Source organism: Hibiscus syriacus, unplaced genomic scaffold, assembly GCF_006381635.1.
Source record: "Hibiscus syriacus cultivar Baekdansim isolate YM2019G1 unplaced genomic scaffold, ASM638163v2 tig00110195_pilon, whole genome shotgun sequence".
NCBI classification, from domain to species: domain Eukaryota; kingdom Viridiplantae; phylum Streptophyta; class Magnoliopsida; order Malvales; family Malvaceae; genus Hibiscus; species Hibiscus syriacus.
The window spans coordinates 347,703-419,791 of record NW_024062621.1 but is presented as its reverse complement, the minus strand read 5'-3'; the positions used below and the strand labels follow the sequence as shown (position 1 = coordinate 419,791).

The window sequence follows — 72,089 nt, the reverse complement described above, 5'->3', positions numbered from 1 at the left end:
ATTTTATAAATTAATTTAATGGTGTTCATCGTAAACAGTGTTCATTCACACTCGACGAACGCTGTATAATTTTTTATTAGTTAATTACATTGAGCAAGATTGACTTGCATCCGAGCAAAGTAATGCGACCATCTACTTGTGAATGATGACTTAAGATATGTTGTTGAATTTCTTATATTTATAATTTTTAAAATGATTTTTATATTTATATTTTGTTATTTTATCTTAAATTGTGGATTGTTAAGTTAGCATAATTGATTGTTACGTTAATATTGTAACCGACAACATTAGAAAAATGATAAAATTGATATAATTAAAGGATTTTAAAGGTAAAATTGATACGATTAAAAATTGAGATAAACCAACGAGTGTTTGTACAAATGGTTGAGATTAAGAAATTTGAGCTTGTAAGGCCAAGTTTGAATCCTACCGCCATCACTCTTTATAGATAATTTGTAAATTCTTATATAAATCCCAATTGAATATTTGGTATACCCTAACTCTGAACTGAATAGTCACCATTTACATAAACTTTTATGTAACAAAAAAATATAATTAGATCACCCCTAAGCCTAATTTTTAAAATATCTTAATATACATTTAGGATAAAATACACTACATGTCATTCAATTATTAATAAGAGTATAAATAGATCATTATAATTCAAAAAGTTTAAAACGAGTCACTTAACTAATTTGTTGTAACAAACATATCACTCTGTTGTTAAAAATGAGAGATATTTTGTAGTTAAAATCATATCACTTTATTTATCAATTACAATAATCAACTCATTCAGCTATAACTAAAAAATTAAATTTTATTACACGCTTAAAGGCCAGGTGACATATTTGTTACATAAAAAGAGTGATTTTTTGAAAATGATCCTCATTTATGAGGTTATTAATAATTGAATGACCTGTGATTAAATTTACTTTTTATAGTTTTTTAACGCGTTGATATTTGATTTTTACTTAAACGCACATTTTCGACCAATCGAACAACACGTGACATACTTTTCTTAGATAAAGCCATTAATTTTTAAAGCACGGAAGTTTAAACTTTTTTTTGCTATTATCGCAGCCGAGTCGGGGGGAAATGGCGGCAACAAGCGACGTTAACATGGATTCGATTCTTTCTAGTTTCGCTCAAATTTACGAGGTAAACCATTATGCTTCTCCATTTTCTAGTTTTTCATATTCTTTTATCTTAGGTTAGAGTAGTTTATAGGTGTTTTCCTTTTGTGCTTGCATCCTGAATCCTGATTCAAGGTTGAAAATGGAGTTATTACTTAAATTACGTGATGAAGCTTTTTGAATTCCCAACTAGACTTCAGCTTATCAAATGTCGTCGTTCGCAGTTCCTCGTTTCTGTGATGGATAAATTGAATGGAATTTACTTGCTTTTTTTAGCTTTGAATTATTCAGGATTTCAAGAGGAGAATCGAAGAGATCCAGTTACTGAAATCGAAATGGAATGCAGAAACAAAGAGAGTAGAGGCTCTTGAAATCACTTGTGACTCTCTAAAACAAGGTTGTTTCCTTGAATCTTTTTGATTTATTCAAGGTCAAGGATCATAACCTGAACAAGCTTTTCTCAACTGCTAGCTTCTCTTGCTTTTTAGTTACAACTTTGTTTTATAGGATCATAGGAAGAAAAGAAAAAGGTGTAGACGAGAAATAGAGGGAAAGAGAGAGATTGGGGGAAAAGTGTATATAAAACGAATTTTTCCTCTGATAACTTTTGGCAGTGATAGGAGTAGGAAGGAATTAGATGGTGTAAATTTGGAGGAAGAAATGTGTACACATTTTATGCCTGTAAATCTACTTCAGTAAGCGTAATTTAGGTTGAGATATCTAGTTTACCACCTGTTATTTCCATGTTAGATGAACGAGTCTGTCCTTTGACTGCAACTCAGATTGCTTGTAATGAATGTCGGAATTTTGTTATTGGTCCTTCCCTGGACTTTTCCTGGTGAGTTTGCAGGTACTGATTGCTATGGTTACACTGGTTTTTAGATTAGAATGAACTGAAGGGGCCTAGTGATATTCAACTTGGATGTTCTTAGTGTGAAGAGGATATTTTCCAAGAATGCTTTGTATAGCTCTTTTTTATTTTCTTCTAGAATTTCAGTGGAATTTTGCATGCCAAAGCTTAGATTGAACCTTTGTCCCCGTAAATGTAGATAATGTGCGACTTACAAAACTGTACACAGAATCCTTGAACAATTTTGCTGAGCAGGTGCACCATCCTTTTATGTACATATGATTTACAATTTAAGTACCTAAATTTAGTTGAAAGAAGTCGAAACAATATGAGGGTTTCAATTTTGTTGTGAGCTGAACGTAACCATATTAATTTTCTGAAACCAGCTTGAAAATCATGCTGAATGCAAGAGATTAAAAGATGGACTCCGGAGAAGGAATGATGAGTATCTGAGTAAAGAAGAGGTAAGTATCTTTGGGGTGCTGAACTCTTCTCTGATCCTAGCCAATAAGCTACTTCAATTTGTCTATGTGTGTTCTGTTTAAGCGATGTATGTGTGCCAATAAAATATAGTTGATTGAAAATATCTCCATAAAATGTTTCATGTTGAATTCCCACAATATTTTTGGGGATTTTGACAATGCCCACAAAGAAGCTAAAAATGTCTCCATAAAATAAGTTGCATGACAGTGAGAAGTTGAAATCTTGAAATTGATTAAGAAAGATCATGCAAAAGAAGTTGCGGATCTAGAGGCTGAGGTAAGGTAAGTTTTCAGTAAATTGCTCCATGTATTATGTTTTTGTGGCTATAAATATAATTTTGCCTTCTGTTAGAGGTCTTTTACTTGAAAAAGCTAAAAATGAAACAACCATAAATCAGCTTCGTGATGATTTAGCAACACATAAAGGCTATGCACAAGTGTTATCAAAGAAGCTGGATCAGCTACAGTGATCAGGAATCAAAATGCGAGGTCTTACGTTTAAAACTATTGAAGCATGTTCCAACCAGTTTGTGCCATGATATTGTAGATGCTAAATATACATTGACAGATCTTCTCGATATTTGGGACTTGAAAGATTGTCTGATGGTTGAACAAGAAGAGCAAAATGAGTTGATTAAAAAACTGCAGGAGGCTGAAAAGTAATGTGAGTTTGTGATTGCTTTTCAACATTCAAACAGTTCATATATCATTAGTTCTACTTGCTTGGACAGATGCTATTTACAACGTAAAATAAGATTCCTTTAATTTATTTAAGTAGAATCTGAACCAAAAAGAACAAGTCTCTGAGTGGGGTTTTGTTGAAATTCTCTATGTAGCCTAATTAAGCAAAACCCTTTCTGAACAGCAGTGACGGAGCTAAGAAAATTAAGCCCGGCCCCTCCCAATTTTTAGGTTTAAATTATTTCTTAGGTCCACGTTAACTTAAAATTAGATAAATTAAGCTTGGCCTCCATTTTTGGGTTTAAATTCTTCCTTTGTCCTTGTCAATTTTGAAATTAGTCAAATTAGACCCCAACCTCCCAATGTTTACATTTTAAATTCGTAGTTTAACAATTAGACCCTGAATTTCATTTTATTACTTTCTTAGTTGGCCTCTCCTGAGCTTTCATCCAGGATCCCTGTTGAACACTATGATGGGGGTTTCTATAAATCTTAGTGGAGTTTGAGTTAGCTGAACTCAGCTTCATTGCATTAGAAACTAGGATATTCTTGCATTTCTAAGAATTTCTGATATCCTTGCATGTAACGCCATTGATATAATTATAATGAGTTTGCTGCAGTATTGATCAGTAGAATGAAGCTTGGCGAACAACAAGATTCAGCTTCTAGTCGGCAAGTTGAAACGCTCAAGCTGAAGATTATGAAACTAGGAATGGAAAATGAGATCCTCAAAAGGAAACTTTCCTTAATGGAAGCATGTTAGAGGTGCAGTATCTCAAACTATGTCCCTCATGATTTGGAAACTGAGCTGTTACCATTCAATTTTATGCAAGTACGAGTTGACTGCAGTATTCTAAAAAATTTACAGGAGTACATATATGTAGTCAAACGTGAATGCTTCATTTTTCTTTTAAAACTTTTTAATGTGATACCATGGGAAATTTTGAAACGGGGAATAAGTATAGGGGTAATCTAATAGTTACCCTTATATACAATTTGGTTGAGAACTAGTTGGTGGAATGACAAAAAACCTGAATTGAGTTTTAGCAAATCTATAAAATAAAAGATAGAGAATGCTATTTTTTTTTTCTTAAATTATTCACACATTCAGATGATGAACAAAACTACCCACAACAAGTAACTTTATCTTTTTTTGTCTATTTTTTATTTTTATTTTTTTCTTGTATTTGAATGAGTCACACTGCTTTTTTCTTGTATAGAAATGACAAGTTCCATATGATTTATAATGTGTGTGTGTGTTATTGCATTACTAGAAGCATGGAGTTTATTAGCAAGGAACCAATACAAATCCCAATTAGTTTTTGTGTAAACTAGCTAGTGGCTCATGTTAAGTACGATCTGCTTCTTGTTTTGAATTTACTTTCTTAGTGGCTGAGAATTGTAGTACATGTGATATAATTTATTCAACACTGCTTATTTTCTATATATAGTCCACTGTGGAATTATTATTACTTGTACGGTTGTACCCAGAAAAACCCAAAGTACTCTGATGAATCCACAGCTTATTAGTGTCTCTTCCTTGGGCACCAGATGCCTACACAAGCTAGCCTTGGTTGTTTCACCTCCTGGACTTTCACCCTTCCCATCCCAACTGCACAAAAACGGCACCACAAGTTAATCATAACCGCCAACAAAGATTCAAAGGCTGAACTCCGTATTTAGTCTAGTTGATTCATACAACCACTTTGAGCAAATCAGATATTTCCGGTCTTGGTATTTGCGACTGTTTCCCTTTATTCTCGCATTGTAACCACATTCATACACAGTTACACACACATGCACGTGCACACACACACACACAAGCTGAAGATTAAACATGAATCATTAAAAGGATTTTGTATATTATAACTACTTACCGTTCAGGAGCTTGCTCTCGACCATGGTGATTATCAGAAGAAAAGATAAAAGCAAAAGGAAGTTAAAGAGAACCGATGCTTTGATGTTAAGTCTAGCCATTGATGATCCGCTGCTACCAGGTATTAACTCTTGTTATATTTATAGATTTTGGTTTGATTTCCTTTAGAGAGTATTGAAACCTATTTATAGGGGTTAAGTGCTACAAAAAAATAAAAAAAAATAGAAGTTGTCTCCATAGCACGGCGGGTCTTACAACTTAAGCTATAGGAATAATCGAAAATTAAAGAGAAAATAAGTAAATAAAGAGCGCTTACATTGCTTTCGACGTTTCATGTTTTACCATTATCACTTGGTTGGATTAGGAGTTATATCTGTGTTCCTAAGTTATTTAATTTCGGTTTAGATTTAGATTGTTTTAGAATTTCTTTTTATATATAGAACTTCATTCATATAAAAATCAATTTTGAAAGATTACTACTCCTAAATCTAAGTCTTTATGAATAATCGACATTATTTAAACAATTATGATAATTAACCTATCAATTAAAATAATTGATAATAAAGCTCAACTTAAAAAAATTACTTGAGATAAGACTATCCTATCAATTTGTACCATATAAAACAAAATCTCCTATTTTTGACTTACTAAAAAATTATATATAATCTTAAAAAATTCTCATATTTTTTACCGTTAACAGGTTAATTCATTTCCGTCACTGAAAATGATGTGACACTTTAAATGGGTGCCACATGGCATGCCCGTCACCCATTTTCGAAGTGCAACGTGATATTTTGTTAAGGGTTTTATGTTACCTTTCATAATCGAAATAGGTGTACTTGTTAACGGTATATAATATTATATATGAAATCAAAATTTTTAAAACATTGTGTATGAAACAGAAAATTATAAATACTTCATATATGAATGGAGTAATTAACCTTTAAATAAATAATAATAATAAAATTTAGATCTATAAATCAAATCATAAATCTATACAATAGAGGTTGGCAGTGGTCGAATCATTTGTTAGCGTTGATGAGAATGGTATGAACGTAGATGAGATGAGTTTAGGGGAAAAAAGTGAGGTCGAACAAAAAATTTGATAAAATTGAGAAGGAAGATGATGTGATGGAGGGTGTTGACAACAGTACGAAGGTCGTCAATTGTTACAGTTGATTAGAACTGTTTTCTAAAAATTTGAGATAAAAAGTAAAATGTTCTAAATTCTAATTTGTAATGTTAAACGTAACATATGAAATTAAGATATTATTACATTTACCAACAATAAGTTGGTATAGTGGGATGATGTATTAAATCCCTTAAGCAAGGTCACGAGTTTGAATCCTGAAGTTTGTGAATGAAACAAATTAGGTTGGAAGAGTCTCCCTCACCTCTGCATTACATGATATGGATTAGTAGGTCAATAAATTAGACATTAGTGATTAATTAAAAAAAATATTTTTAAATTCTCAAAAATTTATTTTTTAAGTTTAATATTTTTTTTTTATTTTGACCAACTTTTTTGGTGATTATATTTTTTATTTTTCTTTTTATGTTTAAGAGTATTATAATTTTAAATTCTTCTTTTATCTTTATTAATAAAATTCAATTCTCATTCTTAAAAAAAATTATGTAGAAGTATGCTACAATTGGATATTATTAGGTACAAACAATGCCATTAAATCATATATGCTTTATCCATTTTTATTTCCTTTCTTTTTGGTAGTTGAGACTCTTAATGAATCATCATTAATTCAAACTTTAACAGATGTAGGAAAACTATTATTAATTGGTTCAAAACAAATATTATTCTCTTTAGAGGTTTTGAATTCAAACAATTGTTTCTACAATATGTATGGTTATCAATTAATTAAGAAAATTTTAAACAAATATTATTTTATAATTATCATAAATTAAATAAAATGAAAGCAAAAAATTATTATCACATTTTTTTCTACTTGTTGGAAAAATATAGCAATCTATGCTTAAAAAATGTTTAACATTTAAAAATTTATATCCTTATCCTTCAACAATCAACACTAAAGTCAATTAAAGATTCTAAAAAAATAATAATCGTTAGAATTTTTAAATAAGATTAAAGAATTAAATTTTAAGATGAATTATAAAAGTATTTCTCATAATAAATTTTTATGATGTTGAATTTAGATTAAATTGTCCATGAACTAAATGTAATAATTATGAAAACTCTCTTATTAAACTCTATTGAACCTGTATCATTAATTATTTTCTTCAGATATATTGATGTGAATTTTTTCCAAATACATCTCTTCTAAGCATCGTCGAGTTAGTGATTTTTTTATTGGAGAGAATGTTTTTAAGAAGAGTAATGTATATAAATGATCACTAAATCATAATAAAATGATTTATGATTATTAAAGTTTTAAAAATTATAAAATGATCATTAAACATTTTAAATGGTTATAAAATGGTTATTAAATTTTATTAAATTATTATAAAATAACTTAACAAACTATTGTAAAATGATCTTTAAACTTATTAATATTTATCACTATTTCATAACGTGCAGTGATTAATTTATAATAATTTGATAAATTTAGTTAAAATTTTATAATAAATTATAATGATAAAAAAACCATTTCATCATAGTTTATTGACCATTTGTGTCTTATCCTTAAAAAAATACAAATCGATATTTAAAAATGAAATTAATGGTGTTAAGCTGTTTAGATTAAGTTATTTTTAAAAAAAGAAACTATTTAGGTTAATCAATGATATCATAACAATAGAGGATTGAATTGTGTAAAATTAAAATCCAAAGACTATATATTAAAATTGAGTATACAATATTAATCAAAACCAAAATTTGACCAAATTTCTGGATTAACTCAGACACTACGCGACCCGACCAGGTTTTATTTTAACAATCTAATAATCTATGCGACCGAATCGAGATATTGGAATAGTTATCTGATCTCCTATTGGTAAAGTTGGAAAGCAGCAGCAACATCTAGAAAGGCAACCGAGGAACCTGAATCGATTTACAGACAGAGCTGAGAAAGTAAGATCACACATCTCCTCCTTCGTTTTTCCCATTTTCTCTTGCTTGAACTAGTCTATTGATGGACTCTGAAACAACCCACTTCCTTTTTCTTTTCCTTTTTCATGCATTTAAGTGATTAGGATTTGAGAAGTATTGGGTATTTTAGATCTGGGGTTTTCGTTTTGTGCATGATCTGGGTTGAAGAAGGATCTTTTTGATGAATTTTGTGACGGGCTCTTGAAATTTTAATAGAAAATTCTGGGTTTTGATGCTTTGATTGAATAAAGTGCAAAAGATAGGGAAGTTGAAGGAGATTTGTAGATATGGGGAAGCTATTAATTTATGAGATATTGGAGAAACCAGCTACGAGTTGTGTAATAGGAATTTGTAGTGTAATCTGGTTTTACATACAGAAGAAGAACATTGGATATCAGCATGTCGGTTTAAGTTACGAAACAGCCGTCGAAGGCCACCATTGGAGGGTGATTACTTCAGCTTTCTCGCATATAAGTGTTATTCATCTTGTTTTCAATATGAGTGCCCTCTGGAGTCTTGGTGTTGTGGAACAATTAGGGCATTTGGGTCTTGGAGTTGCTTATTATCTTCAGTATACTCTTGTTTTGGTTGTATTATCGGGTTTGCTCGTGTTGGGAATGTACCATGTCTTGATTCAACGCTTTAAGATCGAGTATTTCAGGCGAGTGACCGCTGTTGGGTATTCTTGTGTCGTTTTCGGCTGGATGACGATTTTGTCCGTCAAGCAACCTTCATCGAAGCTGGATCTTTTTGGATTCGTTTCGCTTCCTATTAGTTTTGCACCTTTCGAGTCGTTGATTTTCACTTCGATCATCGTCCCACAAGCGAGTTTCCTGGGACATTTATCTGGAATCATTGTAGGGTATGCTATAGCTTGGGGTTTGATTCATGGGATGACTAATTATTGGGCGGTTTCCATGCTGGGATGGATTGCTCTGGTTTTTGTTTTCAGTTTGAAGCGTTCCGGTGCATATGATTTCAACTTTCTCGAGATCGAATCTGTTACCGATCCTTCCTTGCCTTCTGTTCGGTTTATTGGAAATGGTAGAACATTGCAGAGCACCATTCCACTTGGAGGCATCGAACTGGTCTAGTTCATTTCCAAAGATGTTGCCATTGTATCTACAGCGTAGTCCCGATTATCGAGTCATCCTTTAACAATGCTTAGTGATTCACTCTCTGGGGTTCAGCGGTTTAATTCCAGAGTTGGAACAACCGGGACATTCTTGGTCATTAGATGTTTTTGACTGATCAATTGCTTCACTCGGCTGTAATCGGACAAGTTTTCAGGTCTGGTTTTAAACTTCATAAATTTATTTTCTTCTAAGTGTGGTATAGCAATCCACAGATCATTGCGCACTTAATGCATCATTATTGAATTACTTGATGAATAAAAGAAATGTATTTCCATAAATTGTGCTTTTTTAGATTCAGTTTAATTCTAGAGTTTCGCCGGTGCGAGTCTTGGATACGGAGATACGGGAATGTATCCGATACGAGTATGTGTCCGACATGTGTATGATGTCTCGTGTATGTGAAGCATCGTTGGAGGTCTTATGTTACCATACCTAGGGCGTTAATGAAACAATAGTGTTCGTAAATTATTCGAATGCGATTCAGGAAAAAACTTGAATGTTACTTGGTCATTTTCGAGTTGCAAGCTCGAATTCGAGTATCTTAATATTTGACTGGAGCAACTCCCATGCCTAATTGAGCTTTGCTGTCAAAATAAGAAGCCCAGGCAGAAATTCAAGCTCACATGCTTAATCAAGTTGTATTTCGAATGGTTCAATTTTATTTCGATACGAATTAAATTTCAAACATCGAATTTGAACTTCTCAATATCTAAATTGAATTCAAAAAAAAGATAATCTAAATTTGTATTTGTATAGGAAACGAGTGTCAAATTATTTGAATAAATTACAAGGTCTCCATCTTCTACCTTGAAGGTTTACGCTTTTCGAGCGTCTTCCCCTTGAAGTCTACATGGTAGAGCTTTTCCATTAGAGTGGGTAATTGTTGGAACATCTTGTAATATAATCAGCAATTAAATAACACATTTTCTTTTACGTTCATCTGAATTTTCATACTGAAAAAATAATTTATTCTTTTGAATCAGTATTTTAACTAATTTTTTGAATCAATTAATTTTATCCATTAAATCTTATGACACATTATAGCTGTCACATGACATTTACATATTTACTTAAAAAATGAAATTTAAAAAAATCTAAAAGAATTATTCTCATTGTCCCACTAGAATGGTTTCTAAAAAAATTATTCTCATTGCCCTACTAGAATTAGCAGCAACTCTAACTTTATCTTCTTAATTAAAATTAATTATTGATAGAATATATATATTTTTTTAAAAATCTTATCAATTAATGTTTAAATATAGATTCTTAAAAAAATTAATTATTTAAAATAATTATTATCAAAATTTAAAAAATTATCATAAAAATCAATATATGAAAATTTTAGTAGAAAAGATGGTGTAATGTTTTTAAAATTATCATGCGACAACACTAACATGACATAAGAAATCAACCGGTGAAAAAATAAAATTTAAATATTAATATCGATTGAATCATAAGTAAATGAGATTTTCTAGTATATAAGCTTAATTGAATGCAAAAACAATAATATATTGATCATTTTCCAAAAGCTCGATTAAACCATTTATTTTAAATCTTACCTAGCTTAAATTTGGGGTTTAATTTTCTTGATTTACAGCCCGATCTATATTCTTGGGTTTAGGACTTGCTTTCCAACCAGGAAACGAACATTATCACTTAGAACCCGACAAGAACAAGTGCTATATACATATATATACAGACAATGAATCAGATCAACAACAATGTTGGATGTTCATCCATCAACAAATTTTTTTCATGTTGAAGCAATCTTCAGTACCCCACGGATATCAATTTCGTCCCACCATTCACGATATATTCTTCATGTTTCTTATACCAGTAGTCCTCAAAGGAGATCCTCTGCCTCCTTTTATCGACGTCAAGATCTACGGAAAAAACAAGGAGCCTTGGAATGTTTTCGATACACAATCCAGATGGCCGTTTTGGGTTTTTACCAAGTTGAGGAAGAAGAGTAAATCAAGAATCGATCGGACTGAGGGTTCAGGTTGTTGGCTTGCTCGAAGCACGAAGGAAGTTTTGGACAAAAAGGGTCGGGTTTTGGGGATTCATAAGTACTTCACTTTTACTACCAAGAATGATCAGACGACAAACAAAGATAATGGGCATTGGGTTATGCATGAGTTTTCTTTAAAACGCAAGGATTTGAATGATCGGGTTATTTGCAAGATAAAGAATAAAGATGCAAAGAAGAGTAACGATGAAGAGATGAGTTCAGTTCTAGAGATTTCAAATTCGGATGACGACTCCAATGGTCAGATCAGAGACATATATGCTATGGATTTGGATCTAAACCTACACCCGAAGCCAAACGATGAAGAGAAGCCAAAAAACGGTTCAAAATACGATGTTTGCAAGATACAAAACAACAATGATGCGGATTCAAATGATGAAGAGACGGGAATCATTTCGCAGTTTTCTCTAAATCGTGAAGATTCAAACGGCGACGATGACGTTAGTTACAAGCAAAGAAACAAAGATGTTGCATGTTCGGATCCTAAACCAAAGAGTGCTTCTGCCAATCAGAACCCAACCGAAGATAATTGTGATGAACCTAACCCACAAAATCCCAAGCGAATTGAAGATACCAGCAGTCCCCATTTAGAAAGACAAGGATCAAGTATTACTAACGATTCTCCTTGGCAGATTCTAAGAATGTTTATCGACGAAGCAGACGAAGTAGATCATGAAATCTTATTGAAAGGGCTTGACTGGACTTCTAAGGATCTGGGTTAAACACCCGAACTTCGTAGAACTATTCAATTTAGTCATTTTTTGTTTAATTTTCAAACTCCACTATATAATCCATTAGGCATCCAACGATGTTGGCAGACAAGATTATATTCCTGGATCACAAGCAGAATCTAGATGCAAACTTTTTACCTTAGTTCTTTTCACGACATAGAATGCAATGCGAGAGAATAAAACTCACATGATCTATGTTTCTCAGACTATAGTCGTGCCCAATATATGTTCGGGCATTAGTATGAAGATACGACTCCAAAAAGAAAGTGACAAGCTCGAATCTGAATAACATAGCACATGACAAGCTCATACCAATCTTATGGCCTCAACTCAGCCAATCAAGATAAGTGATAAAAGCAACGAAATGGATATAAATCGGAGGATTTTCAGAAACGGATATAAATCGGTCGATTTTCAGAAACGGTAAACTATACCAGATGATATTATATATAAATCTTAGGCCAATCTCCAGCTAGAATTAAATATAACAACCTAGAAATAGAAGGAAAGGAAATATATGTCCCATCTAAAAATATATAATGCCCATAAATACCTGGTCTTATGGGCATATATAACTCATCAATCCTTTGATGCTGTCGAGCTGACATCAGATGAAGCATCTATGTGATTGGGGGATGCCATGGAACCTCTAACTCCCGTGTCCCCCGTCTGATGTTGTGGCTGATCATGTTGTTGGTGTAGTTGATGCGGCTGGAATGGATGCAGATGTTTCTGCGATTGAATCTGAAGTTGCTGAAACTGCTGTGCAGTTAGGAGGGTATGCATAGCCTGATTATTTGAGTAGTACTGTTGATTAGCTCCGAACGATGCATAGTTCATCATTGGTCCACCATTCGGCATAGGTTGGCCAGTCATTACTTTCAGGTGCTGGATTTCCTCTTTCAGTGCATCGTTTAATGCTATCAAACAACAGAAACAAAGATAAATCCATCAATATAGGAAACAGTGGAATTAGCTCAATCATAACTTTGGTGTTCATAATAGAACAGGAAGCATTTATATTCATAACTGATACGCAAAGCCGAAAGTTGGAAAAACCTAGATCGAGAGCCACTCAATAACATAGGAATAATAAATTTCATTTATGTTCTGAGCCATGTAATCAATTGCATACAGGAGTTTATAGTCTAGCCAAGAAAGAATGGTGTTGAACTTGACCAGTGTTTTCAAAAAATATTTTGAAGAGGTGCTCACCATCTTGCAAATGAACCTGTTGCTCCATTGTTTGCAACCGCAGTTTCAACTCACTATTTTCAGCCGTCATACCATTGGTGTCTCTCTGCTCATAAGTTACCAGATAAGAATCAGATGAATCATTAAATATAAATAAATTAAAATAACACAATAAAATAAAATAAAATGAAAACAAAAGGACGTGAAGGCCTGCTATATTTCACAACATTTAGATCGCACACAAGGAGAGAGTGCTGAGCTGATGAAACTACCTGTAATAGAGCCAGCTGGGCAGAGAGTGATGTTGCTTCTGTTTGCAACGTCTGCACTTTCCGTTCAAGCTCAGCTATATATCGCATCTTTCTTTCCTTTGACCTAGCAGCAGACTGCCTATTTGCCCAGATTCTGTTACAAAGAAAAGAAGAGACAAGGTGGCATCAAATTCGGAAAAAATAAATATATCAGGGCAACAATATTCATCTCTGTTCTGGAAAAGATGAAAATCCAAAGAAGATCCTCTGAATGGGAAGAAAAGGGGACTGAGGAGAATTATCGAGACGCAAACACAGATGGATAGAAAACTAGCTATAGCTTTGGCAACTGCCCTAGTTTCAAGCTAGCCTCAAATTAAAACCAAGTTACATGATCTCTCAGTAAACATATCTTTATGGAACTGAGTACTGACCTTAACCTGACAGAAAAAGGCTTAAAGGTAGGGTTTAAACTAAGAAAAAAATAATCTCATCACACAGAGCATACTGGGAAAGGCTTAATGATGGGATTTAAGCTAGAAGAGAAAATAACGTCGTCACATGGGGAACGTTATGAAAACTTGATGCTTTGGGGTGTGAGCTAAAAAATAACATCACATGGAGCGCGTTGCGAAGACTTCATGCTTTGGGGTTTGAGCTAAAAAAACTAACATCACGTGGAGAGCGTTGCAAAGGCTTAATGCTCTGGGGTTTAAGCTAAAAAAAAATTAACATCACGTGGGGGGGCGTTGCAAAGGTTTAATGTTGGGACTTAAGCAAAGAAAAATTAACAACACTGGGTGGACCAAGTTGCAAAAGGCTTACCGCTGGGATTTAAGTTAACAAATTAACATCACACAACAACGTTGCGAAATGCTTAATGCTGGGGATTAAGCTAAGAAAAAACTAATGTCAAATGGACACATTAGGAAAGCCTCTTAATGTTGGGATTTAAGCCAAGAGAAAAACTAACATAACGTGAGAACGTTGTGTGATTGATTCTTTCAATAACAAGTATCACATCCCTATAATTCTATCTTCGGCCATGAGTTTGATCACACTTCATTCTAAAATATAATCACCAAGCTCATAAAACGGAATCGTGCTTCATTAAAACAATTATCATAGTAAAAAGACAAAGAGCTAATCCCAGTCAATTTAATATCAAAAAGCACAAACCTTCCTTCTAAAACATTAATCTTTTAACTAAATTCATAATTATAGACTCTGAAAATAAATCCAATTCAATCAATTGAGCACATACGATACAAGAATTTGAAGTGAAATAGAAATAAAAAAGGATACCTCTTAGCACGCTTAGGATCAATAAGGGCAAGCTCAGCAAGCTTAGCAGCCGACATAGCTTTCTTAGAATCAGCAGGAGAAACTTCTTCCGAACCGGACATAAGCATTTCAGGTTTAATACTGGTCGACCCATCCATCGACTGGCTATGTTGGTGCCTAACTCTAGGCTTCTCAGAAGATCCAACAGTAACACTCGCGTTTTCACCATTCATCCCCGTCCCAGCTCCGGAAGCCACCGGAGAAGTAGCCGGAGCACCAGTGGCGGACGACGACTTGCCGACCTGAAAAGTCGAGGTTGCAGAAGAAGAATTTAACTTATCCATATCAAGATACATAGAGAATAAATCCTCCTCCGTGTCGTCGGAATAAGATGGCCCATCGGCTGCCCCGACAACTCCGAGATCACTATCGAAGCTAATATCATCGGGAAGAGTAAGGATTTCGGAATGGGCACGACGGTGACCTAAGGTCTTCGGCGGATTATCAGGCATTTTGCTAATATCGTGACTGAAACGATTCGAATCCGAACTTTGACCGAATGAGTTCAAAGCATTTCCTGCAGACAAAAACCCCGAATACCGACCGGACGGCGGCGGTAAGCCTGGAGATTTATCTTTCTCCATTCTAGCAAAAAAGAAAAGAAAAAGAGAACTAAATTTTGAAGTTAAACCCAAGCAGAAATCAAAACCCTAAGCAGAGTAAAGATCTGCAAACTAGACAATGCGGTATTAAAAACAAACGGTAAACGATAAATTACAAAGAAATTAACCCAAAAAATCGAGAGCTTGGTGACGAAAAATAAAGACAACAACAGCAGTAGTCAAAGTAGATTTTCCCGAGAAAATGATGGTTATTTTCAGGGACGAGACAATCTAAGAGTAGATCTTGAGATTAAATAGGAGAATAAATGGAATGAAATCAAATCATTTCATAGAAGGAAGGAAATAAGAGGGAATTCATTACAGTGTGTTCTGTAGATAGATTGGAGATTATGAGATCTGAAGACATTATTTTCTACTCGTTTTCGTTTTCTGTCATCTTTATATATATTAATTTTATGTTATTTTAGTATATTTCTAAAAATTACAAAATAATGATTAATATGTTGTAAGTTTAAGATAGTATTTATTTAAATATAATTTTAATTAAAAATAATAATAATTTATCTACTATTAAAGTCATTTAATTCATGTTAAAAATTATAAATTTAACTTAAGGTTTCAGGGTAAATTTAAATCAACAATATCATTTTTATTTTTTAATTATATGAATATCATTTTTATTTTTTAATTATATGAGTTTTAATCTTAAGATCATTTAATTATATTAATTTTATTCTTTAATCGGTATTAGTATATTTTCCAGTCAACGTTGTCTGTTATAATTTTAATACGACAACTAACTAGCTCACGCTATAATTTTTTATAATTTATATAATAATCTACTATCTTTATATAATAATTTATATATAAACGATTACATAATACATATACTAAGGTGGTGTTTGGTTGGATAGAATTCTTTGGAATTGGTGAGAATTGAAATCAAATTTCACCACTTTCCCATATTTAGTTTAAGTTTTTCAAGGAATTGAAATTTGACCATATTACCTTCATCAATCTTTTGGTAATTTATTCATATATTAAATAAAAATATTTTTTTATTATTTCGGGTCGGGTCGGGTTTCTAATTTATATATTTGGGTCGGGTCGGGTGAAACTTTATTTTGGTCTGGTCGGATCGAGTTTTTTTAAGTGTGATATTCGGGTCGGGTTCGGGTTTAAGGTGAAAAAAATCGGACTGACCCAAAAATATATATAATTCAGGTCGGGTCGGATAAAGTCACTGTTTTTATTAAATAAAAATAATTTTTCATTATTTCAGGTCGGGTCGGGTCGGATTTCTAATTCATATATTCGGGTCTGGTCGGATGAAACTTTATTTTGTTCGGGTCGGGTCGGGTTTTTTAAGTGTGATATTCGGGTCGGGTTTTTCTAAGTGTGATATTCGGGTCGGGTTTTTCTAAGTGTTATATTCGGGTCGGATCGGGTCGGGTTTATGGTGAAAAAATCCGGACCGACCCGAAAATATATATAATTCGGGTCGGGTTGGATTTCTAATTCATATATTCGGGTCGGGTCGGATGAAACTTTATTTTGTTCGGGTCAGGTTTTTTAAGTGTGATATTCGGGTTGAGTCGGGTCGGGTTTTTTTAAGTGTGATATTCGGGTCAGGTTCGGGTTTAGGATGAAAAAACCGGACCGACCCGAAAATATATATAATTTGAGTCGGGTCGGATTAAGTCACTGTTTTTATTAAATAAAAATATTTTTTTATTATTTTGGGTCAGGTCGGATTTCTAATTCATATATTCGGGTCGGGTCGGATGAAACTTTATTTTGTTCGGGTGAGGTCGGGTTTTTTAAGTGTGATATTCGGGTCGAGTCGGGTCGGGTTTTTTTAAGTGTGATATTCGGGTCAGGGTCGGGTTTAGGGTGAAAAAAATCGGACCGACCCGAAAAAAATATATAATTTTACCTTATATATTTAGGAATAATTATAATAATACCCCTCTATATATAATTTTTTTCTAATTAAGTCAATGTTTTTATTGAATAAAAATAATTTTTTTATTATTTTGAGTTGTGTCGGGTCGAGTTTCTAATTCATATATTGAATAAAAATAGTTTTTGGTATATTTTTTTGTAACTAATTAACATACTCCAATTGGAATGTATCGAAATATTGCTATATCTTTTGGTAATTTATTAACATATTTTGATTGCGATGATTTTAACTTATAATGTTTATTAGCATGATTTTTATAATTTATTGAAATGAATAATCAATCAATAAAATGAAAATTTAATATTTTTTTATTTTTTATAATATATTACTACATGTAAGTTGTAAAATAAAATAAAATAAAGCAAAAAAATAAGAAGGGCAATTTTGTCATTTTACTTTACTGAAATCAAATTCATCTGACATGTCTGCGAACCAAACAGAATATTGAATTGGATTCCAATTCAATTTCCTGCCAACCAAACAGAATATGGAATTGGATTCCAATTTCATTTCCTGCCAACCAAACAGAATATGGAATTGGATTTCAATTCCTACAGATTCCAATTCCTTCACAGATTCCAATTCTCTTATAAAATTCCAGCGAACCAAACGCCACCTAAATTAAATCTTTTAACAGAATTAATCTTTTAATATGAAAAGAAAATATGACTGAAGCCTTAATTTTAATCATTATTGATTTGAATTTATTTTGGGATGAAATGACTCTCTAAGTCTTAGTTTAATTGTTATTGATTTTAAAATAATCGTCGTTATAAATTAAAATTCAAGTAATTTGTATGTTTGAACTTAAATAACTCGAGATATTCAAATATAAAATGATTAGCGAATAGTTTGTTAATTTTAATTCTAACATAAGTAATTAAAATTAACCTACCCGTTAAAGATTTAAATTTAAAAATAATAAAATTAAATTTTGATTGATTGAATTTATTTAAGAGAAAATAACCTCAGTGACAAAAAATGCCTTATAATATACAAATTCAATCAACTTTTTTTGGATTTACCAAAATGACCAACAAATTCGTAACGCGATCTCAAATTCGCAACCCAATTTCCAATTTCGCAACGCGAATATGTAAATCGCATTGCGATTTTCCAAATTCGTTTTGCGATATTTCAAATTCACAACGCGATAGTCAAATTCTCAACGCGAAAGTCAAATTCGCAACGCGAAAGTCAAATTCGCAACTGAATTTCAAATTCGCAACGCGAATTTAATTTCGTAACAGGTTTTAGTTTCTCAACACAAATGTTTTGGGTATATAACAATGCAACAACAATAACTCATAACCTAAATCCCTAAATCGCAACTCATTCCATCTCAATCTATCACTCTCTCCGGCGACATCCGTTCCTATATCCAACGAAATCCTTCCCTATCTCTATTTTTTTTACATAATTTTATTTCTATATAATTTTTCAATGATTTCTCTCCCAAATTATCAACTATCAACTTAATAAAAGTATGTTTTTCTCTAAGTTAGTGATGATATCTAGTTTATAGCTCGTTTGTTTAGTAAATTAATTTACAATTTTTAGAATGAAATCATCTAATGTTGATCATGTTTGGATAAATTTGTGTTTTGGAGGGTCATGGGAGAATGTTCATGGTGTTTTACAATATGTGTCTTTACCCATGAATATTCAACTAAAACTGTCATTAAAAAAGTTAACTTATGAAACTCTAATGTTACGTGTTGTAAAGAAATTGAATTTAGAGCCTCTAAGTGGATTTAGGCTATCTTATCTGAGAAAAGGTAAAGTTTTTTTGTTAACCGACAATGAAGATGTTGAACGATTCATTGCTTACATTAGTGTTTCGCAAGAAGATGATGTTACATTATATGTTGTTGAACCTAGAAGTAGTGAAGTTGGGTCACTAGCGGGTAGTAATCAACTAAGTTCTTCAACCCAAAATTTAATGGTTCCACCACAATTTCATCACCAAGCAAATTTTGTTTCACCACATTTCCAATACCAAACAAAATATCAAACACAATCTCAAAACTCACAACCTTTTCCTAATCCAAATCCCAATCAACTTTCAATACCAAATTCCGGTTTTCGTATTGACCAGTTAGACGATTATGAGCCAACAGAAATAATTGTGAGTACTAGTCAGTATTCGAAATTTGATCTTGGTCAATACCCGGACTTTGATCTTGGTCAATACTCGGATTTTGATGATGTGATGGAAGAAGAAACAGGCCCTGCATGTAATGATTTTGATATTGGTCAAAATCCGAATTTTGATGATGAAACAGCCGCTGCCGATGAAGATGTTATTGATGATAATGAGGAGGAAATTACGAATGTGAATGAACATGTTGAACATCCATTCTATAATTCAAATAACCCTGAAGAAGAAGAAGAAGAAGTCCCCGAAGAAAGGAAAAAGAAGAAAATGTCACGGGAGTATAACTGGAATATGTCAGAATTACTTCATATACCGGAAGAAGAGTTGGTAAAGATATCAGTTGATTGTTACACAAAAGTTATTCGTATCAACAAAGATGATTGTTTTGATACAAAGGAAAACTTGAAGATAGCTTTGTATACGAAATGTGTGGAAGATGGCTATCAACTAAGAGTTAACAAATCAAGCAAAGATCATTTCGAAACAAGGTGTATGATTGACAAAAACTGTATGTGGCGTATGATTGCTAAGAGGATAAAATATTGTGAAATGTTTCAAGTTAGGAATTTTATTGATAAACATACATGTTCAAGAACCCAAATTTTTCCTCACAATAGACAGGCAAATAAAAAGGTGTTGGGTGGTATCCTGGCTGAATTAATGTTTTTGAATGGAATGGTATATCGGGGACATGAAATTACGACTGACATGAATGCTCGGTTCAAGATTAGTATCTCATATTCTCAAGCTTGGAGAGCCAAATGTTATGCATTGGAATTGTTGAGGGGGTCGCCAGAAGCATCGTTTGCCCAACTGCCGGCTTATTGTCACAATTTAAAGCTGAAAAATCCTAGGTCAGTAACTCATATCAAAACAGATATAGATGGATGCTTTGAGTTGCTGTTTATCGCCATTGGTGTTGCGGTTAGTAAATAATTATAATTTTGTTGACTCATTTTTGTTAGTTGCATGCATTTCACATTTAAATGATTATATTTCTTGTGTATATGATTTTGTAGATTCGTTCGTTTATTACTTGCATACTCCCAATTATTATAGTTGATGGAGCACATTTGAAAGGTCGATACCTTGGAGTAAACTTATTAGCAGTAGCCATGAATGCTAACAATGGGATACTGCCAATAGCTTACGAGTTGGCAAATCTGAAACCTCTGATTCATGGACATGGTTTATGGGGCATCTTAGAGATTGCATAGGTCCTATTAACAATCTGACAATTATATCCGATAGGGCAAACTCAATTGACAACGCTGTTAGAAGGTGTTTCCCAGATGCTTTTCATGGACTTTGTGGTGATCATTTGTATAGAAATCTAAAATCAAGGTCTGCTGGTATAAAATATCACAAATGGACATACTGGAAGGCTGTAAAAGCTTATCGGGAAGTAGATTTTAATAAGCATATAAATTGTTTAAGACGTGTTTTACCTCAATGTGCTCAAACACTAGAAGATGTCGGGTTTTAAAGATGATCAAGAGTATATCAACTTGGAGCAAGATATGGTTTCATGACGTCTAATAGTGCAAAATCAATAACTGCTCTAAGTCGTCTTTCCCAGAAATTACCCATTACTATGTTAATGGAGTTTTTTCGAGCCACTATTCAACAGTGGTACTACAAGAAAAGAAACCATGCATGTATTATTTCTTTAAATTCGTAACTTATCATATATTTACTAAGTATTATTTATTTAAATTTACAGGAACATTGGAACGTCGTGTTACACCATGGACTGAAAAAAAGATAACGAAACGTGTTGTGAAGTCAACGTCCTGGAGAGTTGAACCATGTTCAAACACTTTGTTTGAAGTATTAGATAATAATTTAAATGGGCTTGTCGATCTAAATGCAAAGACGTGTAGTTGTAAGAAATGGCAAACATCTGGTTATCCGTGTGACCATGTTATAAAAGTTTCTCTTCATCTAAACCAAGATGATTCAAGCGCATACGCTATGGATTGCTACACTACAGAATTACATCAACAGACTTATGCCGAGACTGTCTACCCATGTCCATATCCTTCTGAGTGGGACATACCAGATGACTTACAAACAGTTTTGCCACCAGTCATGGACAGCAGGCTACCTGGCCGTCCAAAAAATCACGATCGTATACCGTCTAAGGGTGAAAAGAAGAGGATATCGACATGTAGCTGGTGCAAGGAGAGTGGTCATACAAGGTTGACCTGTGAATCACCAGTGCCATCATAATCATCTTTTCCTCTACTAAAAAATGGATCCTCATCAAAATCCAAAGCTCATATGGTGCCAAGCAAAAGGAAATCAAAATCAAAATCGCAATCAAAATCTCAATCACAACCGGCTTCACCTTTTGGGACTTATTAACTTAGGTGATTTTAAAATGCAAACGTTGTATTATGTGTATTTTATGTGTGAATGCATATATTTTCAGTTAGACATTCATTAGTAACTTGAGCTTGAACATTGATATGATCTGTTCAGTTGTTATCATGTTGGGATTTTCTCTTGTGTTTGACTGCTTGGATAGTTGTTCTCTTGCTTCTTCAAGTGTCCTTCGCTTGTATTTATAGCTTCGAATGTATTTGATGTTGTATATACCTTGATGTTGTATGTTGCGATCAACGCGAAAGTCAAATTCGCAACGCGAAATAAGCGTAGCGAATTTGACTATCGCGTAGCGAATTTGACTATCGCAACGCTTATTTCGCGTTGCGAATTTACCTTCAACGGGTCTTTTTTACCTTCAACATAATTCAGATTGAAAATTAAACAACAAATCAATTAAACATTATTGTGGAAACATTATTTGAACATTGTTATGGGTACATTATTTGGAAAAATAATGTTCCGGACTTTGTTAGAAATAACTCTTTTTCATCGGATTAATTTCGTTTTTGTAGGTACATTATTTAAACATTGTTATGTATAAATTTGTTGTGTATGTATGTTTTGGTTTGATTATATTGTATGTATATTTTCATTCAGATGAGATGGGCTGTGTATAACAAAACAATATATCTCTTCCATGTGAGTACTTTATTCCAACCATGTGACAAGTGTGACAACCCCATCAACTCACAACTCAGCTTTGAACTCAATCAATATTGTCTTTTAGCTTGATGGTTCATAAAGCATGTTACTTGAACATTATGAATCAATTATGCAAATTTCATGTTCAATTTAACACTGCATTTCAAATTCATTTCATATGTAATTGGAGTTTGAATTTAAATTTCAATTTGAGTATGAATTTCAATATAAATTTCGGCTCCACTATAAATATTAGCCCAAGCCAATATGCATGTTATCATTGATTATTCCTAATTTCCATTGTTTTTTTTTCAACTTTAAACGCGAGGAAAATCCCGACCATCGTATTTTTTGGTTAACTTTAAAACGTCAGAAACGTTTCTAGCGTATGATATGGGTGGTATACGAGAAATGCAACAAATGGCAACTAAAATCGTAAGTCCGAAATGCTTCTGAGTACCACCCAAATCATAAGTCCGAAATGCTTCCGATGCTCATCAAAATCCAAAGCTCATATGGTGTCAAGCAAAAGGAAATCAAAATCCAAATCTCATATGGTGCCAAGCAAAAAGAAATCAAAATCTACAACTTGAGTTTGAACATTGATATAATCTGTTCAGTTATTTTCATGTTGGGATTTTCTCGTGTTTGATTGCTGGAATAGTTGTTCTCTTGCTTCTTCAAGTGTCTTTTGCTTGTATTTATAGATTGGAATGTGTTTGATGTTGTATATACTTTGATGTTGTATGTTGCGATCAACGCGAAAGTCAAATTCGCAACGCGAAATAAGCGTTGCGATAGTCAAATTCACAAACCAAAAATCGCGTTGCGAATTTGACTATCGCAACGCTTATTTCGCGTTGCGAATTTGTACCTTCAACAGATCTTTTTTGCCTTCAAACATAATGCAAATTGAATTTTTTAGAAACAACAAATCAATTAAACAAGCAAAAAAAAATCTTATTTACAAATCAATTAATCAAAAAATAAATCTTATTTCCTCATCAATTGTAACAAATCAATTTTCAATGTAAAATTCAATTAAACAAAGAAAAAAAGTGTACCCCAGACTGTTGTTTATGCACAAATACATTTCACGCAGCTCACTTCAGGATTAACCTGCAGAAACCAAACATTTGCTCAAACAACAGTTTCTACACATCTAAAATTAACAAAAAGCAAATTACTGAATTCTAGGTACTTAACTAAATATTTTCAAACCAATTAAAGAGTATATATGTTAACAACACTTGCTCAAACTTACCAATTGTTTATGTACAACTTTCAGCACGCGGATGCAGGTAGGCAGCGTCTCGAATATATCGATTTGGCAATATAATGCCGAAACCACAAGCCTACTACAGCTCTATCTCTATCTGTGGGAGGTAGATATTGTATACTTCCTGTCGTCAAACGTTCCAAGCACAAGCATACGAGAGGACCACAATCCCCTCTGGCTCCCTGCGTTTGTTGTGGCGCAGTCTCGTCTCTGATCATTGTAATTTTGAACTTCTTAAGCTTCTTGTTTGCAGATTTTGTCCAATAATCAATCGCATTCAAGAATTTAGCCAAATGATCGCTCCATCTCTTTGTAATAATATCTATCAAATCAGACAATGATATGTAATTCAATATGCTGTCATATACCACTGTCTTCAGGGATGAGAGCTGAAGCTCGACGAGAAGCCAATGACGCTTTTCCAAAACAGGGATAAACACCTGCAATCATAAATAATTGCGCACATCAAATAAAATTTATGAAAACCTTTAAAATATTCAAAAAATAAATACTAACCTTATCGACCTTCCACCACGCAAGATAAAGTTTAACTTTTTCATTAGCCAACTTATATGAAGCATCTCTCTGATCCTTCAAGTGAGCTACGTGAAAAAACGTCGACATAATAGTCAATCGAATACCTCTTTTCTTCAATTTCCTTATTATTAGAAGACGTGGCACTCATGCATCAATATGCTGTTTTATAAAAAAATAAATATATTAATGAATTTTAATAATTTAAAAAAAATTAATCAAAATACAATATAAAAAGAATATAATACTTACCCCCCTTCGAGGTAGCCATTATCTTCAACCCCTAATAAAATACCCCACCAAAACCGATCAATAAACAAATGAATAACATCGTCGATTTGACATAGGTCAGAATAACACCCCTTGCTCCGCTCATGTAGATAAAAATAAACTGCGGTCTTAGCCCAAATGGTATTATCCGTAATTGTGTCCGGTAGTGTTTTCATCTCCTGCTGAGGAATGGTACTGGCCGGTAACTCATACGAAAGCCAACACGCATCCATCATATCGGGCACGGGAGGTGATTTATCAATATGTCGACATATGACGCCAAATGAATTGTGCTCTTGAACGGCGGGCGGAACCACTTGAACGATGACAGTGATCTCTTGAACGGTGGGAGGAGCTTCTTCGATGATGATATGGGCCTCTTGAATGATGATAGGTGCATCGGGCTTATTCTTATAGAGTCTTGGCACTAGTGGGGTGAACGAAGACGTAATCACACATGCACGACGTCTGATGCGTGAACCCCGTCGTGCAAGAAAAACTCGACGTAAAACATCTACCTTAACGGGCCGCTGAAAATAAATTAATATATAAATCAGTAAATAAATAAATAAATAATGCCGAAAAAAGTTATTTGCATTTTTAGAATAGTATTAAACAAATTTACCTCATTGCGTAGAGTATTAACCTCATTCTGCAACAATGAAACAATCTCGCGTAGAGCGACAACCTCATCACGTAAGGTAGATACCTCACCGCGTAGCGCACCATTGTCATTGCGTAAAAAATTCACCTCACCACGTAAAGATCGAACCTCATCATGCCATGCACCATTATCTTCACGTAAAGTACCGACCTCATGACGCAAAGCACCGACCTCATCACGTAATTCCCCTAACTCATCATGTAGAGGTGGAGAACAGGGAGATGGAGATAGACGGTGCCTCTTTGCCGGTCGCCTATCATGATGTGATGGTGGAGAAGAGGCTCGATGATGTGATGAAATAGGTGATGGTGGAGGTGGAGAAGAGGCTCGACCAGGTGATGGCTCCAGGTGTCGAGCTATAGAATCGGCCCTATGGGGTGATGGCTCTCGAAGTAGGGGGGTGCTCATCATCCGTCCCATCAAAAAACCGCTTACTAGCTTGCCACTAATCAGTGGCAAGCTCAGCATCTGAGGGTATCAGCCTCCTAATAATATAAAAGCTCAAACAAAGTTAAACGTGTACTAGTAATAACTTGTTTATATATGGTAGTATTTGTTTGTTAACTTACATCATTAATCGTCTTATATGGGATAAGTCTTCCCAATCCAACATGCGTTTCCTCTTCCAGGTAATAGTCCTAGGAATATCATTTGATTTTTTATCGCATATGTCTGCATGCTGGGGAAAGCCTCAAATATCCAAATCTACAAACAATATAATACACAAACATTAGTAATTATTAAATAATTAATTATAATTTTGTAAACATTATATAGAAATTCTTACCTTAAAGGTCCAAGTAAAGCCTGTCAAAGTTTATTTAGAACCATCGCCCCGCAAACTTTTTCGGTCATCGAAGGCAGACGACAACTTCTTCCAGGTAGCTTTCCATATATATGAACTTCACGGAAACATGTTCCATGCATTTAGGTCATCTACCAATAATATTAGGTCCTCGGAGATTGGTTGTCTGCCCTTTTTGCCTAAAAAGCCGGCATGTAAAAGTAGTAAATGGCATACTCGGACAACATCAAAATCATACATCCGAGTAAAACAATCTTTATCAAATAATCTCTTCAAGTCGTCGACATGTATACTCGGCTTCGACTTTGCCAGCTCAGGAAACACCCAATATAACCATGATAGGCGGACGATATGACTAGTGTACCAACCTACATCATCGTATCCGAAGCGTAGACCGGTGATTAAGCAAAACTCCTCCATCCCAAAACAAGTATACACCGGTGCCGGAGAAAAATGAAACCATATCTCTTCATCACTATGTTGTACCCTCTTGGGTAGATCATTAGTCATGGTCTGAAGAAACAAATGTGTCAACATAACATCTCCACCCGGATGTTGTACTTACAGTCATTGCCCGAAGCAAGTATCATCAAACAATTTTCTTTATAGAGGTGTAAGCGTCGACGCAATTTTAGTGGTTATGCTTAATTTATTCCTTAAGGTCAATTGAGCATAAAAAAATTTCTATAAAAACAATAAACATACCAAGTTAGATATAGCAAAAATTACAAATTATGCACTACAAACAGACATGATATTAAACAGTGAAAACAAAACCAAATATGTTTCAAACTAGCACAGTATTCACCCAAGTCATTATTCCATCATAGTTCACAAAATGCATCAGATAACATTCCAGAAGTAAGCACTTATATAAAAATTTAAAAGGACAACATATAGGTTTAGTGCAGGTTCAAGGACAACATAAAGAGTAGTAGTTTATTCTTCAAACTTAAATTAGCAACACTGTGAAGTTAGTATTTGTCTTTGTTTTTTGGTTGAAGTAATACAATTCATTCAATTTCAATTTGGCGAATAAAAGAAGTTTCTGAAACTTAAATTCGCGTTGCGATTTTCATTTTCGCGTTGCGATTTTGGAGTTACGATTTAGGGTTTCTTCAACCAAAAGACAAAACAAAGACAAATACTAACTTCAGAGGGTTAAAGACTAAACAGTTTAACAGTATTGGCAGCAACCGAATGAATTTATCAATCTCATTGAAATGTTTAATCTAATAATAATACAAAAATTTCAAAATAAAAATAAGAGATTAAAAAAACTAACCTTCGGTGGTTGATTTTTCATTTCTGACCGTGAATGGTTGTGAGGGTTGATCTGAGAGATGGAGATAGACGGATTTCGTTGGAAATGGAGACGGATTTCGTCGGAAATGGGGATGGATTTCGTCGGAGATTAAAAAAATAACTTTAAGCATTATTTTGACTAATTTTTTTTTTACTAGATACAAATCGTTATGTTTTGCAGCAGCAATATATTTGTCCTACAGACCCTACCGCAGTTGTTATTGCTATGACTTATGATGGTATTGATGAGATACAAAACATTAACTAATCACCGTAAACATATATAAGTATGAGCAATCTGACAATGTCATAAAGATCAAACACACACACATATATTAGGAAAGCAGATCAAAGCACAAATTTTTTGTCAAAAAACATAAGAGAAAATAACCTCAGTGACAAAAAATGCCTTATAATATACTATTTTAACCAACTTTTTTGGATTTGCCAAAATGACCAACTAAATCGTAATGCGATCGATAATTCGCAACGCGATCTCCGTTATCGCAAATCAGTTTCCAGATTCGCAACGCGATTCTGACTATCGCATTGCGATTTCCCAAATTCGCGTTGCGATTTTCCTAATTCGCAATGCGAATACGTAAATCACAACACGATTACGTAAATCGCAATGAGATTCTGACTATCGCAATATTGAATTTCAAATTCGCAACTCGATTTCTGAATTCGCAACAGGTTTTAATTTCGCAACACAAATATTTTGGGTATATAACTACGCAGCAGCAGCAACTCATAACCTAAATCCCTAAATCACAACTCATTCCATCTCCATCTATCACTATCTCCGGTGACACCGTTCCTATATCCAACGACATATTTCCTCATCCGGCAACAGGTTTTAGTTTCACAGCTCGTTTGTTTAATAAATTAATTTACAATAATGAAATCATCTAATGTTGATCATGTTTGGATAGATTTTTGTTTTGGAGGGTCATGGGAGAATGTTCATTGGTATTTTACAATATATGCCTTTACCCATGAATCTTCAACTAAAACTGTAATTGAAAAAGTTAACTTATGAAACTCTAATGTTACGTGTTGCAAATAAATTGAATTTAGAGCCCCTAAATGGATTTAGGCTATCTTATCAGAGAAATGGTAAAGTTTATTTGTTAACCGACAATGAAGATGTTGAACGATTCATTGCTTACATTAGTGTTTCAAGTGATGATGTTACATTGTATGTTGTTAAACCTAGAAGTAGTGAAGTTGGGTCAGTAGCGGGTAGTAATCAACTAAGTTTTTCAACCCCAGTTTATGGTGCTCAAAATTTAATGGTTCCACCACAATTTCATCACCAAGCAAATATTGTTTCACCACATTTCCAATACCAAACACAATCTCAAAACCCACAACCTTTCCCTAATCCAAATCCCAATCAACTTTCAACACCAAATTCCAGTTTTCGTATTGACCAGTTATACGATGATGAGCCAACAGAAAAAATTGTGAGTACTAGTCAGTATTCGAAATTTGATCTTGGTCAATACCCGGACTTTGATCTTGGTCAATACTCGGATTTTGATGATTTTTCAGAAGAAGAAACAGACCTTGCGTGTAATGATTTTGATATTGGTCAATACCCGAATTTTGATGATGAAACAGCCGTTGCCGAGGAAGATGTTGTTGATGATAATGAGAAGGAAGTTACGACTGTAAATGAACATGTTGAACATTCATTCTGTAATTCATATAACACTGAAGAAGAAAAAGAAGAAGAAGAAATCCCCAAAGAAAAGTCCCCGAAGAAAATACCACGGGAGTATAACTGGAATATGCCAGAATTACTTCAGATACCGGAAGAAGAGTTGATAAAGATAGCAGTTGATTGTTACACACAAATTATTCGTATCAAGAAAGATGATTGTTTTGATACAAAGGAAGACTTGAAGATAGCTTTGTATACAAAATGTGTGGAAGATGGCTATCAACTAAAAGTTAACAAATCAAGCAAAGATCGTTTCGAAACAAGGTGTATGATTGACAAAAACTGTATATGGCGTATGATTGCAAAGAGGATAAAAGATTGCGAAATGTTTCAAGTTAGGACTTTTATTGATAAACATACATGTTCAAGAACCCAAGTTTTTCCTCACCATAGACAGGCAAACAAAAAGGTGTTGGGTGGTTTTCTGGCTAAGTTAATGTTTTTGAATGGAATGGTATATCGGGGACATGAAATTACGACTGACATGAATGCTCGGTTCAAGATTAGTATCTCATATTCTCGAGCTTGGAGAGCCAAATGTTATGCATTGGAATTGTTGAGGGGGTCACCAGAAGCATTGTTTGCCCAACTGCCGGCTTATTGTCACAATTTAAAGCTGAAAAATCCTGGGTCGGTAACTCATATCAAAACAGATAGAGATGGACGCTTTGAGTTGCTGTTTATCGCCATTGGTGCTGCGGTTAGTAAATCAATATAATTTTGTTGACTCATTTTTGTTAGTTACATGCATTTCACATTTAAATGATTATATTTCTTGTGTATATGAGTTTGTAGATTCGTTCGTTTATTAATTGCATGCGCCCAGTTATTATAGTTGACGGAGCACATTTAAAAGGACGATACCTTGGAGTAAACTTATTAGCAGTAGCCATGGATGCTAACAATGGGATACTGCCAATAGCTTACGGGGTTGGCAAATCTGAAACCTCTGATTCATGGACATGGTTTATGGGGCATCTTAGGGATTGCATAGGTCCTATTAACAATCTGACAATCATATCCGATAGGGCAAACTCAATTGATAACGCTGTTAGAAGGTGTTTCCCAGATGCTTTTCATGGACTTTGTGGTGTTCATTTGTATAGAAATCTAAAATCAAGGTCTGCTGGTATAAAAAATCACAAATGGACATACTGGAAGGCTGTAAAAGCTTATCGGGAAGTAGATTTTAATAACCATATAAATTGTTTAAGACGTGTTTTGCCTCAGTGTGCTCAAACACTAGAAGATGTCGGGTTTGAAAGATGGTCAAGAGTACATCAACTTGGAGCAAGATATGATTTCATGACGTATAATAGTACAGAATCAATCAACGCTCTAAGTCGTCATTCCCGAAAATTACCCATTAATATGTTAATGGAGTTTTTTCGAGCCTCTATTCAATAGTGGTACTACAAGAAAAGAAACCATGCATGTATTATTTCTTTAAATTCGTAACTTATCATATATTTTACTAAGTATTATTTATTTAAATTTACAGGAACATTGGAACATCGTGTTACACCATGGACAAAAAAAAAGATAACGAAACGTGTTGTGAAGTCAACGTCATGGAGAGTTGAACCATGTTCAAACATTTTGTTTGAAGTACTGGATAATAACTTAAATGGGCTTGTCGATCTAAATGCAAAGACGTGTAGTTGTATGAAATGGCAAACATCTAGTTATCCGTGTGGTCATGTTATAAAAGTTTCTCTTCATCTAAACCAAGATGATTCAAGCGCATACGCTATGGATTGCTACATTACAAAAGTATATCGACAGACTTATGGCGAGATTGTCTACCTTATTCCACATCTTTCTGAGTGGGACATACCAGATGACTTACAAACAGTTTTGCCACCAGCCATGGACAGAAGGCTACCTGGTCGACCAAAAAGTCACGATCGTATATCGTCTAATGGTGAAGAGAAGAAGAGATCGACATGTAGTCGGTGCAAGAAAAGTGGTCATACAAGGTTGACATGTGGATCACCAGTGCCATCACAATCATCTTTTCCTCTACCAAAATATGGATCCTCATCAAAATCCAAAGCTCATATGGTGTCAAGCAAAAGGCAATCAAAATCGCAATCATCTTTAAAATCTCAATCACAACCGGCTTCACCTTTTGGGACTGTTAACTTAGGTGATTTTTAAATACAAACGTTGTATTATGTGGATTTTATGTGTGAACTTTTAACATTTTCAGTTAGGCATGTATTAGTAACTTGAGTTTGAAAATTGCTATGATATGTTCAGTTGTTATCACTTATTAGGCATTCATTTGACTATCGCAACACGGAAATGACGTTCGCAATCATCTTAATGTCTATCGCAACGCGAAAATTACTATCGCAACAAGAGAATCGCAATGCGAAATGAAAATCGCAACGTGAAAATCACAATACGAATATGAATATCGTAACGCGGAAATGACTATCGCAACGCGAAATAAAAATCGCAACGAGAGAATCGCAAAGCGAAATGAAAATCGCAACGCGAATTTAGTTTCGCGTTACGATTTTAATTTCGGATTACGATTCTCTCGTTGCGATTTTCATTTCGCATTGCGATAGTCATTTTTGCCTTCAACATAATGCAGATTGAAATCAACAAAATCAACCATTACATTTCAATCAATTAAACAAGCACAAATAAGAATTATGTTCACATCAATTAAACAAATCAACTTTTACAAATCAATTAAACAATTAAAAAATAAACAATAATTCTTATTTCCTCATCTACTATTGAATCAACTTTTGCAGCCATACATCATTTTCACGTAGCTCACTTCTGAGATTAACCTGCAGAAACCAAACATTTGCTCAAACAACACTTTCTACACATCTAAAACCTACAAACAGCAAATTATTGAATTCTAGGTACTTAACCAAACATTTTCAAACCAAAAGCCTATAAACTTACCAATTGTTTATGAACATTTTTATAACGCGGATGCATGTAGGCAGCGTCTCGTATATATCGATCTAACCATATAATGCCGAAACCACAAGCCTACTGCAGCTCTATCTCTATCGGTGGGAGGTATATACTTTATACTTCCTGTGATCAAACGCTCCAACGCCAAGCATACGAGAGGACCATAATCCCCTCTGGCTCCTTCTGTTTGTTGTGGTGCGGTCTCGTCTCTGCTAATTGTAATATTGAGCTTCTTTGGCTTCTTGTTTCCAGAACGAGTCCAATAATTTATCGCATCTAAGAATTTAGCCAAATGAGAGCTCCATCCCTTAATAATCTCTCTTAAATCAGCCAATGATATGTAATTTATCATGATGTCATATACTATTGCCTTAAGGGATGGGAGCTGAATCTCGACGAGAAGCCAATGTTTACGTTCCAAAACAGGGATAAACACCTGCAATCATAAGTAATAATTCATGCATTTACGCACTTATTTATGAACACCTTTAAACTCAATATAAAATAAATACTAACCTTATCGACATCTCACCATGCAGATAAAGTTTAGCTTGTCCATTGCCAACGCAAATGATTCATCTCGTTGATTCTTCAAGTGAACGGCGTTGAAAGACGTCGGCATAACTGTATATCGTGTATTTCTTTTATTTTTCTTAAGTTTCCTAATTATTAGAAGACGTGACACCCACGCATCGATATGCTGTTTTACAAAAAAAGACATATATTAGTGACTTACAAAATTTTTTTAAAAAAAATCAAATTAAAATATAAGAAAAATATAAGACTTACCCCTCCATAGAAATAGCCATTGTCTTCGACCCCTAATAATACGCCCCACCAAGATCGATCAAGCAACAAATAGATATCATCGTTGAGCTTGCATATGTCAGTGAAACACCTCTGGCTCCGCTCATGTAGATAAAAATCAACTGCGGTCTTAGCCCAAAGGGTGTTATCCAGAATTCTGTCTGGTAGTTGTCTCCTCTCCACTTCAGATATCGGAATGGTACTGGACGGTAACTCATACGAGAGCCAACTCTCATCCATCATGTCCGGCACGTCAGAGGCTTTCTCAAGAATCTTACATATGACGCCATGTGAATCGGGCTCTTGAATGGTGGGAGGGACGACCTCTTCAACGATGACAGTGGCCTCTTGAACGGTGGGAGGGGACTCTCGATGAATGATAGGGGACTCTTCAACGATAGGAGTGAACTCTTAAGGGATGACAGGCGAGTCGGGCTTCTTCTTGCGGTGTCTTCGCACTATTGGGGTATACGGAGACTTAATAGCACGTGCACGCCGTCTGATGCGTAAACTCCGTTGCGCAAGAAAAACACGACGTAAAACATCCACCTTATCGGGCCGCTAAATAATTAAATACAAAAATCAGTAAATAAACAGACTTGATATTTAAACAGTGAAAACAAAGACAAATATGTTTCAAACTTGCATTGTATTCACCCAAGTCATTATTCTATCATAGTTCACAAAATGCATCAGATAACAAAGACAAATATGTTTCAAACTTGCAACACTGTCAAGTTAGTATTTTTCTTTGTCTATTGGTTGAAGTAATGCAATTCATTCAAGTTTCAATTTGTAGAAGAAGAATAGTTTCTGAAACTTAAAATCGCAAAGTGAAAAATGACTATCGCAACGCGAAATGAAAATCGCAACAAGAGAATCGCAACGCGAAATGAAAATCGCAACGCGAAATGAAAATCGCAACGCGATTATAGTTTCGCGTTGCGATTTTGGTTTCGCGTTGCGATTTTGTCGTTGCGATTTTCATTTCGCGTTGCGATAGTCATTTTTCACGTTGCGATTTTAAGTTTCGTGTTGCGAAAGTAAAATATTTCTTCTTCTGCAAATTGAAACTTGAATGGATTGCATTACTTCAACCAAAAGATAAAACAAAGACAAATACTAACTTCAGAGTATTAAAGAATACAAAGTTTAACAGAATTGGCAGAAACCGAACAAATTTACTTTCAACTAAAAGACAAAACAAAAACAAATACTAACTTCACAGTGTTAAAGAATATACAGTTTAACAGAATTGGCAGCAACCGAACAAATTTACTTTCAACCAAAAGATAAAACAAAGACAAATACTAACTTTAAAGTGTTAAAGAATACACAGTTTAGCAGAATTGGCAGCAACCGAATAAATTTACTTCAACCAAAAGGCAAAACAAAAGACAAATACTAACTTCACAGTGTTAAAGAATAAACAATTTAGCAGTATTGACAGCAACCGAATAAATTTTCTAAGCAATCTAAGTGAAATGGTTAATCTAAGTGAAATGGTTAATATAAGTGAAATTACGAGTAAATTTATCATCAAGATAAATATGGAAAATCTTAAACTTACCTCGTTGCGTAGAGTATGAACCTCATTCTGCAACGATACTACCATCTCACGTAGAGCGGTAACCTTACTACGTAAAGTAGACACCTCCAAACGCCATGCACCATCGTTATCGCATAGAGTACCGATCTTCTCACGTATGGCATTGACCTCATCACGTAACTCCCTTGACTCATCCCGTGGAGGTGGAGGTGGAAAACATGGAGATAGAAGTCGTGGCATCTTTGCCGGTCGTCTATCATGAGGTGATGGTGGAGAAGAGACTCGATGATGTGACGGGATAAGTGATGGCTCTCGTTGTAGGGGTGTATAGTCGGGTCGATCAGGTGATGGCTCTCGAAGTGGAGAAGTGGAGGCTGCTCATTATTCGTGCCATCAAAAAAACACTGACTAGCTTGCCACCAATCACTGGCAAGCTCAGCCTCCGCAGGTGTTAGTCTCTGTAATTGAGTATTGTCCTCCTAAAAATATAAAAACTCAAACAAAGTTAAACGTCTACTATTAATAACTTGTTTATATATGATAGTATTTGTGTTAACTTACATTATTTATTGTCCTCCTAGGAATATCATTTGAAGTTTTTAATGCATATGTCCGCATGCTGGGGAAAGTCTCGAATATCTAAATCTACAAACAATATAATAACAAACATTAGTAATTGTTAAATAATTAATTATAATTTTGAAAACATTATATAGAAATTCTTCCCTTAAAGGCCCAAACAAAGCCTGACAAAGTGTATTTCGACCCATCGCCACGCAAACTTTTGCGGTCATCAAAGGCAGACGACAACTTAGTCCAGGTAGCTTTCCATATATACGAACCCCATGGAAACAGATTCTATGCATTTAGGTCATCTACCAATAATACTAGCTCCTGAGGAATAGGTTGTCTGGCCTCTCTGCCTAAAAAGCCGGCATACAAAAGTACTAGAAGGCATACTCGGACAACATCGACGTCATTCATCCGAGTAAAATCATCTTTCTTATTAAACAATTTCTTCAGGTCGTCGACGTGTAAGTTCGGCTTCTCTATTGACTCATCAGAAAAAACCCGAGATAACCATGATGGGCGGGTGATATGACGAGTGTACCGGCCTACATTATCGTGTCCGAATCGTAGACCAGTGATTAAGCAGAACTCTTTCTGCCCAAAACAAGTATACGCCGGTGGAAAATGAAACCATATCTCTTTCTCACCACGTTGTATATTGTCGGGTAGATCGCTAGTCATGGTCTGAAGCCACAAATGGGTCAAATTAGCATCTCCACCTAGATGTTGTACTCTCAACCATAGCCCGAAGCAGGTTTCCTCAAACAATTTTCTTTGTGCAGGTGAAAGCTTCGAAACAATTGTAGTGGCTAGGCTAACTTTATTCCTTAATGTCAATGAAGCGAAATAAATTCTACAAAAACAATAAACATACCAAGTTAGATATACAAAAAACTACACTGTGAATATATACCAAAAACAATAAACATAAAGAGTAGTAGTTTATTCTTGAAACTAAAATTTGCAACACTGTTTTGTCTTTTGGTTGAAATGAAAATCACAACGAGAGAATGACTATCGCAACGCGGAAATGACTATCGTAACGAGAGAATCGCAACGAGAAATGAAAATCGCAACGCGAAATGAAAATCGCAATGCGATTTTGGTTTCGCGTTGTGATTTTCATTTCGCGTTGCGATTATCTCGTTGCGATTTTCATTTCTCTCGTTGCGATAGTCATTTTCGTGTTGCGATTTTCATTTTCATGTTGCGATTTTAAGTTTAGAAACTATTCTTCTTCTGCAAATTGAAACTTTAATAGATTGCATTACTTCAACCAAAAGACAAAACAAAGACAAATACTAACTTCACAGGGTTAAAGACTAAACGGTTTAACAGTATTGACAGCAATCGAATGAATTTAATAAGAAATCTAAGTGAAATGATTAATCTATTATTAAAATTACCAGTAAACTTATCATTAATTTCAATATGAAAAACCTAAAGTAATGCAAAAATTTCAAAATAAAAATAACTAAAAAACTAACCCTCGAAGTTGATTTTCCATTTCTGAATGATTGTGAGGGATTTCTGACCGTGAATGGTTGTGAGGGATTTCGCCGGAGATGGTGGCGAAAATCTTCGGAGATGGGGACGGATTTCGCCGTAGAGAGTGAGAGATGGAGATGTGACTGAATTGTGATTTTAGGTTTTAGGTTATGAGTTGCGATTACGAGATATACTGTGGACGGTTCAGTGTTCCGATAATTAATATTCGTGTTTGGAATTTGAAAATAAAATATGCGTAGCGATTCTAATGGCTGTTTAAAAATCGCGTTGCGATTTACGGATACGCGTTGCAATTTTACGTATTGTCGTTGCGATTTACGGATACGCTTTGCGATTTACGTATTCTCGTTGCGATTTATAGATACGCGTTGCGATTTACGTATTCTCGTTACGATTTACGGATACGCGTTGCGATTTTACGAATACTCGTTGCTATAGTTAGAATCGCGTTGCGATTTATATGTTCGCGTTGCGATTTTGAAAAATCGCAATGCTAATTTGTACTATCGCATTGCGGTTCTTCATAATCGCGTTGCGATTCTGGAAACTGATTTGCGATTATGGGAACTGATTTACGATTCTGGAGATCGCGTTGCAATTTTTATTTCGCATTGTGATTTTGTTGGTCATTTTGGCAAATCCAAAAAAAATTGATTAAAATCGTATATTATAAGGCATTTTTTATCACTGAGGTTATTTTCTCAAAACATAATCCGGCTTCTGAAGTGGGAACCTTGCCACTTGAACTTCAAACGGACCGCCTTTCGGATCAGCCAACCTAACCGCAACGGTCAAAATCAAAAGTATTCATGTCAGACACATATCTATGTCCTATATAAACACTCTCGAGTACGAGCATTGATGATAAACAACATTGTATCGGAGAACAAAGAATTCATACCTACGGAAAACAATCCTCGTTCAATAAAAAGAAGAGAATTTTTCGTAGTTCCGTTTAACAGAAACTAGAGTTGTAGCATCGGAAGTTAGAAAATGGAACCACCCGATGGAAGAAAAGATAATGCAGGAATCTTGAAATGATGCTAAATAAAATGATAATGTATATTTTGGAACCTGAACTTGGTTTTAATGTGCAATTCAGTGACTAAACATTTTGTAGGTCCAATTAGGTACTCGACTTGCTAGTTCAAATTGGTACCCGAACTTCAGGTTTTTTTTTTTGTCCAAATCGGTACTTACGGTAGATGATTTATTTGAACCACAAAGGCAAGTTTAGGTAACAAATTGAATATACTCATATCAAATATTCAAACTCTTCAAAGAGAACCAGTAACAAATAGAGTTTATCTGACTGAATAATTTTCTTATGAACCAGTAACATAAGAGTATATCCATGTCGGATAAAAGTTTGTGAACAATACCTGCCAGGGACAAATGTGAAAGACCCTTCAACGGAACCCGAAGAATGTGATAAAGGCGTGCAGCTCTCGTAAACAAATTCATTTTCACCGGGATGCAACAGCGGGAACTGCAAGGTCATTAGTCGATGACTAAATAACTCGTGTTAATAACATACAAAACTACTCGTCTCGTGATAGTCGACAAAACGTTACAGCCCAGGCATCGAATTTCTTTTCTTTTATCATTACCACTCAAAGCAAAATATTCTTAACAAGTGAAAATTAAATTGCTGGCAACATTATTCATACTATGAAGAGTCGGACCAACATAGTTATTCATAGGAGAAACTAAATCGAGAGAAATTGGTATGTCATTACCTTTCCAATCACAGCTTCTCCATTAACATCAGACACAATATCTTCGTTGGCACGAATAATCCAGTGCCTCCGACTCAGTTGGCAGGGGCCAAAGGCCATTCCATTAATGACACACCCTCCGGGCAAGAGTGACATGAGGATTGAATAAGCAAACGTGTACTTCTCGGCTTCAACTTGCAGGTCAGCATATTCCGGAACAAATACAGCTGAAGCACGAACCTGAAGATAATAATCTTTGTTAGTACTGTTATATGAATAAAGATGAAAAGTTATGTATCGTGAGACTCGAGTGTAATGTCAAATACAAGTAAAAGCCCCTAAGATGTTAAAATCACTATTTAGTATCCAGCACAGATAGAAAAATACAAGAACGGGTTTTTTCGCTTAGTCACACAAAACTCAGAGACACCAAACTCAGCTAGACACACACTCTGATTCTTCGAAAGAATCAGAACAAACTAACTATCAGAAGAAAGAAAGCGACGCACAAGTACTTTGAAAAAAGAAGAACAAAGATACCTGCACACCATTTGTTATAGCAGTGGAACATAGGGGAGGAACCTCGGGAAGTAGATTGATACTTCGGACACCTCCTTCTTTGCGGACTTTGATTATGCCGTTCTCTAAACGGCGACCATGTTCCTCTAACCACAACAGCATGGCATCTTGCTGCTGATCACCACGCATATTGTGCACGGAACAGATAAGTGCACTGGGGACACATTGAATCATTTCCCCATCCGTAGGAAGGTTTCGGGTACCAACATAAAGTTGGCCATTGGAACAGTTCAAGAAAAACAATTTCTCACTAAAAGTGGAAGAAGCAGCCACGACGATGTAATTGGACCGGCTCGAAAAATCTAAGTGACGTATGACACCTCTCGCAACAATAAACTGACTTATCAGTAACAAGAAAACATTAACCGAATGGCTATAGAAAGAGTAGCCACCTATAATTCCCAACGAGCTACAAGGCGCTGTCCTCGGGTGCTTGTCTGTCAGTTCTTGACCGTCGTGAAAACGATATAGAAGTCGAGTGGGAAGTGGCAGTTTTACTTTCAAAAGTGTCTGCAATTGTTCAATATCGGATTCCGATACACCCCTTCTAAGTGTAGCTTCAGCCTCAGGAAAATTATTGCTCAACCATTGCTTAAGCTTATCCCAACATCTTTTAACACGCATAACAAGCGGCCATGGATACATCGAGAAAGCCTCTCGCCATAACTGATAAGCCACCTGAAAAAGACAAAAAAGGAAGAGGATAAACAAAGATAAAAGCATACTTAAGTTTATACACTTTATACATCCACAAATTCATATATACTAGCGTATTCAAATCTAGTGAAACATGCACGAACTCATGTGACCTTTGTGGTAAATGAATTATTGTTATTCCTTGAGGTCCTAGGTTCTAGCTCCGGCAATGTCAGGAGCATTAGCGTTCTATGTTAAGTGGTTGAAAATTATCTTTGAACAAATGCTGCCTCGTACTTACCCCAGATTACTCAAAAAAAAAAATCTAGTGAAACAATTTTGCTAAAACACAAAAAGAGCCCTTGCATTATACCATTTTATTTAAATAACCCTCATATTTTTGTGCACCTAAATGTACTCTTAACCATCTTGTATTTACTTACATAAGCCTTAATCTTTAATTTACACCTAAAATCCCTTATCATAAATAAACTTTTCACTTGGAAAAATAAGGGTCAAGTGTACCAATCTAAAGATAAGGCTTATTTAGGCTGAAAAAAGTATAAGGGCCTATCTACGTAAAATAGTATAGCTTGGGGGCTATTTTAATATTTTACCCAAATATTTTCATCTATGCTAAAATACTTATTTTGATCATTGTGCTTTCAAAAATTATAAAAATGGTCACTAAATTTTAGCGAACATCACTAAATTTTAGCGAAAAGTAAATTTATAGAAACTTTGCAATTAATATAACATCGGAGTGATTGTTCTGTAACAGTTAATGCAACCATAATTCAGTGACCTCTAGTTTACCCTACACTAAATTTTAACTTATTTGCCTCTAAATTCCAAAATTTGAGTCTTAGATCCCCATGAATGTGATTTATTTGCAAAATGGTATTTTTAAGGGGAAATTTACTTAATTGATTTCCCCCCTAATTCAATAAGAACAGTCAAACGATCAAGTAAATCAACACAAACATTCATAGATAAGGAAAATCAAATTACCTTAAAATAAGGGAGAGGGCTTCCTTGATGATCTTGAGGGGATGAAAGATGAAGCTCTTGGGAACAAAATTGAGCCCAGAGCGAATCTTCAGAAGCTGAAACTCTAAGCCTTTTGCTAACACATGAAACTCTAACAGTATCTGAAGGAGTTAACTTTGATAAAATCGTGTAGAGCTAAATCTCCTAAACCATCTAACCCCAACTCTTTTTCCATTGAAATCACACTTCAGAACCCAAAACCCAGATTTTGAAAAACAAAGGTCAAAGGTTTGCGGCACTAAATCGAGACATGAGTGTTTGGATGTTTGGATGAAGGGAAGCGAGAAGCTATCTTTGTTGGCGGCTGATTAATTTGGCATGCCTTTTGCTCTCAATCGTAGTCGTGGAGTCGTGTTCTGATGTTCGACACGTTGCAACGCTTTCGTAAATGTGTGTGCTTTCCAGATTTGTATCGATTTGGGGTAGACCATAAATTAAAATAAATACAATTATAAAATATTTTGATTTTAGAATTTATTTTTGTTAATATGGACCTTAATTATTTTTTGTTTTAATTAACGGGAACAATAGGATCAGTGTATGAGATTAAATTAATTCAAAGTTTAAAGATTTCACAGATAATTTTACTTTATTTCAATTTAGCCTAATGTTTTATCTTCCACATTAATTATTATGTAATGAACCTTTTTTATTTTAATTTTTTTAAAGAAGGAAACCGAGCAAGAATTGTGGAATCGGTACTTGAAATGGCTAGAGTGAAAAAATCAAAGCCTATACTCATTAACAAAGAAGAAACAAACAGTTTGTACATTCCCGTCCACATGAATCATTTATGCCCCAGCAGCCGACACAACGAACCAGCGATGTCCACACTCACGACCCGAATTGGGCTTATCGCGAAAAAAAAAACATGATCTAAATTCCCGTACGTAGAAATAACGAAATTTGCTTCGATTGAGTATTCACAGCCCAATTTTGCCTACATAAATCGGGAAAAAACATATATATTAAGAAAGCTTCATATTTATTTGAGAAAATCCGAAAAAGAAACCGAATCCGACATTTAGCCGAGCATGAAATTTTGTTATTTCCTCCTCACATTGAACTCTCGAAACATGCGATAAATTGTATCCGACATTTATCCGAACATGAATAACGTTAACGAGTTCAAGATATAAAAAAACATTTGGATATAAATCCGCACGCACAGGTCTAAGATTCAAATCCTCTCCCCCCCCCGGTTTTGTATCAGAAAAACCAAAAGAAAAAAAGAAAAAATGGTATTGCCACTGTTTAAAAAAAATGCTACTTCAATAGAGGTATTGGAATTATGTGCAGTAGTTTGTCTCCTCTTTATTGTCTCGGATTCCGAGCATTTTCCTATAAAGCCAAATCTCGATTGGTAGAGTTTAAGGTTAAGAGCATTCATTAAAAGAAAGAAAAAAAATAAATGCAGCTTGTCCCAATCGAACCCTTGTCTTGAAGCTGCGATCGATTTTATATCAAAAGAAAATGAGAAAAAAGGATGTTTGCAAGGTATGACTCAACAAATTAATGACATGGGGAGACGAAACTGTGATAAACTGGGCTGTAATCAATTCAATAGTTTCAAGTTCAACCCTTTCAGTCCTGTAAGGTCAATACAAAATGAACCTAACGGTACTGACGATTTGATAATGTTTCAATGTATGCATGTAAAGTTGTAAGAATAATGCACATCAGACATGATGATACAGATCAGTAGACTGTTCGATAGAAGTGTATATATATATATATGTACATGCACGTACATAGTTGAAATTAATGCACATGAGCACATCAGGGCTCAGGCTCAGACAAATAGAAGACAATTCTGAAAACATAAAACCGTTTCATTCAATAACGTTCCACAACCCAACACATCAAAACCAAAACTGAAAACAAAAAATACTAGATATCCATCTGAATTGAAATGTTACTTCAAAATTTCAAGTAAAATGGCAGATAATATAACTTTTTCGTGGAACCAACTAGTTCGATATCTAAGTTCAATCAACCCCACCCCCGCAGCCCCCCAAGAAAAAAAAATAAAAATGGAATCAGATGTTTTAAGTGAATCGCCTTAGATCTCTAACTATGATACTAAAACTTGACAGACTAGATTCTCAAATGCCCAAAATAACAGGTTCCTTCCCTATAGATTAACTCCAAGATCTGGGAAAAGAAACATATAGAGCCGTATCGAGATTTAGTATAGTAGAAATAATTCTATATATTGAGTACAATCATATCAATTAGACGGCCTACCAATCAACCATATCAATTAGAAAGAAAAAAAATCATTACTCTTACGATCCATTTCGTTTTGCAAAAAAAGATCACTTTGGGAGAATAGTTTTGCATTATTTGTTCCGTGGCTTTGGATTTAGTTATCTGCTACCCTTCTTGAAGCAAAGCCAAAAAGGATGCCCTATGAATAAGATCAACCAACCACTAAGAGTAAAAACTAAAACAAAGAGAATGAGAATTCTATATCCTGACATAATCATAATTAATGTCAATTCGAATTACAGCAATTCTTGTTTACGATTTTATTTTAAAATGTAAAATTTGTGGCTTTAAGAAAAATTGAGGATCATGATGACAAACACGCATGCTATAAATAGGAGTCGAAGTTTCTTGCTCTTCAAATTATCGAGGACACTAAAATGAGGCTAAGTTTCCAACGTCAGTTCATAGATGAGCGGCCGACTTGCAAGAGTTGAGACTTACTAAACCTAGCTTTAACAATAAATATTTGAGAGTGACAAAGCAGATTTGGAACTTCAACATGCCTCTCAAATTCAGTAAAACTCAGTTTTACAAAGTAAAATTACAAATTCGAATCCCATAATATGTACATTTCAAAGAATTCTAAGAAAGATTCATCCTATTGCCTAGTGAAAAAAGTGTAAAAAGCCTCGAAATAAATGCAACAATAAGATAATAGCGTGAGATGTGCTATACAGAAATACAGTAACAATGCTCACAAAGAAGAATAACAAAACATATACTACTTCCAGAGAAAAAAACATATGCATATAATAATATTCTATAAAGAAGATAAAACAAGTGACATAAACAAAAATTTGATCTCCATACAAGAAAAACAAATAGCTAAAAAGATATCAAACATCGATCATAATTTACAAGTCACGCCAATGCAAATGAGCTTAGATTCAATAAAGATAATTATTTGTAAAAAAAAAACTATGTTATTTGAACTTGGATATTAGTTTCACAAATGGGTAATTGGGTATGTATTTGACACTAATATTTTCATTTTTCTAGAAGTTTTTCCATGTATTTGGAAGGTCCTTCAAGGATCTTATCCCAATACCTTCCAAAGACATGATAACCTATATAAAGCCAACTAAAAAGCCACTAGAAGAATGCACCAATCATTTGTCTAACTAATCCAATAATTATGTTTTTGTCGACTAGATCAATTTGGAAACCATGATTTTGTTGACAGTGAATCAGCTTTCAAACATCATGAGACGATATATAGGACATCACAGCATGCGCTAATAGGCCACACATACAACCTCTTGAAAAGTTCATATCAGAGTAAAGCAACACCCATATCCTTTTTGTCACAATCAACCCCATAACATTCTCAAAATGCAACCTTGAAACACTTTAACAAACAAAAAGGATTGCAGCCATCTCATTACAATAAAGATGGCCCATTTTCTATTCACAAAATAGTAAACTATCTGGCCAAATTGCATGACACTACGGCTACATTTTCCAAGCTCTAAATCACCAAGGTTATGCATAATTTTCAGAATGCATATGCAACCATATAAAAGAAGGATAATAACACTCGACATACAGCTATCATCACATAAAAAAATCAAGAAATTCCCTAAACTAACCAATTTAGCATGTATATGTTCAAGAAAACAAGTTAAGAGACAATTACCTAGATTGGAGAAGATATCAGTGTTGATTCCCCGCCCCTTGTCCACCAGGAGTATTTGTCTGCTGCTGCTGCTGAATCTGGAGGAGAAGACTAGCTGCAAATTGCAGAGTTGACTGGTATCGCTGGTTTTTATCAACATCCACATCTGATATGCCCTGACCAGCTCCAGAAACCACAGATTGCTGCTGCTGTCCACGACTAGGAAGCTCCAAATTTTGTTTGTCACCTTGCATCAAATTTAGTGGCTGAGAAACATTAGCACCTTGAACCTGATTAGACGAAACATTAGCATTGCTCGGCTGCTGAAAATCTGGCACACCATACAACCCGGAAGCATCTGATCCATGCATCATTCCATAGCCATTCCGTGTATTAGAAGGGACCTCGGGATGATACTGCTGGCTAACAGAGGCAGGAACTGCACCATGTTCTCTTTGAGAAGGGATATTGAAATTAGTTAATGGCCTTGAAGATGCAGCCGTTTGCTGTGGTAAGCTGACTGCAGAATCCAGATTCTTGGTGCTTCCAAGAGCCATCTGGGTGGACTGGATGGGTGACTGGTTATAGAAAAGTAATGCTGAAATGGTGGTGGTAACTGTGCCGGCGGATTGTACTGTTGGAAAGATGAGGCTGCAGGGTCATAAGCTTGCTGCTCCTGGTTCCAAACCTGTGCAGCTCCTCTTGGCGCAATGCATTTAGTAAATGAGGACTGTGTAGTGGATGCCACCAGTGGAGGCTGGACATCTCCAACAGCAGCAGACTGTGAAACAGTTGGGAGGAAAGAAGTTAGGGTAGCAATCAGATCAGGTGTTAAAGAAACACCAGTTTTGGGAAGTGTCGTAGCATTATTGAGTGGTGGTTGACTTTGTACAGTAGATTGCCCAAGTGGTCTTGCAGAAGGTACCGATTCCTCATGCATAACCCTTCCATACTCCATCGGCAAAGCTTGTTCATCCTTCAAGCGTGCAAGATTATAATCATGATGAGAAAGAAAGGATGGATGCGACTGCAGTGTAGTGATAGGCAACTGTGGAGGCAACTTTAAAACAACACCATAGAGCCGTTCAGGTCCTGCAACTTTGAGAACCTTCGTTAAGAATTCCGATGGCGGCACCAAAAATAGTGTTGTCCCATCATCAAACTTAGCAACACCAGCTCTGTTTTTTGAACCAAGGTAGCGAAGAAATTCAGTGTATGATGCAAAATCATCTTCACTGTCAGGTAAGAAGAAAACAATATCAAATCCGATAGCCTCACAATAGTGTTTTGCTAGCATATCCAATCCTGTTCTGGCAGAACAGTTAACAACTTCGGGACTGAAAAAATAGAAGGAAATTTTAGTAACATAACAATACCCGACTGGAAGAAATAAAAATAAATAAATGAATAAGTAAACAAACGAACACTGAAACTACAACAATTAGAATTCAAAATTAACATATTTTGAGGAAGTGGGCAATCAAAGAAAATGACCTCATGGGCAATGCTCCAACAGAAGAAAAGTTTACTAAAGAATTTACACTCAGATACTACAGTAAATTAGCTACGATGAAAACCAACAGAAATTTAATTGTCCAACAAATTACAAGGGTAGCATGCAAAAGTATTTACGAATAACACACAAAATTAGAAGAGGAATTTCTATTGAATTCCCACTTTGTTAATACCAATAGAATGGAAAGTCAATGAATATTTCCAGCTAACATCTCAGAACAAAAATTCATCACATAAAACCACATTATGCTATGTCCAGAATTCAAACATGAAAGTAAGTCTCAATGGAAATCTACACCAGATCAAACAAGATATCAAGCATCTCCTTCATAAATAGGGAAGACAACATGGAAAATAATCACACTTACAGTTCTGTCTCGAGCCCCTTTCCAATGGGAACACATCGAGCATGACAAACAGCTGTTCCACCCTTGGAAATAATGCCACGCCAAATGTAATCATTATCGGCATGAGCTCGTCCGAGTCCACCAGCAGTGATCTTTACAGGCACTGGATTAACACGATCCTTCCCCTGGACATTCAAAAATGGACCTGAAACACCCACACCAATTACTGGCCCAATGTGGTCTGAAACAGGCCCAAGATCATCCATCCTTCTTAAAGGTAAACCATCATCAATGGGCAATGAAGCCTCTATCCTCGAACGTTTTGCACCTCTCTGAAATTGACTCACGTCATAAACATCCCAAGAACCAGATGCCTGTCTAAATGGAGGTCTGAGACCTTGAGCAGAAGGGTCATAAGGAGAAGAGTTCCTCCAATTTGGAACCGTGGGATTTTTGAGATCAGCATCCAACATATTACGATGCACAGACAAATCTTTGTATTCCAAACCTGAAAGCAGATGATCATAGCTACCTTGATGATTAAATGGCCTGATTTGCACATTTGGTCCAAGAATTCCACTAGTTGCTAATGGTCCAGTTACTGTACTAGGTAGTACTGTAGGATTTTGACCAAATATGTCCATTTGTGAAGACCTAAATGGATTATCACTCAAGAGAATGTCGGACCCTGGCCCCTTTTTGCCTGAATAAAAGCCAGAGTAATCTTTTCCAGGTGCAAATTCACTACTTGAGAACATAATGGTGATCCTTGGATCATTAAATAAACGACCCTGTAAGCCCTCCTTAGCACGACGAGCTTCCTCCACACTCCTGAACTCCACAAAGGCAAAGTGCCTTGAAGGGAAGCTCCTAATGTTCTCAATCTCACCAAACAGTATCATAGCATTATGAAGCATTTGTTCATCAATCAGAACAGCGGGAGGATAACCTACCCACAAAACTTTGCTAGGCTGACCGTCTCCCTTTTGCCCACCTAATTGAGAATGCTGCAAAGATAATTCAACAAACTAGAATGCAAAAAGTCAATCAATTTGGGCAATAGATGTAGGTGCAGGAACAATGAAGAAAAATTATACAAAATCTAGTTCAACAGAGACTTTTGGTTTATAACTCACAGGTCTGTTTGCCAAAAGGCTATCAGATGGCCCCATCCTCCCGGCCAAAGGACCATTTCTGAAATCATGAGAGATCGGCCACTGTTCCTGTCAAAAGGATTGAGGAGAAAGTTAGTTCATATAGCATATCAGACATTTCAAAGTGTTACATGGAAAAAAGGTAGAACATGTGTCAACTACAAGAAGTATTAGTCTTGGAATAGAGATACTAACTAATGGATAATCTAACAATTAAAAGCAGATCTACAATCCTAAATGCATGTACTTACTCTTCTTGAAGGATGAGATCGCAAAAAATCAACTCGTATCTGTGCACCACCTATTTTCTTCCCATTCATGCTTCTCATAGCACGGGAAGCTTCTTCCATTTTGAAATACTCAATAAATGCAGTATTACGATCTCTAAGGAACTTGAAGTCTTCAATTTTACCAAATTTGGAAAATTCTTCTTCCAATTCCTCCTTTGAAATAGTTTGGCTAATTCCACCAACACCAACCCATAGACTCTTACAAGGTTTTGCCTGAGGAATTTCACAACAAACCCCAAAAATTAGACACCAAGTTTAACAAAATTACTTACTGGGAGTATATAAATCCTATTACCATAAATTCATATAATTGCAAAATGCTCTTATATTTATTCTATTGCAAGAAAATGTTTAGATATGCTGTTCTAGCCTCCTTCCAGACACAAACAAAGAAGGGGAGAAAGTTAAAAATAACAGAAACTACTTTCTGCATGACCAACAACGACTCTAACAAGTCTAGCAAAGACAAGAAAACAAAATATCAATTTTTAAAAAAAATAAATATATAAGAAAGTCTATAGGGATTCCTACAATATCAAAATTTGCCCAATTCTGTATAAGGTGATCCTTCATTCTATATGTCATATTAATGCCATCCAACTAAATATGCACACAAATGTATTTATGAGGTATTAATCATCTCAATTCACTTCCTAACGACAACATTTAACAAGACCTGAGAAGAAAATGAATACACTAATAACATCACAGATAAAAGGAGCTCAAACATTTTAGGGTTTTTATAGCTTTCCTTGCTACTTAAGAATACAGACATCATTGATTTTTTCCTCCTTTATTCTCTTTTCTCATAGACAAAAAAAACCTAATGACACAATAGTTACCAAATTCAGGAAAACTAACAAAGAGAAAAAAAAGGAGGGAAAAAATCCATATCTTGAGATCTTTTAAACTATGTTGCCACAGCTCTTCATTTTTTTATATGGAAAGACATTTAAAGAGGCAGATTAGTGAATTCATCAAGCATTTGAGTAGTTTCTCTTCAACTTGATAGTTTATAATTTCACATTTACAGAGGCAGATTGGTGAATTCCTCAAGCACTTCAAGTTGTTCCTCTTCAACATGATAGTTAATAATTTCTTTCTGAAAGTTTTCTAGGTATAGATATATTTGTTTAAATTTTATCTTCACTTTGGCAAAATACTTTAAATACTGTAATTTTTTGTTGCAATAACAGTTAATAGGCAGTTTGCATCCAAGAAAAGACCAAAGAATGAAGATACGAGATCAATGATGGCAACTAAATGAAACGTGATAATTTTCTACCAAAGTATATTGACAAGATTAGAAGCCAATTTAGCTAAAAGTGATGATTTAGCTATGCATAGTGGAATGCTTGAATTCATTTTAAAGAATGAAGCAAGTTTAAAAGGGCACCTATGGCATTTTGAAGATAAATCATTTCTCTATAACGGTTCCCCACAATAGGAACCAAAGAAAAGGATGTAGCACTTATTTTTTACAAATATTATTACTAACTAAATAATATTTAATTTCATCAACCTCATACTGGATATTCCTTTTTATTGCTTGTTGCTAGATTCAATCAATTTGAGAAGTAGAACACTGCAAATTGGAAATATTGCTTGCTTTTACTCATGTAAGATTATTATGCTAGAGGTTTATGTACCAAACTCAATACACAGAAGAACTAGAATCAGTATATTTTAGTCTTCTGATTAGGCATGTTTCTTTTGAGGAAAGTATATAAGAGTTAGAACACTGGGAATTGCCTCAAGATCCTCACCATTACCCACCTTAACCCATAAATCCATAAAATTTTAAGCATTTTCGCATTATGATTGAAACGCTTTTAACAGTTGCAAAGATTTCTGAGTTCCAAACAAGAAAGAATTAAGAAACAAACAACATCCTGCCTAAATTGCTTCATCATCTAATCCCAGATTAGATCTTGATTCTTTTAAATATTGCCTACTATTTTGTACAAAAGAATTATATCAGATTGAGTCCGCGTTCCTCAATTTTATATCCCTTTATAAAAATTTAAATTCTGAGTTTCATGTTGGGCTGCGTTTCTTAAAATTCCAATATCTATTCCGACAATTTATATAAACGAAACAAATAATATCAGTGTAAAAAGGATTCAAATATATGAATTTGGAACAACTAAAACGTCATATATTCTTCTGTTTATTTCAGAATATAAAGGAAGATAATTACACACAAAGCAGCACAAATTGGAAAAACCTAAAGAGACAAAAAGGAGAAGAAGAACGAAACGAACCGGTCGAGCAAACTCAATCTTGATCTGGTTTCCTTGCAAGGTAGCTCCTCGGAGAGCGTCCTTAGCCGCCCTCGCATCCTCAACGCGTTTAAAGAACACGAAAGCGAAGCTTCTAGAAGAGTACGTGGCGACGCTATCGAGTTCGCCAAACTTGCCGAATAATTCCATCAGATCCGAATCCACCGTCTCGCCCGACAAGTTTCCCACCCATAGATTGTTCGACGGCGTATCGGACACTTCCGATTCCTTCCCTAGCTTCTGCTGCCTCATCGACGGGAACATTGTTCGAAATTTAAATGCTATATTTTTAACAAACCGTTAAAAAAGGGAACGAGCGAGGTAGTGATTTTGAAATATGAAACCCTAAAAGTTAGACGGAATTCCAAAAGAGAAGGCCGAGGTTAAGGAAGAGAAAATTAGGAAGGGAATTGGAGGATTATATATACGTATATATATAGCAAGTCAGGATATATAGGAGGGAAAATCCAAACGACACCGTTTTGATTAGCGAGGCCGTAGCCCGGGCCGGGGTTGTCCTTTGTGAGGTGCACTGCATATCAACTGTTTCGCGTCTCGCGGATTCTATTATTCAATTTAGGATAAATTACTTATTTAGTCATCTTATCATTACCATATTTGTGTTTATGTCATCAAACTATTAAAATTTTCCTTTTAATCATTAATGTTATATTTTGATCATAAAATTTAAAGGGATTATAACGTGAGCTAGTATAATATTATTTTAGTCCTTATAATTTATTAAATTTAATTTTTTATATTCAAAAAACATCAATTTAATCATCAAGCTTCGTCATCCTTGTCAACCACTACAAAGTTTTTAAGTCAAAAATGTCAGAATGAACTAAATGCTGAGTTGACAACGTGATTGAGTGTCGAAATCATCTCTGTTTTCATGGGGAAAACTTATATTGCAATAGTCATAAGAGTCGCCTAAAATCGATTAGAAAACTGAGGAATTGACATTTAAAAGTTTTAGTACAACTTTATATATGATATAAAATTAAGTTTGATCATAAAGGCAAAATGCAACACATAATAATCTCAATTAATCTCGTAATTGGATCGAGCTCTTTCAAATATATAATATGCAATGTGATACTTGCAACGCAATGAAATTGGACTTTCGTGCGAATTCGAATAAATCATCTTTTTCACATAGGAGGATTGTTTCAGGATATGTAGCAAGTAATCATTATGAAAATATCGAACATACTTCTATAACATGCATACTTTATCCGATACTCTCATGTCTCATTCGAATCGGAGTAACATAACCCGTCATTCCAGCACGGAGTCGGTTAAAAACGGAAAATACTTTATACAAAACATCTCAAGCTGAACTCGGAACTTGATTTAATCAATTCATGGATATACATAGAGGAAACATCTAATAACAAGTCTAGAGCAATTACAACATCAACAACCTTTTTCTCTATTTTCATACTTTTTGGATTGGAAACAGAGGATCCACCGTCGATAACGGTGACTAATCTCCTCACCGCAGGTGGCTTTCACAAAGAGACAAACGGCTGGCAATGGAAAGTACTCCATATTAATATCGAAAGTTTCTAGAGAACTAAACATGTGATACATATTTGATTATGTGTTTAGTTTAAGTACACCCTACGTTACTTGAATCTTCGTAGATATAGAAAAAAGATCTAAAGATACGAAAATACTCGGAAACAATATGAAACCCATATTTGACACTCACCGTCAAACCCGGTAATGTACGTATCTCTATACCCTGATTTACGAATAAAAAGAACAACAGGAACTAACATATAAGGAGCAGAGTTAAAGGCGTTCAATTTCTGTAGTTTGATCATTCATGCTAGTCTAAACGCAATACAACCAATAAGGAAAACTAAAATACTACAAGAGCTTGATCTGGTAATTACCGTTCCTTTACGACAACCGAGCTTTTTCTTGATGTTAAATGTTGATGTTCCGAATAAATGCTGTGATCGAATCTGGCAGGGTCCTCATCATCAACCCTTTTGATTCTGCGATACAAAACAACAGAACTGCACCTAATCCTTCGATCACTGATTCATATTGTTCATAAACAAAGAATGCAGTGAAGGCAAAAACCAGAACTGCATTGCGGATTACATTCGAAGTCAATACCACATGATAAATCAAAATAATATCTCATTTATAGTAAAAGTAAATTCGTTACTTACCAAAGCCAACGAGTACAACCAAGGAATAAGAGACGATCAACTTGAAGAAACACAGAAAAATCACAACCTGGAAGGTCAGAAGTTTAAAGAACAAGAAGAAAAGCTTGCATATAGAACTTGCTATTATGGTCATAATCAAGCTTGTACGGACTTAGGTATAGCTTTTACGGTTAGAACCAATAAAAAAATCAGGGGTTATGGCGCATTTTGTAAAAAAAAAAGTGAAGTAAAAGATGTTAAAAGTTTCAAAGTTTGGCAACCAACTTTGGAAAATGTTTTTTTCAAAGTTTGGTAAATGTTTCTTTGAAAAATATTTTTCAAAGTTTGGTAAAATTTTGGTAAATGTTTGTTGAAAATAAGAATGGGTAAATTCACTTTAGTCATTGCACTTTAGGGTATTTTCAAAGATTAGTCCCTAAGTTTCTACTATAAATACCCTTACCCATTTAGCTTCAAAATCATCCCAAAAATCATTTCTTTCTCCCAAAACTAGAGAGCTTTCTTGTGAGTAGTGAGTGTTTTGTAAACACCTGTAAAATTTCTCTCTTAGTAAAAGATCTGCAGCAGTCCGGAGACGTAAGCAAAATTGGCTGAACTCCGTGATCAATTTCGGGTATTATTTTTCCGCTTTTATTTCGCATTATCACTAATCTGGTTATAGGGAAATTACTTATACTCAGTTTTTTTTCCTAACAACTGGTATCAGAGCTTTTGGCTGTGAATTTTATCAATTTTTCTGCGAGGTTACTATTCATTACTATTCACGTGAATAGTGAATTTCGTGAATAGTGAAATTTCGGTCGGCGATACGAGTTTGTCGACGGTGGTGTTCTAATACACGGTAGTTCACAAGAATTGTCAGAAACGATCCAAAAGAAGCCAGATTCGAGTGGAAGCGATGGCTGCAGACGAAGGGAAGGTGAAAATTGAAAAGTTCGATGGTGCGGACTTTGGCTTTTGGAAGATGCAGATTGAAGATTTTCTGTACCAAAAAATCTTTATCAACCTCTCTCAGGAAAGCAACCAGAGGGCATGAAGAATGAAGACTGGGCTCTTCTCGACCGACAAGCCCTCGGAGTCATCCGACTGACGTTGTCCCGAAATGTTGCTTTCAACATAGCAAAGGAAAAGACCACGGCGGGTCTTATGGCGGCTCTCTCCAGTATGTATGAGAAGCCATCGGCCTCAAACAAAGTTCATTTGATGAGGCGATTATTCAATTTGCGGATGACGGAAGGGGCATCGGTGGCACAACACCTAAATGAACTCAACACAATCACAACCCAGTTGAGTTCAGTGGAAATTGAGTTCGATGATGAAGTTCGAGCTTTAATTCTCTTATCATCTCTACCAGACAGTTGGAATGCTACTGTTACAGCAGTCAGCAGTTCGTCGGGAAACAGCAAATTAAAATTCGACGATGTTCGGGATCTGGTACTGAGTGAAGAAATTCGACGGAGAGAATCGGGTGAAGCATCAACCTCCTCAGCCTTGCACACGGAGTCTAGAGGAAGAACTTCATAAAGATATTCAAATCGTGGCAGATCAAAATCCAGACGGGAAAAATCTAGAACGGGAAAGAAAGATTTTACCTGTTATAATTGTGGCAAGAAATGTCACTTTAAAAGAGATTGCCGAGCACTGAAGAAAGATACCGGTGCACAGGAATCTGCCAACGTGACAGAGGAGACAGGTGATGCCATGATTCTAAGCGTCAACAGTCCGATTGAATCATGGATCTTGGATTCAGGGGCATCTTTCCACTCCACCCCATGCCAAGAAATCATGGAGAACTATGTCAATGGTGATTTTGGGAAGGTTCATCTTGCTGATGATGAAACCTTAAAGATCGTCGGAAAAGGAGACATCCGACTAAAATTGCCAAACCAGACCACCTGGAAGCTGACAGGAGTGAGACATATTCCTGGCCTCAAAAGAAATCTGATTTCTGTTGGACAGCTTGATGGAGAAGGATATAGCACAACCTTTTCAGGCTGTGAATGGAAGATTACCAAAGAAGCACTCGTCATTGCTCGTGGTAAGAAGACTGGTACTCTCTATGTAACCTCAAATTTAGAGAATATCATTGCAGTAGCAGATGCTGATGGAAAATCAAACCTATGGCACCAAAGGCTTTGCCATATGAGCGAGAAAGGGATGAAGACACTTTTGTCAAAAGGGAAGCTGTCGGATCTAAAGAATGTAGATGTCGGACTATGCGAGGATTGCATCTTTTGCAAACAAAAGAAAGTCAGTTTTGCAAAGATTGGCAAGACACCCAAGGCAGAAAGGTTAGAATTGATTCATACTGATGTATGGGGACCATCCCCAGTTCCATCTCTTGCAGGCTCACTATATTATGTCACCTTCATCGATGATTCAACAAGGAAGGTGTGGGTTTATTTTCTGAATAAGAAATCATAAGTCTTTGATACCTTCAGAAAATGGAAGGCCATGGTGGAAAATGAGACTAGTTTGAAAGTCAAGCGGTTGAGGTCTGACAATGGAGGAGAATACAGAGACAGTAGATTCAGAGATTTCTGCGCAAACAATGGGATCAAGATGGAGACAACAGTTCCCATAACACCGCAGCAGAATGGCGTAGCAGAGCGCATGAACAGAACTCTGAATGAACGTGCCAGAAGCATGAGAATACATGCCGGATTGCCCAAATTTCTATGGACTGAAGCTATCAACACTGCAGCTTACTTGATCAACCGTGGGCCCTCAGTTCCTTTGGATGTCGGAATACCAGAGGAAGCTTGGAGCAAGAAAGAAATAAACCTTTCATACTTAAGATTGTTTGGTTGTATTTCTTATGTACACATAAACTCTGCTGAAAGAAGTAAACTTGATGCCAAGTCCAACAAATGCGTCTTTGTTGGTTACGGTGGTGATGAGTTCGGTTACCGGTTTTGGGACTACGAAAATCGAAAGATCATCAGAAGCAGAGACGTCATTTTCAATGAAAATGTGATGTACAAAGATAGGTCAACCACAGAATCAAGTAATACCGAAGCTGAAACAAAGGAATTTCCTGAGTTCGAGGAGATTTCTGGAAATGATGTTCAGATCAATCCTGAAGCAGTTCAAGAAGAATCAGGCACACCAGAACTGAGACGCTCCTCCAGAATTCCTAAACCAACCCAACGGTATTCTCCTTCTTTACACTACTTGTTGCTGACTGACAATGGTGAACCAGAGTGCTATGATGAAGCAATGCAAGTGGAGGATTCAGTCAAGTGGGAGTCTTCCATGAAAGATGAGATGGACTCGCTTATGTCAAATCAGACATGGGAATTAGCTAAATTACCACCAGGCAAGAAAGCGCTCCACAAGAAGTGGATTTACAGGATCAAAGAAGAGCACGATGGGAGCAAACGCTACAAAGCAAGATTGGTTGTCAAAGGCTTTCAGCAAAAAGAAGGTATTGACTACAATGAAATTTTCTCTCCAGTCGTAAAATTGTCTACAATCAGACTGGTGTGAAAATTGTAGCTGCAGAGAATTTACATCTTGAGCAGTTAGATGTAAAGACAGCTTTCCTTCATGGTGATTTGGAGGAAGAAATCTATATGAGGCAGCCAGAAGGCTTAATAGAGGCAGACAAGAAAAACCTGGTATGCAGGTTGAAGAAGAGCTTGTATGGTTTAAAACAAGCTCCTAGACAGTGGTACAAGAAGTTCGATAGCTTCATGAGTAGCAGTGATTTTATCAGATGCCAAGCAGATCATTGTTGCTACATCAAGAGGTTCGACAACAGCTTCATTATTTTATTATTGTACGTTGATGACATGCTCGTTGCAGGCTCAGACATGCAAGAGATTATACACTTGAAGCAAAAATTGTCGAAGCAGTTTGCTATGAAGGATCTGGGCGCTGCAAAGCAGATTCTTGGGATGAGGATCAAGAGAGACACAAAGTCGGGGACTTTGATGTTATCACAGGCTGAGTACATCAACAAAGTACTCTCCAGGTTCAACATGCAAGATGCTAAACCAGTAAGTACACCTTTAGGTGTTCATTTCAGACTCTCCAAAGACCAATCACCAAAGACGGAGGAAGAACGTGCACACATGGTGAAGGTGCCGTATGCCTCAGCAATTGGAAGTCTGATGTATGCCATGGTTTGTACCAGACCAGATATTGCTCATGCAGTGGGAGCTGTTAGCAGGTACATGAATAATCCGGGCAAGGTACACTGGGAAGCAGTCAAATTGATCCTCAGATATCTTCGGGGTACCACAAACAAAGCACTTTGTTTCAAAGGTGGAGATATGATACTGACAGGCTATGTAGATGCTGACTTAGCCGGAAATGTCGACATCAGAAGGAGCACTACAGGGTATGTCTATACTCTGGGAGGAACTGCAGTGAGTTGGGTTTCTCAACTACAGAAGATAGTTGCTCTCTCCACAATTGAAGCAGAATATGTCGCTGTTACGGAAGCCAGCAAGGAGATGGTTTGGCTCCAAAGTTTCTTGGAAGAGTTAGGCAAGAAACAAGAAAACAATATCTTGTATTGCGACAGTCAAAGTGCTATCCATCTAGCAAAGAATCCGTCTTTTCATTCCAGGACAAAGCACATACAATTGAGATATCATTTTATCCGGTCTCTTCTGGAAGATGGGATTTTGAAACTTGAAAATATTAGTGGAGCTCAAAATCCGGCAGACATATTGACAAAGACGGTGACTACGGACAAACTGAAGTTGTGTTCAACTTCAATTGGCATGCTAGAATAACAAGACCAGACATGCTGCTGCATTGATCGAGGTGTGAAGACATATTAAAATCAGTCTTCAAGTGGGAGATTGTTAAAAGTTTCAAAGTTTGGCAACCAACTTTGGAAAATGTTTTTTTCAAAGTTTGGTAAATGTTTCTTTGAAAAATGTTTTTCAAAGTTTGGTAAAATTTTGATAGATGTTTGTTGAAAATAGGAATGGGTAAATTCACTTTAGTCATTGCACTTTAGGGTATTTTCAAAGATTAGTCCCTAAGTTTCTACTATAAATACCATTACCCATTTAGCTTCAAAATCATCCCAAAAATCATTTCTTTCTCCCAAAACTAGAGAGCTTTCTTGTGAGTAGTGAGTGTTTTGTAAACACCTGTAAAATTTCTCTCTTAGTAAAAGATCTGCAGCAGTCCGGAGACGTAAGCAAAATTGGCTGAACTCCGTGATCAATTTCGGGTATTATTTTTCCGCTTTTATTTCGCATTATCACTAATCTGGTTATAGGGAAATTACTTGTATTCGGTTTTTTTCCTAACAAAAGAATGGACCGACCTGGGTACAAAAAACGAGGGTTTCAAGGGGACTGGTATATAAAGTGAAGTTATAGATTGGAGGGTTGGAGCTTTCGAGTTTTACATGTAAAATGGTAAGTTGATAACTATAAAAAGGCATGAAATCATAACCATAATATTGCCATGGAAATACAAACCTTGAAAAACCTGCTCCAGTCGTCTGCCTTGGCCAACAATTTGATGCTATGAACTACTATATTCCACATATAAGATACGTATCTGACTGAATTTTTCACATCTGAATCTCGTATTTCAAAACAAGATGATGGTATATTTTGAACAGAAAAACCAGATCTGTCGCATAGGCAACCATAATTAAGACAGATATAAGCATATGTGATGTGTGTCTTTGCATTATTATTGAAAAATATCTGTTAATAATATGGGATTCAACGGGTTACTGAATGAAAAAAAAATAAACTTCGGAGTGGCCAACAATTTGATGCTATGAACTACTATATTCCACATATAAGATACGTATCTGACTGAATTTTTCACATCTGAATCTCGTATTTCAAAACAAGATGATGGTATATTTTGAACAGAAAAACCAGATTCCAGATAGAACCAATCAATGCGTAAAAACAGGTAACTCCATCAAAGTGACCCAATGAAATGCCATGAAACAACCAATGGAAATAACTATAAATACTCACGTCGCTGACGTTAAAATGCCATGTCCATAAAGCATGGTTGTAACTAGCAGCAGAAGCTGGGCTGCAGATGAGATATAAGTTCTTCCACAGAAAAAAAACCAATAAAATACCATAGCCAGAGTAAGGAAGCAGGAAAATGTTTTCCTTTCATCTCTCCACAGCAAGATATCTGAAACTGAATCAAAGTAATTGAGGGTCAGTATATGGAGAAAACTGAATTATCAAGCCTTGGTTTATTTGCAAGAGCCTAGATACATCTATCTGCACTATAATAAAGTGTTTTCCATGTGGGCTTAACTTAGGCTTAAAGATGAAGTCAAATAAACCATATAGCCTGTTGGCTAAAATTTTCAAACCCAAAAACCTTTGAATATTTGAAAAAAGAAAGAATAAAATTTTAACTATTTCCCCCATGGTACAATGAGGGATTTAAATAGCAGTCCTCTATTGGAATAGCGGTAAAGGTGTCGTCCGAAACCGTTATTGCACAACCACGATACCCACAATAGCACTCGCTATTGTCGTAATCGCGATAAACGCAACGCAACCACAACCACAGTTCAAATCCTTGATTAGTACAATCTCATGACATAACATGAGATGGTCAAAACAGTACGCAAAAAGAAATCAACAATTTCAAGATTAAATCTACAAACAAATTGATCATGTGCTCAATCATTGAAAAGGCATTACTTCAAATTCTTTGGCTCGGCATAAGCTTCAGAAAAAAATATTTATGCAATGCCGCTATGGAAGTTTGCATAGAAAAATTGTATAATGGAATACCTGTCCCGCTGCCTAGCAAATGCTCTGCTTTGGATTGTTCATCAAAATTTCTGAATCTCATAAAATATAAGTCTGTGGTTAGATGAGAGAATGATTCAACGGTTGACTTGATACCATCCTATATTCCCAGCAAGAAAGAACAAAAATCATGTCAAACTTTCAGATAAAATCTTGCAGTCTCCTCAGTGGATCTTGAAAAGCTACTTTATGTGATTTGATGTAATCAAGAAATGAGAAAAACAGTCTTAAGATGGAAGTACTTCAATCTCTCTTTTTTTGCCAAAATGTACTTAAAACTAATGTTAATAATTTCTTAAGCTAGAACAAAATGTAACATGAATGGCAAACAGCATAATAGAGACTGAAAATTGTCTTTATGCTTATTTATTCAGGGAGGAAAACTGGAAAAAGGATAAAAGCATAAAGAAACAAAAACAGTTATTAGATTCCACAAGAAAATACAACCAAACGGCTTTTTTTGCTTTGATTCCACAAGGATGCCCAATTCTACCAACTTCCATTTATCATAGTCTTTCAGTTCAAGGAAATAAGCTGATATAAACTCACTATAGTTAAGTTCCAACCAAAAGTTTGTTCAATTGTCCCTCACAATAAATATACTTAAGAATTGAACAAGAAATGCAGTGTTACATTTCAATGTTACTACTTGTGAGAAAAATAAATTGAAATAAAGAATGTTTAGTTGACTGTAAAATCAATTTAAGAGTTGTAATCCACTCCATGCCTCAGAAGTGGAGACAATGATTAGTTATTCTATTCTACTCTATAAAGATGAATATTATTCAGAAATACCAAGGGATGAAAATAGAAATTCAATGCACTGAGTATTCCAGTTTCTAACAATCCTAAATAAATCATGAAAAATTAACAGCTAACAGAAGCTCTGGAAATATTCAATATATTTTAGGGGTGCAAGAAGAAAGGACAAATGATGATAATAATTTATGTTAGACAAGAATGGATTTCATAAAAGGAAAGACAGCGGAAACTTACTTTAAGGGAGACAACAGGGGCATATTCAAGATGCTTTTGAGCTGCAGAGCAGTCAAAAGTTCTGTTACGTGAAGCTAGCTGCACTAGGTAATGAGGTGACACAGAATATGTAAACGTTCTGTAGCGCAATTTGTCATGTATGTATTGACAAAGTAAGACTATATAGGAAACCATCCAAGTAGGCACTTTTATGAACGGCCTGCTACGCAATTGACAAGTCCAGTTAGGAGAATATTGTTTAAGGTGGCAAAAAATATACAAAATAAAAGAAAAAAGAAATTTGTGTAATTGCTTCAGCAACCAATTTAGAAGAAAAACAAAATTACATAAATTGTCAACTAAAATAGAAAGAGAATTCAGAAAAGGATGTCAAACAGGATGCTAAAACATGTAACAATAGAGTTTGTGTATCATAATTGTAGGACTCCACTGCCAAACACGAAAGGACATTCATTCCTATGCTAAAATTATTGTATCTAATTGGTATGGCAAAATCTAGCAGTATTTCTGCTGATGAATAGGTAATAACAGATAATTTCAAATTTCAGATACCAAAGGACAGGATCCAAATAACAAACAAGACTTCATAGCATAATCAAAGTTTGTTTATTCCCTTCTCTGGTTCGTGATAACAGTCATAGTAAAACAAGGAAATTACGAACAAAAATAGTTAAGTAAACCCATTACATGACATAATCATGTTAGATTGATGAATGTACAGCATAGTAACCTACAATGAAAGAGTATGATATGACAGACGTTCACATATTGGTAAATCAGCATGCTTTACCTTTGATACCCTAAGCCTTCAAGTATGAGAGATACAAATTCCCAGAACATTACAGGCTCAAGATTTGTAATGAAAAAAACCTGCATATTGAAAACAACTCCCTTAAACATAGTTTCAATATAAATTAAATAAGAAAAGTTTACATAACTTTCAACACTCTTTAGGAATACCTTTCCAGCCACAGACACAGCTCGAGAATCTATAGATTCTGCAGCACAGATATGAGCATGAGCAACATTCTCGACATAGGTAAATTCAGACATATTTACACCACTTCCTGTAATGAACTGAAATGAGAACTGTCACTATAAAAAAATAGTAATAGAAAAACTCCATATTTCATCATAAGTTCATAACATAAAATAGACATTTTCAGGAAAAAAGAAGAAACAAAACACATAATATAATTTCAGAAACATACAAACAGCGGCACAGTCCCAAAAAGCATGAATAATCTGGGATGCTAAACAACTAGGGATCTTAATTGAGAAAAATTCAAACATGGGAGATTAGGGATAAAAGTAAAGAGGTTCTGAAAGGCACATTGCCATATTTTACTGTCAGTCTGTTTCCTAATTATCAATGTAGAAATATGCAATATTATATGGCTGTAACAGTAAGAATTTTCACACAATCAAGATATGAGTAAAACTACAGCTGTAATAAATAAAATGATGTTAAGACAATTCACAAACCTTTGCCAAACCAAACATGGCTAGATTCGCTAGCAAAGGAACAAAATGTGTTTCACCAGGTCCAAAGACATTGCTAGGGCGAAGTACATATGTTAGAAGACCATCAATATTGTTCGCTAATCTGATTAGTCCTTCTGCTTGAAACTTAAGGTCAATCATCATATCTTTAAACTGTAGCAGTGCATCGATAAACAAAAGGACAGTTAGCAAACAAATGGAAAATCGAAACCTAAAATTGTTTTATCAGATTGCAGCAAAATGAAACGTACTTTCCCAGGGAAAGTGATGGACTCATCACCATTAAGTATATCCCGTGAACCATCAAAAACAACATCTGCAGAACTGTTGTATACAAGCCGCCTAACTTTACTTTCTCGGCATGCATTGATGACATTTTTTGCACCTGAAAATGTTGTCAACATAATGCCAGGGTTTTAAAAATATAGTATATAGTTATAAATCTCATCAAAAAAAGGGAAAGAAAAAAGGTCCATTACCTTGAACTATGATCATGTAGCAATTACAGAAATCACGATCATCTAAATCGGTCGGTTCCATGTAAAATATAACATCTGCACCTTTAGTTACTGCAAAGGTGTATTGTCAATAGAGTCAGTTTCTCAAACATCTTCAATGTTGCCAGAAAATTTAAAACTGAACATTAGACTAAATATAAAAATTTAGACTGACAAAACTTACATTTTCAGTTCTCAAATTTTATTATGGTTTCTCAGGGACTAAATATAGTGTATCCTTAACTTTCCAATCATTCCAGGCAGCTAAAACTAAAACCATTCAATAATACTAATCTCTGAGAAAAGAAAAAAGAACATTTCTCGGATTTTCTAGTTTATTTTTAATGTCTAACAATCAGGGTTTCAAAAAACGGTCCGCGACCGTGATTTCGTCCGCGATATAGCGGTTTCGCCGCTGTCCGAGTTACACGCGACGGCCGCAATAGCATCCGCGACGACCGCAATAGCGCCCGCGACGGCCGCAATCACGGTAAATCCGAAATAACCGAAAACGCGACCGCGACCGCGATTTGAAACCCTGCTAACAATCTAAGAAAAAGCCAGAACAAAAGTCCTCTATTTCAATTAATGAAAATGTAAAACTATTTTAGTTGTTGCCTTTCAGCTCGCTTTTCGGTCCCGAGACAAAACCAAGATTTTAGATCAAAAGCAACCAACATTTTTCAAAATAAGAAAAATGGTTTTTTAAATATTGCACAAAATAAGTGATTCTACTTCTATATAGACTAATTATGCTATAATCCATATTAGCTTTCATTCTGATCAACTTTGAGTTTTGCTTTTCTTTGTTGCAACTTCAAGTAAATTCGAACAAAAATGATCCGTGCAAACTCCATTCTCAGCTAAACAAACTCAAAATCGCCTTAAATGGATAATTGATCATATATTTACGTTTGTATTTCCTTTTACCTTCGATGATTTGAGACGTATCGAGAACATCGACGTGGCAAAAGGAGGCTTGACCAGAATTGATAGCATCGGCGAGGAGAGAGTCGGAAGCGGAGGAAGTATCCAGCAGCAGCGAGTGAGAAGATGAGTCAGCGACTCGGACTATCCAGCCTCCGAGTCGAAGCAACCTGTTGACTAGCGTTCTTCCTGAGAATCCTCGGCCTCCGAGAACTACGCACGTCCGAGTTTCGCTCCGATCTCCGCGCGCCACATCATTTGTCGCCGCCGCCGTCGATGTCGCATCCATTTTCTCTCCTTTTTTTCCTTATTATTTTCCCTTTTTTTATCTGCAAAAAATGGGGATTGACAATGTTTTCGATTTAGTGTGCGGAGGATTGATAATATTACGGGCGTTGCGTTGTGAAACAAAAAAGCTGTTTGGCGGGGCGAAATCGTTGAATTTTTTCCTTTCCTTCCCAATTTTAAGGAAAAAAGTAGGTCTAATTTTGATTTCAATCCTTCTACTATGCATAAATATAACATTTAATCTTTTTATGTTCTATTTACAATAAGTTCAGAACATGTCTAGATTTTAACTCGTAGATACTTATTATTAGATCCACTTTATTTTTCAGATAATAGGGTTTAATATTTTCTATTTAAATTTCTTTTAATTTTGTTAATAATCATTATATATTTGCAACATGCATAAACTTTGATGATGTAGTTGTTTGAATTCAAATTCTCTAGAAATAATAAAATTTCCTTTTATTATCGAGATCAATAGTGGATCAAAAAATATTTTTTAGAGTTGACACATATATATTGATAAAAAAATTATGTGAAATGAGCATAAATAACATTTCATGGTGAATAATATTAGTAAAATGAACAACTAACATAAATAAATTCATATTTCAAAATAGACACGTGTCTACCCTAAATTATACTCGAGTTCTCCAATGACAGAGAACACTGAATGTATTCAATAATGATATCAATTAAATTCATTAATAGTATTAAAAAAGTTATAGAAGTTCAATTATGTTAAATTAAATTATTAAGAATAGATCATAATTTGAACATAATAGAGGAACTAAAGTTGTAATTAGACCGAGTTGATGAATTATGTAACTAAATTTTTCGGTTGAAGGAAAAAGGTATGGATCGTGAGTGGTGGGTGGGGTCCAGTGATCGGGTGAGATGGTCCATGCGGCGTCAGATACATGGGCGCTTTCAGGTGAAAATTACAGCCCCCACTAAACTTTTTCTTTGGCACCCAACATTTGTCCTCTTAAGTTACATCGAAAAGAAAAATGTTCCAAAAATTAAACACAATTTTATCTTTATTTTTAAATTTTTCTGATTGCCGTAAGTCTTTCACGGAAGCTGCTCTTAATCTGACGTTAGGACAACCTACTATCCTATCTTCCCTAATCTATTAAATATGAAAATAGGGTTTTATTGTTGTTGTGTTAATATGATTTTATTAAAATTTACTATCCAAATTTTATTATAATTTGATTTTAAAAAATTATGTTATAATCATATTAATCAAGAAACGATAATTATATGAAGAAAAAAATAACTTAGACAAAAAATCACAATTTACATATCTTATTTTCAATTTTATTTCTCGTCAGTGTGATTTTAATAATAATGATATATTATTATATTAATTTCTAATATATTATTTATTACACTAGTAAACATTGGAAAGTTTAAATTGTTTAAATAATTATTTTTTTCAAATAAAACATTAACATCTTTGTCGGGTGAGTCCGAAATTCGACTTCGACTTGGAATAAATATTAGGAGTCGTCACCGATCATTTATTTTTCGTAAAAATTTGGTTGATCGGATACCATCTTACATGATCTGCGTTTTTACCATAAATATGTCGGGCTCGGGAGTCGGTTACAGTTAAGGAAGGATTAGCACCCTTGAACTGCCCTTTCGGTACCATTTAATTTATCGGTTGTCTTAATTACGAAAATTGAAATTTAAATTAAAATTAAAAAATTCGATCATAATTATTTACCTTTTGATCAATTAAAATTATCCCTAAAAATCATAAATAAAGTTGCAAAATAAAACATACAAAAATAAAGAGTTAGTATTAAGATCGAAATAAAAAAATAAACATGGATCAAAATACAATAAATACATGAGCCTGAATTGTAATAAAATATAATTATATAGATTAAAATGCAAAAATATATAAGATAATAGCTAAAATGAAAATAAACAAAGATAAAAAAATAAGAAAAATAGTACCAAATCAAAAATAAATAATTACTAAAATAAAATAAACATAAAATAAAGTGTCAAAATTAAAAATAAACAAAACAGAAAATATAACATGTTAGTGACTAAATTAAAACTAATGAAATTAAAGTACCAAAAAATGAAATAAATAAAATATAGAATTTTAGGGACTGAAATATAAAATAACAGCAACATTTGATGGGGTTTAACGCAATTTGTACGCATATATTTGGGGTCATTATGCAAAATACGGTAGGAATTGAGAGTACTTGAATGCGAATCACCCAACACTTTAAGCGACCAAAGTAAAAGATAACTAAAATATAAGGACTCTAAGTTAGATTAAACCAAAATATAAAATAAAACACTCCTCCTTCATTTCATTTCCAGAATGCGTGAAACCCACAAAGCATATCCCTCCATTTTCTAACGGCTAAATCTACGAGATAATGTGTTGGAATTATTTATTTCACGTAATAAAGTTCTCCCAAGATTAATTGTTGAAGTAGGGCGAATTGCACAGTGTTGGCCGTAGGTCGTCATGCCTTCCAGGCGACCTACGATGTGGCAGCTTCAGAAGTCCCATACACAACCCAACCCATAGGTCGCCATGCACTCCGGGCGACCAAGGAGGTCGCCATGCACTTCGGGCGACCAAGGAGGTCGCCATGCACGCCCGGCGACCTTGTCTCCTTGCATGGCCATGTGATATTTATGCACGTCCCGCTCTATGGATGCAACGCGTGTATGAGGGAGCAGAGGGTTAAAGCTTGGTCGTCGGGCAGGAATCTCCCAGATATGACATGCAGGGCGTGCAGAGGGTTAAAAGCTTTGTCGCCGGGCATGCATGGCGACCTCCTTGGTCGCCCGGAGTGCATAGCGACCTAGGAGGTCGCTGGGAGTGCATGGCGACCTATGGGTTGGGTTGTGCATGTCCCATGCACACGATAATTCCCTCGTCGGAAGCTGCCACGTCGTAGGTCGCCCGGAAGGCATGGCGACCTACGACCAACACTGTGCAATTCGCCCTACTTCAGCAATTAATCTTGGGAGAACGTTATCTCGTGAAATAAATAATTCCAACACATTATCTTATAGATTTAGCCATTTTCTAACTCTGCTCGACATATCAGATCCCAATTTCTTCATCTCCCTCAAGCAACGCCGCTCATCTCCTCAAATACTCCAAACGCCGGCCAGCGCGATCGGAGGCTATTCACGCTCTCAACTCCGAACGAAGACAACACCACCCCAACAAATACCATGACATCTAGGTAATTATAAATCCCTAACTCATATACATTTTTTTTGAAACCGTGAAAAATTTGTATATAAACCACGAACAAAAATTATACTAACTGGTTTTTTAGTTTCAATCTAAGAATTAAACAAATAAACTTAAAACTAAGATACAATTTGAAATACCTTATGATTCAATTCTGTTTTGATTGCTGAAAATTTTCTTTTTTCGTATTTTATTTTTGATCCTTTTTTTCTTCTGAAAAACGAAAGGATTCCGCCCCCGCTCGTTTCTGCTGAAAAAATTGAAACATAAATTTAACAATTTCCATTTTCCATCGTCACTCAAGTTGGTCGTCTCTTCCTCTTGACCGAGGGGTATTAACCCGAGGCTGACCACAACGAGCGGTGGCGCCACCACCTAGCCCAACCTTCAATCTCTCTCCCGACAACACCTATTTCTCCGATGGACACCACACAACCGCAAGGTAATTTCTAACCCCTATCTCTATTTTTTAAACATTCATTAAATTTGTATGAAAACAAAGAACAAGATTATAATTTAAATTATTTTTTTAGTTATATTCTAATATGTTAGCACATAAACAAAACGTAAAAAAAATACTAGAATACCTTGAATACTTGCTTCCGGTTTTGGATTCGAATTACTGAAAAATTCCTTCTTCTTTTTTGCTGTATTTTTATTGATCTAAAAACCTCCCCTTTTCCTTCCTCCTTGTTTACATGGTTTCGGGTTATATACCCTTACAAAGAAAGAAAAAAAACAAACAATTATGGAGCAATACGGGTGAAGCGGTATGGGCAGCGACACATCATGGTGGAGCTGAACATGGGTGAAGCGTTAGTGTGTTGTGTTGGTGGCCGACAAGTATGGTCATGAGATGAGTGTAAGCAACGTGGGTGAAGCTGGCGTGGGGGTACTGCAGCATGGACAAAAATTGGTTATTACAATCTAAAAAATCTTTAAAACTTTAAGATTATTCATCCAAACATACCTTTAGTATATGATAATTTGACTTTAATATAATTTTTTACTTAATTTAATTCTAGAAAAAATCTGAACATAATATAATCTATTGATATAACAAACAAAAATTAAATTAAATAAATATTTATTATACATCATTGCACTTTTACCTCAATCTTAATAATTTAATCGTTTCAGCTATAAATTTTCTATTGAATTTATTTTGATTTTCTAAATTTTTAGTTTTATTACTAATTCAATATGATAAAATTAATAACTTCGTTGGATCGTGGTTTGTTAATAATAATATTTGGGATTGTGTGGTTTGTAGGCAATTTATCTTTTTTTTTATTTAGAGGGGAAGTTATAGTAAATGATTAGACGACATTTGATTGATGTTTAAGTTCATAAAAAACGAAAGGAGGAGGAAATGGAGATGAACTCTTTTTAATATTTGTTTAGACGTAACATTATGATGACTATTTATAAGTAAACATAATAAATAAAGTCGATTAACAGTATATATGACTTTTTAAAAATAAGTTTAGGGAGATTTTTTAACGAGATTTATAACCTAGCATTATTAATCGAATAAAAAAAGATAAACTTTTCCCTTAAAAAAACACTTATTGGGCGGAAGAAATTGTCCAAGAAACACTTACGTATTGTACCCATTAAAATAAACCAGTATTTCATGGATCTGAGTTGTATATACCTTCTTTTTCCAATCTATCAAATGAATTATGAAATATAACACTTCCAAGTAAGGATGAACACTTCCAAACTGTTTTCATTTGTATAATTTCATGCAATCAATACCTAAACTTTGAATCGAATCCTATGTAAGAACTATATACATATCAATGAATCGGTAACCGATTCAGATTCCAATATTTGTTGTGCCTAACCGTGTTTCATGAAGATCGAACGAGTCACTTTCTCACTTTAGTTTCAACTGCTCGGATGGGCGGTGACAGCTGCGATTCGCCACCTAGAGCGGCGGTGGCACATTCGACATGTGTAAGAAGATAGTCATATATTTTCTTCCTAAGCCTATTGACCGTCTCTGTTGAAACATTCAGGGGTGTCTCACCTTCTTCTTTACTTGAACTAATTTCGTCTAACCAGTCATTGACACTCTTGAGCTGCGTCAACATCCTGGCTATTTGACCATTTTCGGATAGAGCAGACGAGTCTACATCGGCATCTAAGAATTTCTCGATGAATCCAAAGAACCAATCTTGGGATTCCATTCGCAACATATCAGCCATGTCAACAGCCTCATCAAGGCCATTTCCTCTAGTCCATATTTCCGGAGGTGGTTGGACTGCAGACTTGGGAACAAGGCTTGAACCGTTCCCGGTTTTGCGAACAACACCCTGCGCTACAAGTCTAGAAACAACTACTGTACGGGGTTTTCCTTGGGATTTTGCGGTGCCATTCCTATCAGAACTCTCGAGAAGTAATATGTTTTGGTTGGCAGGGGTAGTCTTCTGGCTTTGTGCAGGTGCTGAACCATGACTCGGCTTCGAATTATGTTCTTTTGTAAATACAGAGAAAGATGACATATCAGTAGCCAATGCAGCTTGCACCCATGAAGCTGCATATTTTCGTCTATCCGATGCAACCTTTACAGCCTCTTCTGACAGGGTTCCTTCTGATTCCGGAGATGAACCGACTAGAATAGTTCTCGATAAAGAATCCGCAACCATACGAGCATTATTCAAGCTTGTGTGAAGGGTCAAGAACCGTTCCACTGCAGGCTGAGGGTTGTCTTCCTTGGCAGAGGTCGTAAGATCAGAATATAAGCTGCAAGACAATAGCATACCAAATTTGTCATAAAAGCAAAAGACCAATCGGTTATCCAACTAGATAAAAGACATCCGAAACAAGGATAGAAACAATTGATCAAGGGATGTATAATGTAAAGACTTGCTAAATGACCTCTCGGTACATTCCATCAACATTAGCATGTTCTAGAGATTTCAGTTAAAAACTTAACACGTGCAGAGTGTTCGCAGTTGAAACCTATGACTCGTAAGATTTTACGAGCTATCACAATTACTAAAATGTTCGACAAAGTGATAAGGAGAATCAAATGCGAGACATCTAATACATTTGATGTTTCCTGGTTTTGAAATTTTCTTCAATTGCGTTTCTTTTATTGTGAAACATCTGTACCTTAAACATCGAAGTAAGCTCTCGGAAGCTGCGGCCTCTTGTAAAGCTTCTACTGCAGCTGTTTGAGCTGCAACCCTGTGTCTCATGACCTCCTGTAACAAAAAACGCAAATTCAGTATGAGGAATCACCAAAAACTACAATATATTCCACGATGCCAAAACGGGAATTAAACAGCTAATACAAGCAAACTAAACTATAGACTAAAAACAATGAACCTTAAGAACCAATTAATGGCTGCTGTCTATGTTACTCGGATGTGAGAGTCGGATAGGTATATATCCGACGCATTTGTACTTCATATTTTTCCTCAAAGAGAATTTGCTAATAGCAAATGCAACCATTTTACAAAATAATCCGTAACAAAGACTTCCATATAAAAGCTAGGAATGTTGTTGAGAACTATAGATCCCAAAAGTCGTATGTACATACCTTTCCGAGCCTCGAAAGGGAAGAGGGGAGCGAGCCCCATGAAATACCACTTCCATCCGTCAATCTTTTACTATTTATCGGAACCTTAACTAGGTTCCCCAAGCCACCATTATTAGTTGGTTCTCCGAATTTCTTCCCAACATGAGTTCTTGGCATATTTTGTTTCTCGTGGGCACTCAACATTCCATTTGCCGCAGCTTTCTTAGTTGACACCTGAAATTTGCTCTCCTCTTTTAACGGCCTTGTAGACGTCTGGAACTTAGTCCCCTCCTTGGATGGTAACTTTTCACTTGCTGTGTTTTTTCTTGAAGCCTGGCAACGAGATTTCAATTATTAGGCAAATGTTCACAAAATAGATTTAATCGCTCGGCGATGCTCAAACCGGAAGCCCCGAAGTACCTATAACTAAAACGTACTAATGCAAATAGAAGTAAAAACTAACAAGTGAACAACTAGGCAAATGTAACACATGTATGCCTATGTCATATCCATAAATCAATAGCAGAACTCAAGAATCACAGCAAATTATGTCCTTCAAGAAATACTAGTCCGGAAATTGAACAAGTATAAAACAGTAAAAACCGATGCACAACATAGGAACAAAAATGATACTGTTATATCATATTTCAAGCTTAAACTTACAGAAGAGCTCCGAGATTCTCCCTTGATATCATGCTTGGTAGTCCTCGGTGTATTCGAATGGTCCCCACCCTTCGCTTCCATATTCCCTTCCCAGATCTTTCTCAAAGCCTTGGCCCCTAACTCGGTCCCTTGAGGAAAAGTTTTAATCACAGGTACTTTTTTTCCGATCGAATTCGCCCCATGAAGAGTGCTTGCCTTCTCCACAGATCCCACCTTGGGACTTCCTTTCCTCAGCCCCTTTATTTCAGCCTGATGCTTAATCCCAGTGGCAAACTTCTCAAAAGAAGTCGGCAACGAATAACAACTCGTTGGGGAAGAAGGAATCGATTGCGAACTTAATGCCTTCAATTTCCCTAAAGAACCCCTCTTCACATCCACACTCAAAGCCGGTTTACTCAACAGAGAGTTTGATCGAGTCAAAGAATTCGTTTTCAGTTTCTTATCAGTTTGATCATCCTTTAATCCGCCATTTGATCTACTCCCAACCGATTTCCCTTTCTCCCCACCATAACCACTGCCTAACTTAACTTTCTCCCCAAGTTTTGAACCAAATGAACTTTTACTATCAAGGAAGCCAGGAGAATGAGTTGCAACAATATCCTCAGGGCTCCCTACACAAGGATGTCGACCAGGAACCGGCCGAACCCCACGAAGAATCGGAATCGGCAACGCCGATTCCAACCTGTCGACATGAATAAACTGACCTAATTGGATCTTATCACTAAGAATTAAATCATCATGCTCATCAGGCAATGATACATACGTAGCATGAGATGAATCTGAAACCTTGAGGTAAAAGCCTTGGTTAGAGAACAACTCGCCACCTGCTAATGCAGGAACTATACTCACTACTTGTAAAAGAGACGACCTATGCTCACCGGCAACCTTAACATCAGTGTTCATATGCTGTAAGAGATTCAAAAGAACACCTGGAACAAGATTTGCCATTTTCGCCACCTCCAATTTGCATTACTTTTCACACTCAAAAGATTTCCATTATGAAAGAGAGAATCAAGAGAGCCCTTGAATGAAAGAAACTGAAGAGATTAAGAAGAAAAAAGTGTTGGGGGGGGGGAACCCAACTTGAAACAAGGAATCAGTAGTCAAAAGGTGGTGATTTTGACAAACAGGTGGTAGGTGTAAGAATTAAGATTCAGAGTTTCAGAGTGCAGCCTTCTTTTGAGGCCATTAATTGCAAAGACAGAAAGGGAAAACAACAGGACAGATAACAACCCAGACCCAGAGGCCAGAAGAGATTTATTAACAAAAAAACCCGTTAATCATGGACCATCTAGAATTTTTTTGAAATAAATGAGATGAATCAAATACAACAATAATGGCAATACAACAAGGAAATAACAAATGAGGACAATTTTCCAAATATAATCCACCAAACCCAGAACTATTCAATTAACAAACAATTTATTTTCCAAAATGGGGGGGAAAAAGAGTAAATTTGGGTTTGTTTTGAAGTCACCTAACCCCCACCAGTAAAGGGTTCAAAAGGTAAAGAAAAAGCAAAAATTGAGGAGGGGTGAACTTGAAGGGAAAGCTGGAAATTTTCC

General features: G+C 35.4%; 5 protein-coding genes and 3 pseudogenes across 5 annotated transcripts; 2 read left to right on the top strand and 6 right to left on the bottom strand.

The window, feature by feature from the left end:
* The window catches only part of LOC120218032, a 9,118-nt pseudogene extending 8,986 nt beyond the window's left edge, over positions 1-132 (bottom strand).
* Positions 133-1,095: 963 nt separating this feature from the next.
* Positions 1,096-4,056, top strand: LOC120218156 (annotated as a pseudogene).
* Positions 4,057-7,973: 3,917 nt separating this feature from the next.
* On the top strand, positions 7,974-9,444 carry LOC120218155 (RHOMBOID-like protein 13). The gene has a single exon (XM_039215120.1). The coding sequence runs from the start codon at positions 8,371-8,373 to the stop codon at positions 9,175-9,177; it is 807 nt and encodes a 268-aa protein (XP_039071051.1). The 5' UTR covers positions 7,974-8,370; the 3' UTR covers positions 9,178-9,444.
* A 2,947-nt stretch (positions 9,445-12,391) lies between these two features.
* Positions 12,392-15,440, bottom strand: LOC120218152 (probable transcription factor PosF21). Its single transcript, XM_039215119.1, has 4 exons — positions 14,730-15,440; positions 13,446-13,578; positions 13,195-13,279; positions 12,392-12,899 (listed from the first exon to the last, which is right to left on the bottom strand). Exons 1-4 carry the CDS (start codon positions 15,350-15,352, stop codon positions 12,559-12,561), a joined length of 1,182 nt encoding a protein of 393 aa, XP_039071050.1. The 5' UTR covers positions 15,353-15,440; the 3' UTR covers positions 12,392-12,558.
* Positions 15,441-27,681: 12,241 nt separating this feature from the next.
* LOC120218151 lies at positions 27,682-40,628 on the bottom strand (annotated as a pseudogene).
* Positions 40,629-43,870: 3,242 nt separating this feature from the next.
* Positions 43,871-50,308, bottom strand: LOC120218150 (flowering time control protein FPA-like). Its single transcript, XM_039215118.1, is given in 6 exon segments — positions 43,871-44,892; positions 44,895-45,661; positions 46,208-47,193; positions 47,323-47,409; positions 47,592-47,843; positions 49,895-50,308. Coding segments are annotated over 6 exon segments (2,904 nt in total). The 5' UTR covers positions 50,177-50,308; the 3' UTR covers positions 43,871-44,362.
* Positions 50,309-51,708: 1,400 nt separating this feature from the next.
* On the bottom strand, positions 51,709-63,200 carry LOC120218149 (3beta-hydroxysteroid-dehydrogenase/decarboxylase-like). The gene is made up of 12 exons (XM_039215117.1): positions 62,798-63,200; positions 61,850-61,939; positions 61,622-61,755; positions 61,353-61,523; positions 60,828-60,944; positions 60,658-60,737; positions 59,868-60,066; positions 58,854-58,971; positions 58,068-58,242; positions 57,549-57,705; positions 52,102-52,168; positions 51,709-52,014 (listed from the first exon to the last, which is right to left on the bottom strand). The coding sequence occupies exons 1-12, from the start codon at positions 63,081-63,083 to the stop codon at positions 51,851-51,853; spliced, it is 1,758 nt and encodes a 585-aa protein (XP_039071048.1). The 5' UTR covers positions 63,084-63,200; the 3' UTR covers positions 51,709-51,850.
* A 4,945-nt stretch (positions 63,201-68,145) lies between these two features.
* Positions 68,146-71,590, bottom strand: LOC120218148. Its single transcript, XM_039215116.1, has 4 exons — positions 70,525-71,590; positions 69,883-70,194; positions 69,453-69,544; positions 68,146-69,080 (listed from the first exon to the last, which is right to left on the bottom strand). Exons 1-4 carry the CDS (start codon positions 71,470-71,472, stop codon positions 68,204-68,206), a joined length of 2,229 nt encoding a protein of 742 aa, XP_039071047.1. The 5' UTR covers positions 71,473-71,590; the 3' UTR covers positions 68,146-68,203.
* Between the last annotated feature and the right edge of the window lie 499 nt (positions 71,591-72,089).

Excerpts from the sequence above, each read along its gene's own strand:
- LOC120218155 (XM_039215120.1), top strand. The coding sequence starts at position 8,371 with ATGGGGAAGCTATTAATTTATGAGATATTGGAGAAACCAGCTACGAGT.
- LOC120218152 (XM_039215119.1), bottom strand. The coding sequence starts at position 15,352 with ATGGAGAAAGATAAATCTCCAGGCTTACCGCCGCCGTCCGGTCGGTAT. Across the intron at positions 13,280-13,445 it reads CCCAGCTGGCTCTATTACAG|AGAGACACCAATGGTATGAC; the intron begins GTAGTTTCATCA and ends ACTTATGAGCAG. Across the intron at positions 12,900-13,194 it reads ACAGGTTCATTTGCAAGATG|CATTAAACGATGCACTGAAA; the intron begins GTGAGCACCTCT and ends GTTGTTTGATAG.
- LOC120218149 (XM_039215117.1), bottom strand. The coding sequence starts at position 63,083 with ATGGATGCGACATCGACGGCGGCGGCGACAAATGATGTGGCGCGCGGA. Across the intron at positions 60,738-60,827 it reads CTGTGTCTGTGGCTGGAAAG|GTTTTTTTCATTACAAATCT; the intron begins GTATTCCTAAAG and ends TTCAATATGCAG. Across the intron at positions 52,169-57,548 it reads ACTGGAGCAGGTTTTTCAAG|GTTGTGATTTTTCTGTGTTT; the intron begins GTTTGTATTTCC and ends CTGACCTTCCAG.
- LOC120218148 (XM_039215116.1), bottom strand. The coding sequence starts at position 71,472 with ATGGCAAATCTTGTTCCAGGTGTTCTTTTGAATCTCTTACAGCATATG. Across the intron at positions 69,545-69,882 it reads CCCTTTCGAGGCTCGGAAAG|GAGGTCATGAGACACAGGGT; the intron begins GTATGTACATAC and ends TTTTTGTTACAG. Across the intron at positions 69,081-69,452 it reads AGCTTACTTCGATGTTTAAG|CTTATATTCTGATCTTACGA; the intron begins GTACAGATGTTT and ends ATTGTCTTGCAG.